Source organism: Staurois parvus, unplaced genomic scaffold (genome assembly GCF_062004578.1).
Source record: "Staurois parvus isolate SC_StPar_1 unplaced genomic scaffold, SC_StPar_1.0 ptg000019l, whole genome shotgun sequence".
NCBI classification, from domain to species: domain Eukaryota; kingdom Metazoa; phylum Chordata; class Amphibia; order Anura; family Ranidae; genus Staurois; species Staurois parvus.
This window is the reverse complement of record NW_028317815.1, coordinates 34,575,378-34,647,466: the sequence shown is the minus strand read 5'-3', so window position 1 is coordinate 34,647,466 and position 72,089 is coordinate 34,575,378.

Genomic DNA, 72,089 nt, shown 5'->3' with positions numbered 1-72,089 from the left:
GGACAGCATACTCCAGATGCTGCCAAACCAGAGCTTTGTAAAGTGGCAGGATTATAGTTTTATCTCTTGAATACGTAAATTCCATTTTTAATGCACACTAATATTTTCTTAGATTTGCTTGCTGCACCTTGACAGTGCATGCCATTGCTGAGCCTGCCATCTACTAGGATTCCCCCAGGGGTTCTCTCCCTTTTGAGTAATTTGCGTTCGTATGTTTAGCCCAAGTGCATTACTTTACATTTTTCAACATTAAACTTAATTTGCCATGTATTTGCCCACCCTATTATTTTATTGAGGTCTTTTTGTAAAATTTCTATATCTCATGAAATTATTGCCCTACTTAGCTTTGTTTTGTAAGCAAATACTGAGATTAAGCTCTTTATACCAACCTCTATAACATTTATGAAAAAGTTAAACAGCATTGGCCCCAGGACAGAGCCTTATGGTACCCTACGTACCACTTCAGTCCAGTCCGAGTACTTGCTATTATCATCACCCATTGGACGCGTCCCTGTTATCAGTATTCTATCCATGAACAAACCCTGTTGTCCATGCCTATAGATCTTAGTTTGTAAGTTAAACAATTATGTGGAACTGTATCGAATGATTTTGCAAAATCGAGATACACCAGATCCATCATTCTTCCTTTATCTAGATGGGTGCTCACTTCCTCATAGAATGTTAACAGATTGGTTTGGCAAGAATGACATTTCGTAAATACATGCTGATTACTACTATTTATACTGTTTTCTTTATCAAATTCTTGGATAAAGTCCCTTATCATCCCTCATCCCCTCAATAAATTTAGACTAATGCTGTTAGACTGACTGGTCTGTAGTTCCCAGGTACATGTCTCTGCCTTTTTTTAAATAGTGGCACCACGTTGGACCTTTTCCAATCAGTCGATACTAATCCTGTCAGTATGCTGTCAATAAAAATAAGGTATAGTGGTATGGTTATAACCTGAGTTCTTTGAGGACTTTTGGGAGTAAGTCATCTGGTCCTTGTGATTTATATATGTTGAGATTTTCTAGTCTTTTGCAGACACTGTCTTCTGTTAGCCACAAGGGTACATTCTGTGATTTTTTTTACTAATGATACAGTCCTGATTACTATACCCTCCCTCTTTCCTTAGTAAAAACTGCGGAGAAGAATGTATTTAATACAGTTGCCTTCTCCTTGGCATTTGTAACCATCTTCCCTTCATCATCCTTTATGAGGTCAATATTTTCAGACCTCACTTTTTTATTATTAATATATTTAAAATATTTCTTGGGGTTCTTTTTACTCTCCTCTTTTATGTGTCTCTCGTAGTCAATTTTAGCCGCCCTGATTGCTTTCTTACACTTTTTCTCACATTCTTTGTAGTGTTGGAATGCTGGCAATGACCCCTCTGTCTTATATTCCTTGAAGGCCATTATTTTCTCTTTTATATGTCCTTTAACATTAAAGTTTAGCCACTCAGGTTTGGCCTTCACTCTTTTAGATCTATTGCCCATTGGAATGCACTGGATAATACCTTTATTTAATATATTCCTAAAGTATTCCCATTTTTCCTCAGTGTTCAGTGGTTCTAGGATTTGGTCCCATTTAATATCCTGTAGCATTGAGTGTAGTTTATAAAAGTTGGCTTTTTTGAAGTTTAGTGTTTTTGTACTACCCTTGAGCCTCCCAATTCTATGATTTATGCTGAATGTAATTATCCTGTGATCTCTGTTTCCCAAGTTGTCCCATATTTCCACATCTGTGACCAGATCTGTGCTGTTTATAATTAATAGATCTAGCAATGCATTTTTTCTAGTTGGGCAATCCACCAACTGGCTCATGAAGTTGTCCTGTAAGACATTTAGGAAATGCCGGCCTTATATGAGTGAGCTGTTCCCTCTAGAGGAAAACCAACCCAAAGATGAGATAGACAAACGGGAATTTCGAACATATTTTATTGTTAGATGAGGAACCCATAGAACAGTCAAATATCAGTTTCCCCCAGAATAAGGAATTTAAAAACTTCCCCTCTTTTTTCTCAGAATGTGAACAACTTAGCATTCATTCAGCAAACAAGGAATTAGATATTTAAACTTTCATTTATTATAGGGTTAAAAGAAAATGTAACTTCATTACAAGTTAAAACATTACACCAACTGAAAGAACAATATGATATAAGTGTAAAACCATCTTTAAAGGTGGCAATAGTCCAATGTTCAAGGAGCAATATACTGTACAGCTATGTGCCAAAGGATTTTGATAAATAGGATCGGTATAAAATTATTCCTGACTCCCTTCCTGTAAAATTTCAAAAAGAATACTAGAACCTCATTTATGAAGCATTAATATTGGGGGCTAGTTCCAAAAAGACATCGGAGTACATATTGACCACTGGCCAGACACCCTGATATTTTATGCATTACCCAAGGTACACAAAAGTTTAAAATCTCCTCTTGGTATGCCCATTACAATATTATGGGTCTGGTAGCCTCACTGAGAACATTGCTGGTTTAGTGTGGGGTCACATTTGATGCTTTCAGCTGCCATTGTGCTTTTGCTGTGTGTCCAATGTGTCTCTGTGCCTTTAAGGAGGAGTGGGCTCCCTCCAGGCAAATGTGCCCTTAAATTATCCACTATTATATAAGCTCCAACTTGGAGACTTTCAAAACTATAGAGTTAAGACCACAGTTTACAGAGGAGCCTTGACGTGGGCAATGCGGCTTTCACATATATTTGCAAATGTGTGTAACAAAACCCTCTGTTTCAAGATGAGTTGTTAGACAGAGACAATTTGGTTTGTTTGCAGGGTAGCTGGTAAGTGTGCTGGGAAATTTGTTTGTGATCTGGTAGCCTCACTGAGACCAACAGCAAGGTACTTGATGCACACCTAAAGCTTTATATTCTACATTTGTATACAAAAGACACAATTCATCTATTACAGATATAATCTTTGCAAGTAGTTAGGGGGCCCTATGTATAATTAGTGCCACATTCAATTTTGACATAACAGAAATAAAACAAAAAAGAGAGAAAACTAGCATACTTTTAAAGGCACTAAAATTATGGTTAAAACATGTATCTTTTTATTGAACGCACATGTTAAAATACAAACTATAAAAATAGCTATGAAGCACATTTTTATACAATTCTGTATGTATCATATTAAACTCATCCAAGGTATATATCATACTCCCAGCTGTACATAGGATTTAAAATAATATTTTTGTCAAATCAAGCAATCGTTGTACTCATTCAGCTGGGGTGAATTCCCATACTCAATACAGTCCTCAGAATCAGGTTCTGCTTCTTCAGATTAGGATGAGATGAGTAATCTACATTAAAACAAAAATAATTATTGTATACACATGATAATGGTAACCATATGTACCAGTTTAAGAGCCACAATCAATTATATCTTGTATGCTTGATTTGAGAAAAAAACATTTCTTAAAATCCTATGAACAGTTGAGAGTGTGAGTTTAATATTATATATACTGTAGTGTACAAGAATGTAAAAGGATGTATGTTTTAACCATAATTTAGGTGTCTTAGTCTGCTAGTTTTCCCTCATTTTTGTTTTTCCTGTTTACATTTTTGCAAATATTAGAGGATTTGCAGGTCCCAGAGGGTGCCTGGCTAGTGGCAATGGATGTGGAGGTACTGTACCTTTTTTGCAGGAAAGGACTTTGGAACAGAGTGAGTACAACCAATGCATTGTGACATCATTGGATTTTATACTTAGATATAATTTTTTATGACTCCCACTTCCTCCCGGTCAAAGACATAGTGATGGGGACATGTTATGCCCCACCCAATGCCAATTTGTACCTGGCAGGTGTGAGCACTTGATGTTTAGAGATGAGGACCTTAGGTAGTTCCTTGTACCATAAGCCTATTGCAGTCAATATGATGCTAGGTTCTGATAGTGTCCACCTGACCTATGTGATCAAATCTTTCCCATACAGACAATATTTGTACCTTAAGTGCAATTGTTCAAGTGGCATGTTCTGTTTTTTTTTAAAGAGGCTGATGTTTTAAGAATAAGATTACTCAAATGAGAATACAGTCAAAAACTCTTAAACAAGTGTATCAGTGAGTGTCTAAAAAGCCACAAGGCAAACTAATATTTAACAAATCTAATAGTTTTCATACTAATATTATTACAGATACTTATACAGCGGCATCAATTTACACAGCACTTTACACATAGATTGTACATTCACATCAGTCCCTGCCCTCCAGGAGCTTACAAACTAAGGTCCCTAACTCTCATTCATACATACACATACTAGGGCCAATTTAGACATGAGACAGTTAACCTACCCGCTCGTCTTTGAAATGTGGGAGGAAACCCATACAGGCACAGAGAGAACATGCAAACTCCAGGTAGGTAATGCTATTTTAGGGATACCAAGTGTTGGTATCCTGTGAATTAGGTGTGACCAGAAATGTGTGGACTTGCACAGAAAACATTATTTGTACAATAATGTAATGTATTAAGAATAAGTGAATAACAGAAATATAAACACACCTCCAATATATCAGAACTATATGTCAAACCAGCAAATTTAAGAAGTGAGTGAACAAACAGTAAACAACTGTCCAAACCAAATATATAGAGATAGAAGGATATGATAATCTTAGTCGGTGTCAGAGTCAGGGTCATACACCGGAGATCAAGCAGAAGGAGCAGGGAGCAAGCCAGGACAGAGAGAAGGTAACTGGGAGAAGGAACAAAATGGCAGGTAAGTAATCAGGATACAGAGTCAGGAGCATGATGCAGGAACACAGGGTCAGGAGCACATGGACAAACACCAAAAGGCAAAGAGTTTAAATACACCTCCTGCAATGAGCATCAGGTGATGCCTAATTACCATGAGCTTCTGGCTGCTGGGAGACACCTACTGGTGAACACCAGAACTACAGCCTACAGGCTGAGAGCCACTGTGCCACCACGTGAACTCCTTCCTGACAGCTGTGGTTGGGATTTGAACCAGCGACTAGGTGGAAATGCTAACCACTTAGCCACTGCCCACTCTTAAACTTATTTTGCTCTACAGTAGACAAGTGTAGGAAATTAGGAACATCATTGATAAATACTAGTATTTGCTGGATGATCCCCAGGTTTCTAAATGCATCTGAAATTTGGTTTAGAAGAGGTTGATCACTTAGGGATTCTGTGGTTTAGAGTCGCTTCTCTAGAATAGGATTGGATGATCCTTGTCACCACTTTGGCATGTATATCTGTGGATCATGTGCATACTAGTCTTATAGTATTTACCAAGGAAAAAGCCATAGGCTGGAACACTGCAAGTAAGACATAATGTTAATTGCCAAGTGACTAGAATTTTATACATGCTCTCCTGCAAGTGCAGGAGCTTTTATGTGGGCAACACAAAACCATATAATGGCCATAAAAAATGCAGATTGGAAGACATGGTGCTTGCCATTCTAATAAAACTCCTAAAATGTATTAAATTCTATTCTATAGAATGATTTCATATTGACCCTCAAGGAAGTAACTAAGATCACTGTATCCAATAAATTGAAGTGGATATATCAACTTTGTGTGGTCATTGCCCCCAGAATAAATGACACAATTAGTTTAAAACCCTTCTTGCAGTCTGTGGTATTGAATATTAAATGAATGCTTTGTTGATTAAACTGTGTTGATGATGGATATGATGCACTGATGTTTATTTGCCATTAATTCATGTTATTAAAATGCATTGTCAATATAATAAATCATATTGAAACCATATGACCACTGTATATGATAAACAAATATTTTACAAAATTGTGTTAATGATTTTTGTTTTATGTTTTGCTATACATTTGTTACAGGACAGTGTTCCTATTGGTGACCCCCTGTCATCCAGTAGTACCCAGTATCCACCTTGTTGCTCACTATAACTATGCATAATATACTGCATGCTTTTATGAAAACTCTGGTCTGTCTTGCCCCCTAGTTGGCTGGATGAATAGGCCCCTCATTTGTGGTTAATATACTGGATGGCTGGATGTACTGTATCTACCACTGGGAACACTGCCCTGCTTTTAAAATATGTACATTTGTGACACAGGTTGTTGCTGTTCAGGAGATAGGTCTTTGAACTCCTTTGCAAGAGTGCATGTTACTCTTTATGTTGTTTGAAATAAACATGCTGTGGTTTGCATTACAGTTAATTATTCCCCCATTATTCCCCCATTTTGTCCTGATATCCCAGTACTCCCAGAACCAGCAACAGAATCATAGATTGTCAAATACAACTATATGTAGTCATACTTTATGTATTGGAATGTCTGGGGGCAATTACTGTAAAGAAATGTATATGTATAAAGAACAGCAAGCAATATACATTTCATTCTGAACATTTTTAATAGTGATGGACTGAACACCCCCTGTTCGGTTCGCTATCAAACATTCGAACCTACCAAATGTTCGACCACAAACTTTGAATAGGGACAATTTACTGAGTGGTATCTTACCTCATCTAAGTATGCCTCCTCTCCTTCCTCTTCGTTTGCCTCCGTTGTAAGCATAGGGATGTCAGGGATCTCACCATCATCTGCTTTCACTTGCAGCCTTGGATTCCTGGATAACAGGATCACCACCTGATTTACCCATAGTAGGTACATGGGTGTCTCTTGAACTTTCCCACCGAGTAGCGTATGCACAAGCGTCACAATAGCACATTACAGGATGGTCCTCATTTCCTATGGAAGAAATCATTCTTGTGAATATCAGGTAAAGTTTTTATCTTAACACTAACTCCAAGGGTTCACTTCACTCCTTAAACTTATTTCTATTATCTTAACTTATTGTTCCAAAAGAGAGAAAAAACTTTGTTGCGTTAACGTCTTTCATCCTAAAAGAGAAAAAAAAAACACACACACAAGGTACCTTATCGCTCTTATAAATGGTATTGTCTTCTAGCCGCTCACCCTTCTAACTCCTGCGAGACGCTTCCTGGCATTTTCTAGGTCCTATAAAGCTGCCATAAGGCTGCAAGGTGGAAAGAGCCCTTACCACCCCACAGTTAGTGTATTGTTAATGTTTCCCTAATGTTAATTCTCTCCCTAAGGAAGCATTTCCCAGACAGCACATGCCGCCACTTGTCCTCTCCATCCACTACAATAATCAGGGTACTGTCATCAATGGAGGCTATGATTTCAGCCTGCAATGGGGGACCATTTTCCTGGTGCCACCATACCCGGGCGCCAGCTCTCCATATTCTTTACCTGTAATAGGTGCCAGAGCCAATGTAGGAGGCGGCTCCTCCACCCCTTGGTCACCTGTAGATAGGTCTGAAATCATGTGGCCTGGATAGTCCTGGTTTAGCATTCTTTGTAGCGGGGTCAAACCACTAGTCAGTGGTCTGTCATTAAGTTGCTTGACTACTAGTGGAAGGCGAGTCATCCAAGCATGCAACTCTCCTCCTCCTAGTTTCTTTAATTGTTGTTTAAGTAGGCCAACCATGAGTCCCACGAGGCCTGAGGCCTGTGGGTAGTATGGGATATGGTATACCCACTGAGTATCATTTTCCTCAGCATATTGTTTAACTTTGTTTCCTGTAAAATGCGTACCATTATCAGATTGTATCTGCTGAGGTGATCTATACAGTACATAGCTGCTACTCTCTCCAGAGTAACAATGGTGTTATCTTGATTTGCACTGCAGTAGGGTTGGGCTAATCTATTTGCCATATCTGCACAGGCCCTTTTCTTCGTATCAATTTACCATAGGGCTGGAGACAAGATCTTTTCCTGTGCTGTTGACAAACAGGGCATTTGGCGATTACATTTTTAATTATGTCAATGGTGAGTCCCAACCCTCTGCTGCGCCGACATGTAAGTGAATTTTTCTCCCAGGTGTCTGCATTTCCCATGGGTCCAAGCAGCCAGTCCTTCCACCGCATCCATGACCGGAGGACAGCCACCTCAGTCACTTTCACCCTTTGGTTGGCTATAGAATTAAACAAATGTTCTAATAAGTCAGTCCCACAATGGGCATCTACATGATGCACCATGATGGTGCCTTGGGATGCTAAGTCCCAAATCTGCTGCCACAATTCCTTTCCCCACACTTATTTAGAGTGAATCATAAAATCCTTAGCAGCCCACATGGCCATCCATATGGCCAGGCCATTAGCCACTGACCATGAGTCTGTATACAGGGGACATTGACCAGGCATTTTCCTTCTTCCTGCAAGAATTGTTTGTTAAGAGGCCCGTAGGCCACTGCTTTCCAGTGATGCTCTGCTCGTTTATATTTAGCAGAGCCATCAGTGAACCAAGCATGTTGCTGCTCTTCTGGTGTGATTTCACTGAAAGGCTTACCTCATTTCACAGGGGATTCCACTTGCAGATGTGGATTATCTAAAGGGGTTGCTAGGGCCTCATGTGCTACCTGTTCATGAAGAGTTGAGACACCTGAAGGCCCTACTTTAGACCTATCTGGTATGTATAATTTCCATTTAATGACACTGGCCAATCTTGTGAGACTTTGGGGAACTCATTACCCACTGCATAATTGGGATTTCTGGTCTCAGAATCACAGCATGATTTACAGTCAACTGTTCTGTGTCTATCAGTGCCCAATAGCAAGCTAGCAGCCGTTTCTCAAATGCAGTATATCTTTTTCCTGCCTCTGGCAATTTACGGGTCCAAAATCCCAAAGGGACCCGCTTCCTGTCCTGTTTTTGCCATAAGCTCCAGCTAGCCCACTGATCCTGCACTGACACTTGCAATTCTACATCCCCAGGGCGTAAGGGCAATAGGTCCAGGGCCTGCTGGACTATCTGTTTGGATGTTTCAAAAGTCAACTGTTATTCCCTCCCCCCATCAAAGTCCTTCTTTTTATGGGTAACTTGATATAGGGGTGCTAAAAATGGGGGATGTGCTGTCTCCAAAATCGAAAGAGCCCAATGTATCTTTGTGCTTCAGTTTTTTTTGCGGCTCTTTAAAATATAGTATTTTCTGTTCAGCTTTGGGGGGTATTTCTCTGTTTCCACAGTGCTATTGAATACCCAAAAACTTCACTGTTTGTGAAGGACCTTGTATCTTATCTGGGTTAATCTCCCACCTTTTTTGCTTCATATGGTCAACTATCATGGTTAGAGTGTCTGCTACCCCCTGCTCATCTGAACCTTGAATGAGAATGTTGTCTATGTAATGTTGTATCTGTTGATCTGGAGGTAGGGTTAGCTCCACCAGATGTTCTGCCACCAGCCGGTGGCAGAATGTACATAGCCTTGGGTTAACCTGTTAAAGGTAAACGGTCTGCCATTCCAGGTAAAACTGAATTGTTCCTGGCTCTCTTCAGCTATTGGAATAGTGAAGAAGGCATGGGCCAAATCTAAGGCCCCATACCATATATCTGAGTGTCTTTGTATGTTCTCTATAATTGTGACCACATCAGGGACTGCTGCTGTCAATGGTGGGGTCGCCTTATTGAGTGCTCGTTGGTCCACGGTCATGCGCTAAGTACCGTCCGGTTTACGCAATGGCCAAATAGCTGAATTCCAAACAGAATTAATTGTCTGCTTTGAGGAGGCCCTCAATTGTTTGAGTAATCTCCTAATGTCCCCCCAGGTATGCAATACTGTTTTGTGTACACCTTTTGTGTTGAGGGGGGCAATACTACTGGTGGTATCTGTAATGTGCCTACCAATATGTCCTTAGCCTCCTCTGATCTAACTTCAGCTTTGTGAACTCTAAATGTGTAAGTGCCATCTGTTAAATGCAAGGTCATACCTCTCAGGATGTCCATCCCAATAATGTATTCCTTGATTGTCACAATCAAAACTCTGAACTTTTTACAAGAGTTTTTTCCTATCTGTAATTCTACCTCAGTACTAACTGCTTTTACCTCCTTACCTCCTAGTCCTGGGACTACTGCTGGGATTCAGTTTTGTTTTCTAGGGAGGAGGGGGGGGGAGGGGGAGGAAGAAACAATGTATCTATTTGTATCCGAATAAAAACATCTGTATCTGAAATGGATACAAATAGATACAATGGTGCAACCGCTATACTTTTTAATGTCAAATATAATAGTGGAGCTCTCTGCAGGGACAGAAGTAATTAAATGCCGGCCGTAGACGGGACGAAAATCGGCCGATTTTTTTCTATCGCTGGTGGTAATGTCGGCCTATTGAATGATCGATTTTTCATTTTTCGACCCATCTATGGACTGCATTAATTTATCTTCCCTCTGAAATTAACTTGACCCTTCATACAATATATTTTTACATTATAATATATATCTACATTACAACTCTTTCACTTTAATAGCACAAAATGTTACTATAGAAATAAAAATTGCCGACTACGCCAAATGTAACGGCAAATGCTGGGTGCAATAACTAAAAGCAAGTCATACACACACACACACACACACACACACTCGACAGTTAGTCACCCACAGGTACTTTTAATCAGCATTTACACCATTTACACCATTACATATTCTACGCATGTAAAAGACCCTCTACCAAATGAATACCTGTCCTGGCACATCATAGCATTCACTCGGCACTCCAAGAAATAACAGAACCTAACTGCAATATTCTTGTACTGTCAAAACCTCCACTTTTATTATCACATGACACACAGGAGGATATATCTTATAGTCTTCACAATCTGCATAATAACACACACCGATAATAATTTGAGCATTACAGCATGAAATAGACACATCATTTGACAGCATCATAGCATAGAATTAATACAGTACCAAAGCTATGTGGAAGCAGGAATGAACAAATCCCAATGGAACCATACTGTCATGGGGAAGCCGTAAGCACGACCAATTGATAAGCCCATATAGCCTTGGCAAGAATCCCAAGGTCAGAGCATCCCCTCATGCATGGAATGGCTTCCTATCGGTATCGCTTGGACTCCTGGCTTTTAAACCATTTTTCTTGAAACTTTCCAATAGTGGCCAGGCGCCACACTCACAGTAGGAGGAGCTAGCAGAAAGGTTCCATAAGGATAACAGAGTATTCCACATTGTTATCTGAAAAGACATACTTTTGCTTCAGTTCAGTTCTTATCTACCCTAAACCTCTTTTCATCTACCCCAAACTTCTTCTCATCTACCCTACACTTAAAGATTTCTAACTTCTCAAGCAAGTAGACGTCCTTAAGCAGGTTCTTATCTTCTAATGTGACATTACTAGATGTCTTAAACATATTCAATTCCATAAACAAGTTTATATCTTACTCTAAGCAGAATATCTTGTGACACTGTTCCTTAGACTTAGAGAAATTACATTAGTCACTTTTCATGCTCCTGGCATTTGGGCAACAATGCTTTATTGTAATAAATTACCCAAAAAACAGGGGGTCCAAGGCCAACACATTTTATAGGCGTTACAGTTACCGAAGGTGTTTGCAAGTGAAATAGAAGCTATGGCAATTTTTTATTCTCCACTGGTAGTAGACTAGGTGACTTTGGGATTGGATAAACCCCCGATAACGTGAAGATTCCATATCGGTCTGTGCAAGGATGATAGTTTAATGTCATACTTGAAAATGTGGTGGAATGCATTTGTAGATTGCAATGCCATACATTTCTCTACTGGGAGGCTGAAAAGGCAGATTTGAAACACAGTATCTTAGTGTATGCTACTTCTCAGAAGAGAGTGACTATCACTAAATACAGTATATGGAGGCATACTATATGTTTTATTGAAACATTGACCATCTGAGGACAATAGAACAAACTGTATTCAAGCAAGCAGATATGTGATGATTGGCTTGCTCAGAATTATAATTACATTAGATCTTGGAAAGAAGCGCACTTTTTTTACATTTGGAAACAAGTCAGGTCATCTTCTAGCAAACCTAGTTAGAGGGAAAAGACACCAGATTCATGTCACTTGTTTTAAAGATTAACATGGTCAGATACAATCTAATCCAGGAGTAATATCTGAGGTCTTTAAATGATACTACACAAATCTATACAGTATACAGCATAATTTTTCAATCCACAAGGCAGTGACACCTTTTTAGATCAAATTGAGCTCTTGCCATTGTCAGAGGCTGATAGGAATTTTTTGAATGCAGAAATTGGAAGAAATAACTTGAATGATAAGAAAATCTTCCTCTAATAAAGTCCTTGGTCTAGACAGCTTTACTTCTGAATTTTACAAAATAATATCAGAGGATTTAACTATCCCTTTGCGTAGCTTATTTAACTATATTCTTGTCAATAAAACATATCCTCTTACTATAAGTACTATATTCATTTAATACCTAAAAAAGATAAAGGTGCTATTAAACCTAGTTTGTTAGGGATAAATATTTTCTAATTCAGGATGTTAAAAGTATTTCATAAATAATGGCAGAGAGGTTAGCAACATTGCTCCTGAAATTTATCTTACCACGTAAGACAGATCTTGTAATGGGTAGGTCGGCTGCTAAAAATGCTAGAAAATTAATGTTAGATTGGGACAGTTTTCAATGTTGGGATTCTTTTCTTGTGTCCCATGACATTGTTTGTGTTGGAATCAGAGAAGGCTTTCTATAATGTAACATGGCAATGGTTATGGCGTGTGTTGTACCATATGGAATTTCATGGATAATTTTCTTATTTTCTGCAATTTATGTATGCTATTCCTTCTGCTCAAATCTATTTATCAGGATCATTGTCTACTTCATTCAAACTTTATAAAGGAATGTGTCAGGGCTGCCCTTTGTCTACCCTTGTATTTAATTTAGCTTTAGATCCTATGCTCTGTAATATGAGATATTTTCTTTTTATCAAGGTCTAAACTTGGTAACCCATAATATTAAAATGCCTTTTTTTGCTGAGGATGTAATATTTGTAAAATCTTAGCCCCTTAGTGACTAAGTGTAAAACAAATGTTAATGCCTTAACACAATTTTGCAACTTTCACATGTGTTAGTAACATATCATAGCAACTTTGTGCATCCAGGTGGATTATACCATGTTTTTTTCAGGGCAAACTGGGCTTTCATTTGGTGGTAAATGATAATGGATATCTCCTGATTTTTTTATTATTATCATAGGAAAATTAAGAAAAAAAATAAAATTTAGCAGTATATTTTTTACTACTACCATAACCTACCACCAAAGAAACAACTCAAAATAAATTCTCCTGCTCCTGATGATTGCAGTGATACCACATATGTGTATGATATTTACTATATGTACCCACAGTACAGCCCAGAAACAATGGTGCATATTTTGCATTTTTTTATCCTACCTAAAACACACTGATACTGACACTAATTGACATTGATACTAATTAAAAAAAAAGACTTCCCAAAATATACTGATAATGACCCCTGACTCTGACCTTTGATCCTGACCTTGCCCTTTGACCCTTACTTGACCCAAATGCTAACCCTGGCATTTATCCAGATCAAAGATTGATCTAGCTATTTTTTTTCATTCTTTCTTCTTTTTTTTAACTCTTTATTTATTGATTTCATCCTACAAGGAGAGAGAAATATAATGTACAGGGTTGGACAAAACTATAGAAACACTATAGTACATGATTTGCAGATGTGAAAGTGACAACATGTTTCATGTTGAAATCGGAAGTGATGTAACATTCTTCTGCTGTGTGATGAGACACCTAGCTAACAGGTAAGAAGTTCCACTTTCAACATTCACGGCATACACGGCTAATAATTTGGAGTCATGTCAGACCTTACTGAGCTTCAAAGAGGGCAAATTTTTTCATAATCAACAATCAGTAAGCATAAGCACGGTCAACTTGGTCAACTGACCAAAGGATACAAAAGAACATTGCACAGGATTGTGATCAGGAATAAGAAAACAACTGCTACAAAAGTGACTGCAGATCTCAATCTCAGTCTTCCAAAGCCCATAAAAACTGTGCGAAGGGAACTCATTAAGTAAAACATTAACAGGTGAGCTACAATTACCAAACCACTAGTAACTGATACTAATGCTCAGAAGAGGAGAGAGTGGTGCAACACCCCTAAATCACAGACTAAATCAATGGAAGACTGTAATATGGTCCGATGAATAGAGCGTCACACTGTTCCCAACCACCAGATGTGTTTACATACGGCATACATTGGCCCAAGCTTACAACAAGGACTGTCTTGTGTCAACAGTAAAGCATGGTGGCAGCACAATCATGGTTTGGGCAGCATCTTGGTATTCTGCAGGCTCCATCAACACCTTCAAAGGTAGAGTCACTACCAATAACTATGTACAAATTTTGGCCGACCATGTGCACCCCATGGTGCTGACATTGTTTCCCAAAGACAGTACCATTTACCAAGACAATAATGCTCTGATTCAGACAGCTGGTGTTGTCAAATTGTGCATGCAGATGAAGTCTCACACCTTCCCTGATTGTTGCAGTTGCTGGATCATAGAGCCACTATAGTTAATTTTGAAGAACAAAGATTTTGGCTCTTTTTCCAAGACCTGGATTGATTTTTGCTTGAAGAGTGGTATCAGATTCCATTATCCACCATCCAAGACATATACTTGTCAATTCCCAGCAGAATTCAGGCCATCTTGGATTCAAAAGGTGGTCCAACACCTTATTAGATAACATTTTTTTTTTACCCTGGGGTTTCCATAATTTTGTCCAAACCCTGTATCTCTCCCTCAATTCAGAGAGAAAGAAAACACAGGGACAGGCTGCACAGTGACTGATCACCGTGATAGTCAATCAGAGGCTTTGTTACTTTGTGAATCAGGGCTCCTGGTGAGAGCCTGGTCTCTGTGCTGGGAGCATACATGCAGCCCCATGGATAAAGGCCCACTTCCTTGAGGCTGCATATATGTGTACTGTAGGTGGGAAAGGGTTAGGTTCCTAAAATTATGAGACATAAGTTTTCCTATAAACTTGAAGATCCTTCTAAAGATTGTGTTACTTAAAAATACATATGATTTCTATGCCCTCAATTATCTTCCTGTATTTAATACAATACTTTCTGAACTAGGGCAATGAAAAGATATTCCTATTTTCATGTTAGGTAGTGTTAACTAAGTTAAGTGTACATGTGAATACATTGCAAATACTATAGGAGTATTTACATATACACAGTTAGATTTCAGGATTCTTGGACAAAAGAACTTTTGAACAGCAATATACATTGCAGGGTTACATAACATATACAGACTACACACTAAACAGTATTTACAACACAATCTACAGTATAAGTACAGTGGGTTACATTATATTTACAAATGGCACACACAAAACCAAATTTACAATATAATGTACAGTACAAGCATTGAGTTATTTTACCTATTGGCTTCAGGTCTGGTCATCCTGAGTGCTTGTTAGTCCCAGAACAAAAAGAAACACAGCCTGGTAAAAATTCATTATATACTCCTCTTCTTTCTGTACAGTGGTTAATATAATGCACCATAATTGGTCTCTATACCTAGCAAATGTATATTTGGCATAGCCTAACTGGAGGATTCAAATAAGGCTGATGTTTACAACCCATGTGAGATGTGAGGAGGAAAAACAATGGCCAAAACTTTGAAGTGGAAAAACATTTACAGTAACACCACCAGCTGGGAAGGCAGGAATGGTTTGATGCTGAAACAAACTCAGTGGTTTAAAATATTCCCATCTAGCAAAAATATATTTCTAATTACAATACTATTTACATCTGTTAATGTAGATTTCACATATATTAATTCTCTAACTGGTAGATGTCACTTGATTAAAATGGTTAGTTTTTCTAGGTTGCTACAATATATCCCATCCAGACAATTCCCCTATTGTTAAGCGATATTGTCAGGTTAAATTTGGTCTTCTTTTCCTTTCTATGGCAAGGTAAAAGGCATAGCATTGCTTTTTAAGAAACTACATTCATTAGGCATTAATCTTCTGAATCTTCATCTTTATAATTTAGCATGTTTGCTATATTGTATTAGAGTTTGGGTCAATAAGATGTTGTGCTATACTAACCCAAATATTGACATGATACCTTAGTAGCAAGAAGAGAGGTGGCAAAATTATTGAAGATCCCAGGCCCATTGACACCACTTATGCCATTGACCTTTTCACCAGTCTTTTCATTGGTGAGGCAAACTCGAGTTTTTCCTATTTGAAAAGAGGGTGGTATAGTGAACCTATGGGACATGTTATGTCCTGATGTTGCCTTGTTACAGTTTTCTATACTTTATCAGAAGTATGGTATTTCTAAGTTTTTTTACAATATGCAAACCTTTGAGTTTCTTTATTTCTGTTCTAGGAAATTCATTTTTTGTTAAAGCTCCATCTGATTCTCTTACATCTATTGGATAAGCCATTTGAAAAGCATGGGCTATCATGGTTTTATCATTTTTTTAGGGAAAACACGGGTTCAGATCCAGTCTGGATTTATAGCTAAAAGTGTTGGGTTTCTGAATATATCATCAGAGGAAGCTTGGTCCCATATCCAGCCTGATTGGAATTGTATCACTAAAGCGATAATAAGTGAACATTGGAGAGTGATTCAATTTAAAATTCTTCATAAAGCATACCAGGCATTTAATCTTGCACATAAATCACAATCCTCAATGTGGTTATCAATTTGTCCAAATTGTCATCTTTAAAAAAAAATTTTGATTCATTTATGGTGCCAGTGTCCTATAATAGATAAATTCTGGCAAAATATTTTACAATGTTTAAATACTATATCAGGGTCCACTAGGTTGTTGCGCCTATCTACAGTATGTGCCTATTTCACTATCCTTTGAATGTGAATGAGAGGCCACAGGTAGCACTTAGTAGATGGGAAATTATTTGTTTGTTGAAAGCAAAAACAATTACTAGCTCAGTGGATCCAGCCTCTCTAACTCTAAAAGCTATTAAAGTGATAGTAAATGTTCTACCTTGTTTTTTACCTACAGGTAAGTTTACAACAGAGCTTACCTGTATGTAAAATGAATATCTCCTAAATGTGCACTGTTTAGGAGATATTCTGACCAGCAGCAGCTACCAGCAGATACCCGTGCCGTTCCTTCAGAGCACTCTTACCTGTCTGGAACTCAAAAAGCCCACATGGTCATTGTATATAATGTTAGGGAGAATGAGCTGTAATGTGCTGTAAGAGCCAATATTTTGAAAGGTAACCTAATTTTATAATTAAGCAGAGAGATTGGCCTATAACCAATATGATTTGTCTCATCTTTTCTAGGTTTTAAAATGTCCAAAATCTAGGCACCCAAGGACTGAGAGGGAAAGGGGCAGAATTGAACGCATGAAACATAGAGGCCAGCTTCCTGGTTCTTGTAAAAATGACTGAAAAATCGGTCTGTATTATGGGTTTTGCTATTTTTTTTAACAAACTTTATCAGAAAAATACTTATCTTCCATAAAAGAAGCATCTAAGGAGGATATAGGTTGTGTAGGATAGTAGGCAGGGCAGTATCCAAAATATATTGTAAAAAGCTTTCAGTAGTATCCTATCTAGGAATGGACATACTAAAATTTTTTCATTTCAATAATTTGAATTGAAAGTTTTTCACAAAAAAATATACAAAAGCCAAGACAGGTATATCAGCATTTGTCAGAGGAAGAATCCACAACACAGGTGGAGTATATTGTCAACAAATAAGTGAAAGTAGCAATTGTAATACGTAAATGCAGGTTTAGGTTGAAACAAAGTAGAAATAAAACAGCAATGCATATAGGAGAGGAAAGTGGAAATAAAACAGCGATGCATATAGGAGAGGAAACTGGTAGATCGTTGGTGAGCTCGCCAATAAGGGGAGAAGCCAACAAAAGGGTACCAGTACACCCTAAGGCGCTGTAATGCCTATGAAATGTGTTGGTTTTGGACCCGTTGTTTCTTGGGAAATCTTTACAATAAAGCATTGTTGCCCAAACGCCAGGGGCATGAGAGGTGACTTGATGTGTCATTTCTGTAGGCCAAAGGAACAGAGTCACAAGATATTCTGCTGAGAGCAAGATAAGAACTTGTTTATGGAAATTGAACGTGTTTATGACATCTATTATGTCACATTAGAAGATAAAAAACCTGTTTAAAGATGTCTACTAGCTTGAGAAGTTTATATGAGTAGATGTTTATGGTAGATAAGAAGTAAAAGTGTGACTTTTCAGATAACGAATATGGTGATTGAACGTGATTCTGTTATCCTCACGGAACCCTTCTGCTAGATCCTCCTGTGGTGGGTGTGGTGCCTGCCCACTATTATACAGCTTCCAGAAAATTGTTTTATAAGGCGGAGGTCCAGGTGAGACCAGTAAAAGCCCCGCTTAGTGGCCAGAGGACGCTCTGACGCATCGACTGGTCGCGCCTATGGCTTCCCCGTGACCCCCTGGGCAGTTTGGTTCTTATGGGATCTGTTCCTTCCAGTTTCTAACATAGCTTTGGTAATGTATTAATTCTATGCTGTGACACTGTCAAATGATGTGTCTATTTCATGCTGTAATGCTTACACTGGTGTGTGTTATTATGCAGATTGTGATGACTATAAGATATATCCTCCTGTGTGTTGTGTGATAATAAAAGTGGAGGTTTTGACAGTGCAAGAATATTGCAGTTGGATTCTGTTATTTCTTGGAGTGCAGGGTGAATGCTATGATGTGCCAGGGCAGGTGTTCATTTGGTAGATGGTCTTTCACATGCGTAGAATATGTAATGGTTTAAATGCTGATTAAAAAGGTACCTGCATGACTACATGTTGATTTGTGTGCGTGAATATGACTTATTATTAGTTATTGCATCCAGCATTACTATTATAGGCGCAAAAATCATATCCAATCAAAAAGGAGAAGAAAAACTTCAGTATACTGAATAATTGATAGCACATAAAAAGTATATGAAGACATCAACAGGTGGTGCAATGGCTTTTTTGGCTGTTAGAAACAAAAGTAAATAAGTAAATTAGACTCTGACTGTCTCACTCACTCAACAGATTTGTAAAGCAATTCTGGGGTTTTTAATAAGATTTACCATGGTGACCGAGTATCCATAAATGCTTTACTTTGCAACAAGACCACTAAGTATGGAACATCAAGCCCATTTGAACACAACCCAAAAACAGAGGGCTGAGGAATCTAGGTACACTCAGGAGAGGCATTCAGGTACAAAGTACCAGCAGGATAAAACTTTAAATTTCCCTCTACCAGTGAGACATTCATAATGCCTTTGTATGCTCTTACTGACCAGTCCCTCCAATCCTCTTCATACATTTCCATCTCCAAATCTTTTTTCCCAGGCTATCATATAAGACAATTTATCTGTGGCATTAACAAAAATTTTTTTAAAGCTAATAGACATTGCCCCTCTGTTTCTTACTTCAATAGCACCTGTTTTTGAAAGCAGTCTGAGTGGATATATCAGAAGTGGGGCATTGTATGGATCTGAGATAATGTAATATTTGCTGCAAGTGGTAAGTTTCAGAGGCCAGACATACTATAACTTTTAAAGCTTCTCCCTGACAAGGACTTCTCCCACTAAAAATGACCAACCTGCCCCACCGCCTCTAACTAATACTCTAATAATAGTTAAAATATTATAAGCAAAATTTACAAAAAATACTACCCATATCTGTGGTTATATGACCACTAATCTAAAAGCAACCTTTGGTAAAGAATCTTGGCAAAATTTGCATTATCAATAGCAAGACTACTGTTTCATACATTTGATAAATTACAGGAAGTAATTTAAAAGAAATGTTGGCGCACAATATTTCAAACATTATCATTTTTCTGTTGATAAATATTCCACATTGTATCAGTACTATCAGACTTAAAAATGATTTTAAATAATTTAGAAGTCATAGCATGAGTATAAAATACACACAATTTAAAAACCTGATCTGAGCCAATATATCAATTGTGTATAGCAATATTGTATGTTCTTTAGTAGAACATACATCTGTATAAATATTTCAAACTGTGCTCTTTACCACAAGTATTTTAATGTCATATTTCTGCTGCTTTGCAATAAAACATTATTTCAGGTACTGTAGTAATTACAATTAATAATTGGCTAAGGCAAGACTGTAGAGTTGTCCAGGCCACTGCAACAGAGGATGATAAATTGTCTGTAGCAGAACTGTTACATTTGAGGATGCTTTATAGTCTTCTCTGTAGAATGTCATTTTTCTAATGCAACTTCAAATATCCTTCCATGCTCTAGTGCATAACATTAAACATTTTGTCTGCTTCTGTATGAAGCTGGATAAATTAGGTTTAATGTGCCATTTCCCAAAGCTCTGACTCTCCTCCTGTATGACTAACCATTACCATTGCAGAAGTATCAATAAGTGTTTTCTAATGATGGGAATCTTACTGAAGGTTTATTTAGGAACTTAAAATCCATTCTATTTAAAATTATTGGTGCCAAGCACGGACATTAGCAGATCTTTCTAGTATGCAGTATAGTCCTTAACACTATGCATTTTTGTTAAGTGTCACACATTGTTACTCAGTGTTGATGAAATGTTAGTAAGATAAATTGCAGGCATACGTCATGACCTTTAAAAAACAGATTTACATGGATAATCGAAGACTTGAAATTGCACTAGTGAGATAGCACTATATTGTATATTAGGAACGTCTCTATGCTGTAGCAATGACTTAGACTGTAGAACTTTAATTTGGCCTTTTAAACCAAATTTTTATGTAAAATTTTAGAACTGCATGTTTATCAGGTTAACAATGATAGTATTTTTAACACTTAACCCTTACGCTGCTAGGCTCTATTCTCCACATTTAGCCTCAGATGGCTAAATCCTTTTTGCAATTATTCACCTTTTTAATTTTTCATTTACAGCTCTCAGAGTTTGCAAAATGCCTCCCAAACCATACATTTTTGGGAGGCATTTTGCAAATTTTGAAAGCTGTAAAATTTTGCAAATTTTGAAAGCAGGATCAAATAAAAAGATGGTGATACTGATTTTGTAGGACCAATGTTAGTTGCTGAAATTCCTATTAAAACAATATTTTTGATAAAAATACACTAAAATTATTATTGGCTCACACAAAACAACATATCTTAAAACTTTCACTAAATATAAAAGATATAACTGTATTGAATTAGTAAATAACATATATTTCTAAATTTCAAATTGTGTCTTTATGCAAAAAAAATCAAGGGTATACAAAACTTCACACCTATACATTGTGTTAATGTCCGATCCGCAGTGGCATGCATGCATTGCATTGGTGCGTATTATGATTACATTTATACAGGTACACAGTTTATCACAATGCAGCACTTTGCAATGCATGGCAACATTTCACAATGCACTCTTATGCATAGAATTGACTTAATATATTTTAAACATTTTTAATGTGAAACAATATCGCACTTTGATGCATTTCAACAATGCAAAACAGCATACACTGTATTTGCATAATGCACAATGAAGTGACCATGAGCTTATACCAGAAAATGATGCCAAGGTCTACTTGGTCTACTGAGCTCATCAACAGGAAGTGTTTATGTTCCACCATAAGTCTTACATCCTTGGCAGCAATAAGGCTAGTCCACATAATTAATAAATGGTAGAGCACACTGTGTCTTGCTGCATCTCATAAATATGCTCTCAATCATTAGTTTTTTTTACAGTTATTATAATGAAAAACCTTTAATAATAAACAATAGTACTTCAGTTCTGCCTTTGTACTGGACTCTGGTAATGCCCCACATATCAGCATTCAAACTATGTGGGGAAGGGGTATTGCACACACATACTGTGTATATACTGTGTAAATTATGTTTAATTATGACCACTTGCTTTTTACATAAAAAAACAATAAAACCATAAAGAAAATTGTGATTAAATGCAAAACACAGCATGGGGATGGGGTGGGGATTTCCACTTTAACCTCCCTGGCGGTATTACCGAGTGTAGCTCGGGGTAAAGTTTCAGTACCACAAGCGGTAACCCCCAACTACACTCGGGGTTACCATGCTGCGCTGCTCCGGGATCCCTTGATCACTTAGCTTGTCCTGCGCTCCCGCGATGTCCCTCCTGCAGTGTCCCCGGCAATTTAATACCACTTTGAGCACAGAAATATGGACATAATCATACCGCTAGGGAGGTTAATGCAGCCCTGACCTCTGTTCAATTTTGTTTTCTGTATAATGTAACTAGTATAGGTAAGATCTAGCAATTGTGTTGCAAAGCATTGGATTTTATGCTGTATTGCTGAAATTCTGCTTAGTTCACACTACAGGCAATCATTTTTACTTACTTATTTGAAGTCAAGTTGTATTCATTAGGTCTTTTTTGTCAAAGTTGTAGCACTCAACTAGTGCAGAGTAGAATGCTAGGTAAATTTAGTTAGCTCCACAGTAATCAGAGGAGCAGGGGTTGATTATTTAGGGCTGCTCAGTGTGTCACAGACTGCTGCTCTGTTGCTTTTCCTTGTCTTCTAGAGGATTCTATAATCATTCAGCCTGAATATTTGAGAGACTCCAGCCAATCCCAGGGGAGGTGTGCTTAGTAGGTGCTGAGAGAGAGCCCATAAATAGTCTGAGGCCTGAGCAGCAGTGTGCAGTGTTTCTGGGTCCAACCCTGCAGGAGGGGACCACTTGTTCATGGGCTCTGCCCCTGGTAAAGGACATTAGAAGAAGCATTTAGGAAGACACCGAAGTCCCAGCAAGGCTGAGCTGGGAGGCTTATTTACAAGTTCAAGTCCGGGGATCAAGTTGGATCTTGAGAAACTCACTGGAGAAAGCCAGGAGGATGTTGGTGGGAAAGATTCCAGCTGTCCTATGGTGGAGTGAGTCTACAGCTACCCCACTAGGTAGAGCCTGGTGGAAATCGACTGAAGGCAACTGATGATCCTGTGCCCATGTGAGTAAATGACTCCAGCTTCTAGTTCTGGAAAGAGTACAGGTCATCACCAGCATAATGAATCTGTGGAACAATCCTTGTTTTGTACAGTGCAGCCAAAAGTGAAGAGTTCCGTTCAGTTCTACAGTTTATCCAATTCATCTCTTTGGACATACTGTATACAACCAAAGAGCAGCTAACTTTTAATCACAAGCTGATGTCTGTAGTAGCAACCATCAGTTTGTGTGTTTTTGTGCAGCTGGCTTGAAAGTGAAAGGAGTGCGGCAGCTTCATAGCTGCCTATCACTTTCACAGAGTCAGCAGTGCGGTGCCCCCCCCCCCCCCATGGTTTCCAGGAACTCCGCTCTTGCCAGAGCCGGGAACACATTCACTGACTAGGGGGCAGAGCGCCATGAGAGCGAGGCAAATCCATGCCTCGATCTCACATGCAAACTGTGAAACTGGAAGTGACGTCACTTTCGGTTTCTGATATACACTTTTCTGGACAGTACAGCCAGGGGACACATCTAACCAAGCTTATCTGTGCTTGGTTAGATGGCATGAAGGATATGGGAGACATTGGGGTCTCTCCATAAAGAGTACCTGTCACCTGCCCCATGCTATCACATAGGGTTATTTTTAAATCCTTGTGATAGCAATCAAGTAAAAATAAATACAAAAAAAAGTTTTAAAAACTATAATAAAATAATAAAAAAAACCTGCCATAACCCCCGTTGCCTGTAAAAATACAAGCCCAGGGTGTGCACGAGTATGTAAACTGCAGTTGCACCACAAGTGTGACATATCGTCACGAACATCAGAGTGAGAACAATAATTCTAGCACAAGAGCTCTTAGTTAATTTTAAACTGATAAGCTATAAATGCTTTTAAAGCTTCACCTATGGTGATTTTTGGGCACCATAGTTTTTGGCAATATCACTGGTGCACGCAATTTTAAGACATGGAATGTTTGGCATTTATTTACTCTATACAACCTCATATTTTATATTTTAAACAAAAATAGGTATTCTCTTGTGTGTTTTTGCACTAAAATTATTTTTATTAGATTTTTTCCTGAAAATGAAATAAACAGTTGTGCAAATATTATGTGACTTAAAAATTTGCAACTCTTACTTTTTTTTATTCTACATGGCTTCTGCTTTCAGAAAATATATAATGTTCTGGTAGTTTAAGTAATTTTATTGCCAAAATTTTAGATTTTTACATGCAAAAAATAAAAATTGCTCTGGAGCCAAACTGGATAGAGGGGCATCTCATGCTCCCTATCCAACTTGATTGTTCCCAATAAAAACCCAAAAAGAAACCCCTAGACTGTTTTTTGGAGCCAGTAGAAGAGTGCAGAAAATGCTGTGTGCCTGGGTGCATATGCTCTAAGGGGGGGAATAGAACCAACCTCACCAGCAGCTCTTTAGGGGGTTCGCTACAGTTATTACATTATGTAACTATTTTTTGTTAGTTTTATATTATATGCCACTGACGTTCAACATTTCCTTAAAGTTCTTTAGTGTTCACTATATGTATCAAGCCAAATTAGTGGGCATTCACCCAGGACTCATGCCTTAAAATCGACATTAGTAACATCTGTTCTTTAATAGAAAAAAACAGTTACTGTGTACCCTTTTTAACCTTTTCCTGCCAGAGCTGTTTTTGAATTTTTTTCCACACGTTTAAAAAATAATTTTAGGCCAGAAGATTACATAAAACATCCAAAATATTATATGCTTTCTGAAAGTGGTAGTTCCAATTTTTTTATGTCATGCGACGCAAAAGTAAAAAACACACTTAAGATAATTTTAGGGCACATAAACAGAGAAGGTCTGGTGCTAGAAATATTGCTCTCACTCCAGTTTTACTTAACTTTTTTTTATCACAAAACAATTTGGATTTTTTGGTGACAGATTCTCTGGCTAGGCCACTTTGCTTATTCTGGAGCAACTCCTTTGTTGCCTTGGTGGTATCTGTTGGGTCATTATCATGCAGAAAAATCCATCCAAGACTCATTTTCAGTGTTCTGGCTGAGGGATGAAGGTTCTTATCCAAGATTTTGCAATACTTGGCCCCTTCCATTGGCCCTTCAATGCGGCAAAGTCGGCCTGTGCCTTTAGTAGAGAAACAGCCCCAAAGCATAATGTTTCTACCGCTGTGCTTGACTGTAGGGATTCTTAGGATCATAGTCAGCATTTTTCTTCCTCCAAACATGGTGAGTCAAGTTAATGCCAAGGAATTAAATTTTGGTCTCATCTGACCACAGATCGACCTCCCAATCCTTCTCTGAATCATTTAGATGTTCATTGGCAAACTTCAGAAGGTCCTGTACATGTGCTTACTTGGGGAGGGGGACCTGGCAGGTGCTACAGGATTTCTTATTGTGGTACGAATTGTTTGTTTGGTGACTGTGGTCACAGCTGCCTTGAGATCATTAACAAGCTCTTCCTGTGTAGTTCTGGGCTGATCCCTCACTTCCTCATGATCATCCTTACCCATGAGGCAAAATTTTTTTGTCCCCTTCCTTTCGGATGTCCAATGGTACACGCCAGGGATGCCCACTTTCTCCCTTATTGATTATCCTCTGTTTAGAACCCCTTGCAATAGCTATTAGATCCAATCCGGATATTCAAGGGATATGCACCCACAACATTGACTTTAAACTGTCTTTGCTGATGATATCTTGCTGACACTGACAGAGCCCCAGCTTACTTTGCCCGTCTTACATCGTACTACAGCTATGTTTACAGCTGTTGGGTTATAAGGTTAACGCGTCTAAAACTGAAGCATTACGACTCCACATACCAACTACAACTTTATCTATCCTTCAGTTCCATTATCCATATTGATGGTGCCCCCACACCATTTAGGCACCAATCTTACTTCCTCATACCATTCCCTTTATGAAGCTAATTTCTCCCTTCTGTTTCATGCAACTTCTCAATCCTTAAAATCCTAGGACAACCTTGCCATCTCCTTCCTTGGACAGATTAATGTGCTAAAAGTTACCATACTGCCTGAACTTCTGTACCTGTTTGAGACGCTTCCTGTTCCTATCCCCATTTCCAAGTTGCATTCCCTTCAGAAATCCTTTCAGAAATCCATAATAACGCTCACTGAATTGCCCATTCTGTCCTTCTCTCTCCTCGATCTAGGGGGGGTCTGGGGGCCCCAGACATTGTGTCGTATTATTTAGGAGCTCACCTTCGGGATCTTGTCTCATGGTCCTGCAAGCCGTGTACCAGGGTGGGCTCCCCAGGATACAGTGAAGTCACGAACGAGGAAAGCAACCCCAGCTTTTGCCACAGCAGAATTTTGCATAGATGTGGCAAATAAACACAACCACAAATGCTGAGAACATACAAAAAATTTACATACACCCAGCCCAAAGGCTGAGACTCTTGTGCTGCACAGCACGGCACCTCCTGATGGATGAAGGTAGAAGGTATAGAAATTTACCTACTGGCGGGCACAGCTAAGCTGCCACACCTTACCCGTTATTACCTTAAAAGAGCAGGAATCAGTGTATTGGTGTACGGTATGGGCTAGCCTGCAGTGCAGCACAACAGCTTACAATCTTACACAAATCAACAGTATTCCCCCCATAACTGGTCCTGTAGCACGTGCCTAAGTATCCCTTCTGAGAAAAATGCCAGTCTGGCTTGAGTTTGTGGAATTTTATCAGCTCTCCAATGTGAAATGTCACTTTAGGTTATGGAGTTCTTCCAATGATCAGTAATAACACTTGTGGCCTGACACAAACAGAGACCCTAACTAACTAACTATAGGCCTGGCCTCAGTCTCTAGTCGTCAACACTGAAATGAGGTGCGTGCACGATCTTACCGACCCGGGTCTGCTTTGCATCCGCTTGTGACTCTGAACAGAACAAATGTCTCTCCAACAAGCATGCGGTATCGCAGTGTTTGTTGCTTTGTTCCTCTGCTCTCATCAGCATTCCTGGCAGCAATCTTCCTTTCTCTGAATAGGATCAGGGTCTTGGACATGATCAGCTTCACTTAGCTGCAGCTCTGGCTACTGAGGGATGCTCTCACACCTGGATGCCATCAGATTCTCTGCTCAAACAGCCCCTCCATTCACCATCCTCCAGACATGGCTGCTCTCTCTCCTCTTCCTGTCCTCTCAACCCTGTGTGAAAACTGTGTGAAAACCCCACCTCTTCATGAATATAGAAATGTCTATGCAGTCTGAGGCTGTGTTAGGAAAACAGTGGCATCTTGTGGCTAAACCGCACAATGTCAGTCCAATGAACATTTAATTTACTCCACACAAACAGTGTTCAAACAATGAGAGCTGTTTCCCCATCTCACAGTCCTCCCAGCATCCCCCTAATAAATGGGCCTAGATTGAATGGCTACAATTAAGTCCAGAGCACCCTTGTTCCCTACTCTGGTCTGTGACCAACACTGAAACCGCCTCCCACAAACATCTCCTGCTTGGGCCCAGGCATTTTACATTATCTATATGGTGGCGTTGTAGGGTTAAATTCGCCCTGTCTTCTCTGTGTTCCCCCCTGACCAATGTCATATTTAATCCTAGTCTCCCAGATAGTTTGGCTTTGGCCCATGTGCGTCCATGGGCCGAGGCCAATCTATTTCAGTTGCGAAACTTGGTCCACTTGGTCCACCCAGTGACAGTGAAAGCTTAAATCCTTTTCTGAGATTCAAAAAGCCACCCTTATGTCAGCTCACCAATATTATGTTTATCTGCACATACGTTACTTTTTTTCCTCCAAAGCCCCATCTTTAACTTTTGCATCTGCATTCACGGTCCATACCACCTGGGCATAATTTCCTCTACTTATAAGCTGCTTCGAGACGCGTGTTCCCTTTCTATTGATACACACCTTTATATGCGTAAATGGCCCCGGATCCTCCAAAGTGATATTGCCTTGGATCAATGGAGTAAGATTTGGGAGGCTGCTTCTAGATATTCTATATGTGTAGTATATAGAAAAAACATTTATAAAATACTGATGTTTTGGTATAAGACATCTGAGGTTCTCTATGCTTGCAATCTGAGTGTTTCTTCTGTGTGCTGGCGATGTGGCGAAGAAAACTGTCACTCTCTTCCACATTTTTTGGACTTGCTGACACATTGCGCCCTTTTGGAGAGAGGTTCTTAACCTTTTGCAGCTACCTTTGCAGGCTCCTATTTCATTTGACTCAATCCTCTTTTTGTTGGGCCCACCTTTTTCAGGCCTCTCCAAATTTGCCAGGAAGCTATCCTCCCATGTTTTAACAAAAGCCAGGGGAACCATTCCCATGCATTGGCTTTCTACTACACCTCCTATATGATCAGAATTGGTGAAGGTTATAGCAGAGATTAGAAGAATGGAGTACCTCACTGCTTTGCATGCTAACTCTGTCCCCATCTTTGAGGCAGTTTAGGAACCATGGGATCTTTCCATTTCCGATTTGCCTACTCAATTGTCTGAAACTGATGGCTAATTCACTGTTATGTACTACTGACATAGTATGTACCTATATGCCTCTCATCGATGAGCCTATTTCTCTGTTCTGTTCTTTGTGATTGTTATTTTGCGATTCTATGCAATTCTGTTTGTTGTAAACATTTTGAAAATCAATAAAAAGTAAATTATATAAAAAAAAAAAAAATTATTTTACTCTCTGAACTGCAACTCAATTTATAACATTTATATCACGTGTTTTTTTTGGATTTTTTGTTTATATTCTGTCTCTATCACTTAAAATACAACCATGATAAAAATTATAGACCCTTCATTTCTCCTTTAAGTCTACATTCTGGACTACATACTGTTTGATGGGCAAACCATCTAAGCCAGATGTTTTGTGCTTGGCAAATGTCCCTGAAGTTTTTTCAATCTCTTCAGAGGTGATTGGGCTATTCAAATATAGTCTATCCTCCAGGGTTAAAGTAGGGAACTGAGATACCCAGAGAACTCGTCTACATAAATCTGTAAGAAGGCATTCAGAATTTGCTTGGTAGGGATTTGGGGGGGTACCACTATTATCTACACTGATCAAAAAAAAATTAAAGGAACACTTTGAAAATACATCAGATCTCAATGGGGAAAAATATCATGCTGGATATCTACAGTATACTGATATGGACTGGGTAATGTGTTAGGAACGTAAAGATACCCCATCATTTGATGGAAATGAAAATCATCAACCTACAGAAGACTGAATTCAAAGACATCCTGAAAATCAAAGTGAAAAAATCATGCAGCAGGCTAGTCCATTTTGCTGAAATTTCATTGCAGCAACTCAAAATGGTACTCAGAAGTCTGTATGACCCCCATGTGCTTGTATGCATGTCTGACAATGTTGGGGCATGCTCCTAATGAGAGGACGGATGGTGTCCTGGAGTATTTCCTCCCAGATCTGGACCAGGGCACTACTGAGCACCTGGACAGTCTGACATGCAACCTGGTGGTGTCAGCTGAACATAAACATGATATCCCAGAGGTGTTCTATTGGATTTAGGTTAGGCGAGCATGGGGGCCATTCAAAGGTATCAATTCCTTCATCCTCCAAGAAGTGCCTGAATACTCTCGCCACATGAGGCTTGGCATTGTCGTGCACCAGGAGGACCCAGGACGCACTGCACCAGTTTAGGGTCTGATAATGGGTCCGAGAATTTCATCTTGATATCTAATGGCAGTCGGGGTGCCATTTTATAGCCTGTAGAGGTCTGTGTGTCCCTCCATGGATGTGCCTCCCCAGACCATCACTGACCCACCACCAAAATGGTCATGCTGAACGATGTTACAGGCATCATTAATTTTCTCTGCTGCTTCTCCAGACCCATTCATGTCTGTCATATGTGCTTAGGGTGAACCTGCTCTTATCTGTTAAAAGCACAAGGCACCAATTCTAGTGTTCAATGGCATATGCCAATTGAGCTCTATGGTGTCAGGCAGTGAGCACAGGGCCCTCTAGAGGATGTCATGCTTTCAGGCCACCCCCATGAAGTCTGTTTCTGATTGTTTGGTCAGAGACATTCACACCAGTGGCCTGATGGAGGTCATTTTGTAGGGCTCTGGCAGTGCTCATCCTGTTTTTCCTTGCACAAAGGCGCAAATACCAGTCCTGCTGATGGGTTAAGAACCTTCTATGGCCTTGTCCAGCTCTCCCAGAGTAACTACCTGTCTCCTAGAATCTACTCCATGTTCTTGAGACCGTGCTGGGAGACACAGTAAACCTTCTCGCAATGGCACGTATTGATGTGCTATCCTAGAGGAGTTGGACTGCCTGTGCAACCTCTGTACGGTCCAGGTATTGCCTCATGCTACCAGTAGTGACACTGACCCTAGTCAAATGCAACACTAGTGAAAAACAGCCAGAAAAGATGAGTAGTGAAAACAATGTCAGTGGCCTCCACCTGTAAAACCGTTCCTGTTTTGGGGGTCGTCTAATTTCTGCCCATCTAGTGACCCTTTTGATAATTTTAATATCAAAGCAGTTGAAACTGATTAACAACCCCCTCTGCTACTTAACTGACCACATCAATATCCCAGGAGTTTATTTGAATTCATGCTATACTCTGATTAAAAATTGTTCCTTTAGATTTTTTGAGCAGTGTATAATCCCGGGGATAGTAAAGGGTTTGTGAACTGGCCTAGCCAAAAGGCAAATACGCATCCACTCTTATCTCCTGATTCAAAAATATGTTGCTCTTGGTACAACAGTTTTTTCTGGGTTTTTTCTGTCAGAGCAATATTATAAGATCTCTCAGCTACCTTCCATTGTTGAAAATTGTGGTAGGACAGGCTAGAGATACTGTACAATTGTTTCTCTATATCCACAACCTTTTGAGATAATAAAGTTAAATTAGAATCATTAACTTTCTTCAATGCATGTACATTAGTCAAATACGTTTGGCCTTAAAGGCATACCACTGTGGGGCCCATTGAGACCCCCTTACCATTGTTCTGTTGTAAGATCTCATATCATCCCAGCATTCATATAATATCATAAAATCTGAAAGCCAGAAAGAGTTCAAGCATCATGTATGCATGCCAGAAGTGTGATCTAACGTGATGTTCAGCATTAGATAGTCTGCCAGGAAGTTGCTTTTTATTTTAAGCTCTAACAAGGAGGGCCCTCTGATTCGTCCTGTATTGAATTGTTTTGTAACTGTACTGTTTGTCCTCACATTGTAAAGCACTGCGCAAACTGTTGGCACTATATAAATCCTGAATAATATTAATAATAATTTTTTGCATATCATGTTTTAGTATTAACAGATTGGCTTTGGCCGAATTTATCTGTGCAGTAAGGGCAGATTGACAAGTATGGATAGCGTCCATAATATGCTTAAGGGTTCATTCTTCCTCAGGCTGTGATGTCATCTAGCTAGGATTACTACATGCACGTATTTTCATGCAGCAGACTACCCTAAGTCATCAGACTAGGTAGGCCAGCCGAGACATTTACAGGGAGTCTATGGTTGTAGACTCCAGCCTTGATGATTGCATCCTTGGTGATTGCAGGCTTGGTGATTGCAGGTCTGGTGATTTCTGCATCAATATTTCCAGCTTTAATGACTTTATTTATAACCCCAGCCAAGGGAGGGGGCTATATAAATCATCATAACCCCATTTCTAACAACAGAATAGCAAACATTTTCTAGTAACTACTACAGAAATAATTAACATACAAAAGAGTATACAAAAATGAAAAACAAAAAGGAGAGCAATAAAAGTAAGAATAAAGTATATTCAATCGATCTCTGCTTGTGTAACCCTCTTGTTTCCATCCAGCTGAGCAAAATGATTTATATTATTATTACTTAAGCCATTGTTTTCTCATGAAGAAAGAGAAAGGGAAAAGAGGGAGAAGAAAAAAAGAGGAGGAAGGGGAACATATGCCACATGAAAGTTATAACAAAACTAAATTAATATAAAAATATTATACAAATAAAACTAAAGTAAATTAAATTGTATAAACAAATAAAAATGTCATAAAAATAAGTAGATATAGGATTGAGAACCAACATTGTTTCCAGTCATGGACACAATGACAATTTTCTTAAAGGGTACTGTATCCAAAAATACCTCTTTCAAAACAAAGATAAAAAATAAAATAACCTTGTACCTCTAATAACTACATACAACCCAGCACTAGGAGGGATAAGAAAGATAATCAAAGATTTGCAACCCATCATGACAGAGGATGAAACTCTAAAAGAAATATTCCAGCAACCCCCAATACTGCCATTCAGACAACCACCCAACCTCAGACATAAACTAATCAACAGAAAACTTCAATCTGATCATGAAGTAACATTATTAATAATAAAGTCATTATAATGGAACAAACCCTGCAATAAAAAAAGATGCAAACTGTGCAACCAAATCAATCTATCAAAAAGTGTCACGCATACAAAAGGGACCTTTAATATCACCGGATCATAATACAGCTGGACCTCCAGTAATGTTGTGTACCTCCTCCAGTGCAATAAATATAGCAAAGGATCTTATTGGTGAAACAGTACAATTACAAACAGTGATGAACTTGCAATGGCACACCATCAAGGAACACGAGGAAGATAGCTTCTGCACACCTGTGGGACATCATTTCTCACAACCGGACCACACTATGGAAGACCTCAATGTCTTAGTTCTTAAAGTGGATTTCATAACTATTCAGGAAAGGAAAACCTTTGAATGAAGGATAATAGTTCTATTTGACACAAAAGATAATGGCTTAAATCTAGACCTGGGTTTTCTAAATCATGATCTAACAATTTTACAACCTCCTCTATGACACCCCCTCCCCCTTGTTTATAGTTCTCTCAGTCTTATCTCAGTAACTATGCTAGTTTAATTACTATTGCTGTGTACATTTGTTTGTTTGTTTAATGTTTCCCTCAGGGATTGCCTTATTTTAACATTCTGTTACAACTAAGTACTGCTTGGACCTTGAAGAAGGGGGTACACCCCAAAAGCTTGTCCTGAAACATTGCATGTTATTATTATTATTATTATTATTATTATATAGGATTTATATAGCGCCAACAGTTTGCACAGTGTTTTACAAAATGAAGGTAGACATTACAGTTACAATACAATTTCGTACAAGAGGAAACAGGGCCCTGCTCATTAGAGCTTACAATCTAGGAGGAAGGGTTGAATGATACAAAAGGTAATAGCTGTGGGGGGATGAGCTGTTGGAGGAAATAAAAGGCAGTTTACTAGTTAGAAGCAGGACAGGCATCTTCAAAGAGAAAGGTTTTCAGGAATCATCTAAAGGTGGATAGATTAGGAGATAGCTAGACAGATTGGGGTAGGGAGTTCCATAGGATGTTAGCACAAATAAAAAAGTATCACAGACAGTACTCAAAATTACCAGAAAATTGATTATAATTATATGGAACTTGATATTTTCATTGAATTCAGCAAAACGTCTTGATACACTGTATTATTTACTGCACTCTTCAACAAACCAACAATGTTCTCCAAATCTTTTTTTCAAAGTCCTAATTGTTCTACCCACGTAAAAAAATCTCCCACACAGGAAAGAAATCCAGTATACTATGTATCGTGTAGAACAATTATAAAAAGAGCCAATGTCCTACCCTTTACTGTAAATTGTTTTTGACCATATTGAACATGCTTACTAATCAGACATTTAATTTTTTTACACTAAAACAAATCTTTGAGTGGAAACAGAGTCAGTACTGTCCCAACAGGGTTTTTTTTAGTTTGCTCGATCTTACTTGGGGCCACCTTGCTTTTGATGTTGGAGTCTTTTCTCTAAGCAAACTTTGTTTTTTAGTATTGATGGACTTTAAATGAGGGTCTTGGAGTAAGATAGAGCAGTGTTTGCTCACAATGTTCTCCATTTTATGGAGCTGGCCATCTCCCCTCCAGTGACCGAAATGTCCACCGGACACAAATATCTTGAAACTCATCCACTGATCGGGCCAATTTTGCAGTTGGAATCTACTCAAGTTTGCAGACCCTTCATCCTTCCCTGGTCCTTTAACTATGCAAATAACTTGGATTTTCCCCCAGGCTTTTTACAACAGCGTGACCTAGAGAAGTTTACTTGTGCACATCACTTTTTCTCCCACGGCAACTTTCACTCTAAGCATGCTCCTAAAACTCCATCCCAAACACATTGTTGGGGTACCCCCCCATGTGAATGAGTTAGGGGTACATAATACCCTTACTCATTCACAAATTCACAAAAAATAAACAGAAAATAATAGTAACACACTTTTTACAAGTCCGCTAATAAAAAATAAAAAGTCTTACAATGCACATCCACCATCAGTCATGTTATCCAGTGATGCAAAACCTCATGATGAAACATACTCGTCAACCTGCGGGGAAAATTTTCCACTGACACAATTCACTCCCATATCTCGCTTGCAGCAAACTAGATCTTCCAGGTCCAGTCACTAAATGTAAATAAAGGGGTGGGTCTCCTGCATGATGTCTTTGACCAAATATGGCTATGGCTATATTTTGTCAGTGATCTCAATACAATCCATGACTGGGGATTCCCGATCAGTAAATGAATGACAGATGACAGATGACATTGATGACTACTAAGGGTAAGGCTGATGATGGCACCCACTACTGTATATAATGTTTGACTCCTACAAAAGGTCTGGCATTCAGACGAATGCCCAAACAGGCAAAGTTTGGTCCAAACTGCTATACAATGCAAAGGTTGTACTGTATGCACGAAACAGATGTACAATTACTGTACACCACAATGATTGTGCAAGCATTAGTGAGGAAAAATTAGCTAGCCACTTGAATTGTATAAACATCTACTTTATTTTTCTTCTCCCAGGGACACACCTAGATTTTCAATAAAATTAGTCAGGGCCTTTTTTAGACATCATGCTGCTATGGGAACAGCTGAGTAATGAAGTCCTTTTGTACAAGTTTCTCTTCTTGTGTGATTAGCTCAGTAAAAACAAAAATCTGCTCTTGCTGGCAGCAGGAGATCTGCTTTATATTATCAATTATATTTTAATTGTACACACCAACAAACAATAAAAAGAGAAATGGTTTATTGTTTCCTGACCTACAATGCCTTGTGACACCTCTTACCAATAATTGCAGCCCCTTCCCTCTACAGCTCTCTTGATGTATTTATTAACATATGTCTATAGACAGGCAGAAGAAGGAAACAAAAAATGAGAAAAAGTTATCACAAATTATACATTTCAGCCCCATTCACATGGGCGATGATACCCATATTGCAAGAATGGACCAGTTTTTGCAGTATCCCTAATTTACAGGTGCTGCATGCAGGCAGCCAGGTGAAGTCTATTAGGATTCAGGATTTTCATGTACAAAGCCTCTTGTCCTTTTGTGATAGACATGTAGGTGAGGAACCTATATTCGGGGTCCCTCACCCACACCTGCACACCTATCACATTAGGATGAAAAGCCACTGCATCCTAATAGACTTTAATGGGCTGTTTTCACACAACATCTTTAGGTTAGAGAAGTGGCAAAAAATGGCCCATTCACATTACATTATATGGGCATCATTGCTTGTGTGCACAAAGCCTTTTAGTCTTGATACAGAATCTAAATCTGCTTCCTGGACACAGGCTCACAAGTGCCAGTATGGTAAATACAGCCCTGATATTTGTACAGAACACCAGGGATGGGTCCTGGGTACAATGAAGCAAATAGGAATCCCAGCCCCTATTGTGTCCACAAACCATTCTGTTGTTTATGTTATACAAGAATGATGGACTGTTTGTGTTTCCTTTGCTGAATAAAAGCTGCTTTTGTTTGCTTGTTTTTAAAAGAGCAATAAAGACTGTTTTCTTTAACAGGTGGATACTGATGCTAGGATATTCATATTGCAACTAGTGGGATGTTTGCCTTTCATCCAGTAAGTGGTTCTGTGCCACTGTACAGATGAAGCAGAGTGTACAAAATTGTTCCTTTGTAGACTCCATAGTTGTCATGGAGGTTGCAGCTGTCTGATTGGAAAATGAAAATTCTGATGACCTCTGGCAGCCATTTTTGGGGTGGGACTCTAATTTAGGGTGCCCACACTATTTGGCCCACAAAGAGTAAGGGGATAGGAGAGAGACAAATACCCTATTTGTCAGGGAGAATTGTCAGTGCAGGGAGAGGCTCCTGATCGAGCAGGGTTAGTGCAGGGACACTGCTTGTAATCCACAGACATTCCAGTACCCGAAGTAGCAATTGGGGAGTCCCTTTAGCAACCTCAGCTTGTCAACCTCCCCAACAGAAGCATCCTCTGGTAAATCAGGCTAAGCCTAGAATACTGCCTTGTTGCAGTACTGTGCTATTGCTGAGTGAAATACCATTGATAAATCAAGCCATTGCTAATTACTCTGTTGTTGCAATACTGAACCACTGTGAGAAATCTGCTGTTGCATTACTTTGCTATTATCTTTTTCAACTTTTCAACACATACAGTGCGTTACTTGGATACTAGTGCCTGAAACAACTAATTGCATTTATTTCTATTAAATATATTATAATATACAATAAACTATACAACTTCTTGAACTGTGTGTGTGAATTCAAGTTTGGGAGCACAAGCCCTGGGCCCACCTTCATGGAAAACTGACATCTAAAGGGCCACTGCTTGTATTTGCATGTCCTATGTTAGAGCAGCACAGGCACTGCAAACCTCTGAAAGCGGCATGAAGGAGGTGGTCAAAGCCTTGGTACAAGTTATAGGAGCTTAGGAGCAGGCCTCTGAAGAAGCTAATCAGTCCCATCAGCAAGAGGCCATTCAGGCTCAACCACAGGTTCACCAGCATATTACCATAACAGCCAGGAGACTTTGGCTCTGTTGATACAGGCTCAGTAGTTTCAGGAAATGTAGCTGGAGGATCAGAATGAGTCTTCGAAGGACCAATTGATCCCTGTAGCAGATGAGGGATTGCAACTTCCTGCAAAAACCTACTCCCCATGATGATGTGGAAGCTTTTCTGACCACTTTTGCACATATGGACAAGAGAGAGAGGTAGCCTCATATCCAGTGAACCAGCCTTATTGCTCAATTCTTAGCAGCGGGATCACAAAAGGTCTACCTTGATCTGCTGGTGGCTGATGCCAAGGATTATACAAAGCTCAAGGGGGAGATCTTAGCCCAACTTGGGGTGAATGTGGTTGTCTGTACACACCAGATGCATCATTGGAAATATTTTGCTGACAGTCACTTCTGTCTCAAGTGCATGAACAGCTGCAGATGGCCACAAAGTGGTTACAGGACCACAGATCACAAAATGGGTCATCATGGACAACTACCTACAGGTGCTTCTGAGTGGGCTACAGTGCTGGTCAGCCAAAGAGAACCCCAGATAATGGACCTCTTTGTGGATACATACTGTATTTCTGTGTGATGATTGAACTAAAACTACCACAGAGCTGGTGAACCAGAAGGATGCTGGGAGAGCAGATATATTCTACAGACTGACTCGCTCTCTTCACATGGGATTCAGAGCTGAACACAGAGGGACTTCTGCTTTCCTCCATAGACAGATTGCTGGCCTACTGCTAAAGGACTCTGCACATCAATCCAGCACAGCGGTGACACCGATTGCCGCACCAAGACCGCACCAGTGTGTCTGCATCGGGACTAGTATTGTCTGGTCTTCACACAGATACCTCTGCTCGCTGTGCTGACAGGCCATCAGGCGGTCATGCCACACATCCGTGCAAACAGCCAAGAGCCTGAGAAAGAACTCTATTCCTAGGAGGCCGTGCTGTACATAGGACAGTTGAATGGGTGGATTCCCAACCTCTTTCTGTCATCACTCTAGAGACACTGAATGCAGACACCTTTACACCCAGGAGATCTTTGCTTTGAGTAGCACACAATCCATACATTTAATGTCAGTGAATTACCAGTTTTTACTAATGTCTATGGGCCCCTACCATTGCTAGAAGAAGACAATGCATACCATCATATCAGGAACCTAAAACATCACAGGACTCAAGTTGCAATCTCTAGTTAAAGGAAATTCTTCACTTTTAAGGCCATTGCTATTCAAACGAGGGCACTTATATGTATTCATAACGGAGTATACATTTACATAATTCTCTGCATTCCCCATTGCAGCACAGGTGGTCCATAGGGAGCTAATAAGTCAACAAGCCTTTTCTTCCCCCTCTTGTTACTGGTGTTGCAATTAAATGGTTGATGCTTACTACTCATGACTGTGTAATTTGTTAAACGTTGCTAATTGATTATTTCTATTTGACCAATGTTCTGCTTTTGTGTGTTAACTGGAGTGGTATATCCTAAACCAATTATAATTGGGGCCTACTCTTGAGGTGTTACTAAATAATTGTGTCTCTTGCATTATTATTCTATATTGTTTAAATATATCTGAACCCAGAGTGTCAGAGGTGTTGGGAGGCTTGCAAGGTCAGGACAAGCACTGGTTGCAAGCTTTATCAAGAGGCTTCTGCAGGGGTAGAGCTACATAGGTATTGCACTTTTAAAATGATTAATTGAACTCAGATCTAACAGAGCACTTTTTTTTTTCTAGTTGGGATTTTGTGTACTGTGCTGGCACTAGCCCATTTCTACCAAACTCATTCCTGAAGTCTACATTTTGAATATTTTGGGAATAATTGGGATGAAAGAAGGAGTTGTGGTTGCTTTGTTAACAAGAACCCTTTTGAACACTCCATTGCTAAAGCTTGGAAATCATTTGTGGTGCATATCACAATGACAAAAAATCCTGGATTATGCTTAGCATCTTAAGCATCTTATGGGACAAAAAGAAGGGTTTTGAGGGAGTCTGGAACCCATGGATATGATACATACCCTTCCCTATTTAAACTGGAGGGTGAGGATGGTGGTGGCATAGGTCCTAGGGCAAAAGGAGAGCTTGTTTTCCCCCTTTTTCTCTTTTCTCATTCTTTTATTTTCTTATTCCTACTTTGACAGTATAATGTCTGCTGTCACTGGTTGCTAAGGACTCAGGCGGGTGTAGGCACCACTGAGTCCTTAACAACCAGTGCCTTTCACTTACTTCTACTATTTTACTCCATAAATTCCCATCCATTAACTATATAGGGACATGACCATGGGCGGGGGCATTATCTGGGTCCCTGGACATTGGCCATATATGGACATAACCATGGGGGGGCAGCATCTGGTGTCCCTTATTTTTAAAGGACACACAAGATTCTGATAAGCTGCTCACCTGCAGACTCCCCTCAAATACCTGTAGATGGGTACAGTTTTTTCTCCCTGCTGTAGGTGGTGCTGTTCAGTTGCCAACTGTGCAGAGGGGAATGGAGAGCAGCTTTTTTTCCTTTAAAGCCTTCATAGGTGTCATCAGGGGAGTAGCAGTCTGATTGGATGCTGCTGCCCTGGCTGGCCTCTGTGGTCAACTTTATTAAGGGCAATGGTAATAAATAGCACTGTTACATTGCAGTTGACATGGGTTTGAGAAGTGGGTAGTGTAGAGACAGAATCCCCACTGGTTAGGGAGAGTGCACTTAGCACTAGATAGAGGTTCTGGTTGATGAGGGACAGTGGTTTTATGTTCTGGGAACCCTAGAAAGTTAGGATGAGGACCTAGCTACCTGGTTATTAAAGGTGCCTGCACCCCTGTACTGCTTGTCAGCCACCCCCTTCATCACGTGCCATTCCAGTAACGTAGCCTCACAAAGTGCCCTCTTAAGTACAAAGACTATGTGAAAGTACTGACAACACTGTAAAGGGATGTTATACCCGGGTTTCCTGTAGTATTAAGGCTCTGTTGCCATTGTGTTTGGAATTGTAAGTGAACTCCCTGCTGCTTCATGTGTTAATTGTTACTTCTGCTTTACCAAGTAATCATTCTACTACCTTCCTTGGTCTCAGTGTACCTCCATTTCAGGTACCAATCAACTGGCCCCACCTATAACTTGGGTATTTTGACAGGATATGCCTTAAACATTGACTGGCATGGACAGGGGTCTAGGCACCAATATAGCACCCTTAGGATGGGTCTTAGCTCTAATCTGAAAGTTCAGTGGGTCCAATGTCTCACTAATAAGGTGGGATGAGAGACTGAAAAGTGCTACAGTATATGCCTCTACAAGGTGTCCACCAAGTTGATTGCAAAATTAGATATTAACTCCTTGGAAGAGTATATATCCTACAAGCTGTCATGGTGTTGCCAGAGGTGTTTCTCGCTAGCTTTGAACAAATAGTTTTGCAGCTGGAAGGCCTGTTCAGGGAGAACATTACCCTGACTGAGCTGAAATGCAGATTCATGATTTGTTGACAGCAGCAGGGTAAAAACTTTACTCACTTTGCAATAGCCATACAAAAAAGATGGAAACAGTTGGAAAATAAGGATCTACAGGGCTGTATGGATATAGGAGATATCTAATAGATAAGTTATTACAGGACCAATTCATAGGAGGAGTGAATGTTGGCACCATCTGGCAGGCCCTGCAAGAATGAGTGAAGTCCCAATCTTCCCTCACCTTCAATGACATGGTGGTGGAAGTAGTAGCCTGGGAACAAGAGGATGCTGAAGTCACTATTGTGGTGACAAAGAGAGGAGAGCCAATATACTTTGGAGAGGAGGTGTTGGTTCTTTTTCCATTGTTGGCTCTGTAGACAGCCATACGGGTGTCACGTACCTGATTGGAGACCGAAATGACGAGGTCGGCCTCACTTGTGTCACTAGCCCTGACCCCACTGGAAGTGGAACAGAGGGTGTCTAGGGAGCAGGGGGACAAGAGCACCAGCAGATGTTGTTTGCAGCTCTTGCAGCTGGAGACTTTGGAAGACTGATGAACCTCCGATTCAGGAACAGTAATGATATGCAGAGCTGGTATGGTAGGTCACCAGGTGTGCACCAGAGTAAGACAGGAAGCTGGGATGGGAGACAGGAGCAATGTCATAGGAATAGCCGGGGTCATCGACGGGCGGACAGCGAGGCACCAAATCATAAGCAATCCAAAGTCAGGAGCAGAGCCGAAGTCAGGTACAAGTATCAAGCAGGAGAGTAATCAGAGTCAGGTTAGGAACAAGCCGGGTCACCAACAAGGAAATCACACAGGAATGAGCAGGAAATGGGGAACAGCTGAAGACCAGTCAGCACTCAGCACAGGCACCTTTTAAATAGTCCGTATGGCACCAATCTTTGCCATGCGTGTGCACGTGCGCATGCGCACATCTATTCGCCAGCCGTCTCACAGGAATTCCCTTACAACGGGTGCTGACACAGAATATGGCTCACACGTGGCAAGATCTGGCTGCTGTCAAGCAAGAGTTATCCTAGTTTTCCAAAGGCAGGAACACCTTGTGAAAGGAATGCTGATGAAGGATGGTGCTGGTGCCATGGCCACCTGGTGAGAAATTGTGGCCACCTTGAGCATAAGACGTTGCTCACCAACCAACTAAACCTGTAAGGGACCGCCCGGCGGTACCACCAGCGCTCCACTGAGTAGGCGTCCCCAGAGCACGGAGTCTAAGTCCCAGGGCACTTGTTCACCAGGGCCCCTGATGGTGGGGATGGACTTGGAGCACCCTGAGACCAGGTCGTGGCTACTGGGTATACCCGTCAGTGGTAGTGGTATACGCCGGGGGCTCCCATGGAGGAGAGCCTGATATGAGGAGGGCTGAGAGGGATGGATGGCTGAGCAAGTGCGAAGTCAGGCAGGCTAGGTCGGTAACTAAGAGGACGTTGCGGTACAAGGCAGCGGGCAGAGAATAGTCGGGTCACACGCCAGGTCAGCAACAGCAGGTCAGATCCAATAGGGGGCATCCAGGAGAGAGGTCAGGCAAAGCAAGGGTCAGGACAGGAGAATATAGCAAGGTCAGGTACAATCCGGGTCAATAACTTACAAGGCACAGGTTCGCAGGTTCAGGAATACGGGGAAGACCAGAAAGCACTGAATGACAGCTCAGGGCCATTTAAATATCCCGCCCTGCGCTGTCATTGGTGCCACGCGCGTGCCCGCGATCTCTACTGCGCATGCGCAAACTCAATTGCACTGCGCCAAGCCCAGCGCTGCGGCGATCCCCGACAAAACCCATCATGGCTGTCACCAAAGTGGCCAGCAACTTACCCATCATGATGGAAGGGGGTCACCTGGGTGACAGCGCAGGTACTCAACCAGGTGGTGGAGTGAGTAGGAGTTGTGATCACCCAGAGTCTGTTGGTTTCTGTACCCATGGTCCTGGGTATGAATGCCCTTAAAGATCTGAACTTATTCCAATTGCTGACACAAACAGAGGGACTCTGTGGCCACCAGTGATAGTGTGGCCTCGGGGCCATCTGGGAAAGTGTGATCCAGGCCTACAAGACCTACATAGGGTTGCAAAGGTTGCTGTTGCCCCCCCCACTTGGAAGTTGTTTGGTCATTGCCCATCGGGGCCTACAAGAAGAAGTGGCTTCAAGGATAGGTTCACCTTTCTTAAAAAAAAATAAAAAACAACAACAAATTCACATCTCTTTTGCAAGTAAAAAATGTGCATTTATTATTTTTTTACTTGGAACCTGTAAAGCATTGCACCCATGATCAGCAGATTGCAGGTGCTATACTGTTGCATTTTTTTTTTAAGTAGTGACAGCTGGGGGGGGGGAGGGGAGAAGATCTCTCTTTTTCTGTCACTAGAGGTAGCAGAATAGACAGCAGCTCCAGGAGTGTTGGCATGTTACCCTAGAACAAGTTTAACATGTAACATGTCCCAAAGATGAACTTATCCTTTCAGTTATGGTTGTAACCCATAGAGACTTTGAGGTGCCAGGAGAATAGTTGATGGCCCAAACCCTTTCAAAGTCCATCAGGATAGGGTGCTGTTCAGCTAATTAACCTGGGAATCATCCCTATAACCTATATAGGTGAGCACAGACAAACATACATGTGAAAGGGATCAGGAACAGCACTGCAGCAAGGAGAGCTAAACGATTTCCTTGACCCCAGTTGGATAACGGTTGCAGAACAGTCTCAGATTTAGAAGAGGGAGTCTCTTTCCATGCTGTCTGTCTGGTCCAATTAAAGGGGGCTTCCTGCAGATCCTTGGTCAATATATGATTCAACACATTGCGCTTTTACTATGCGCATCTGGTGAGTGCGCATTTTTATCAATTTCCTGCACGGATACTGATCTATCTGGATGATCATCATCTTTTATACAACTTTCACATTCAATATCTAGATTGGGTGTTAGTGAAAATTAATAGTTAGAGAAAGGTAGAAAATTGAAGCCTAGGTGAGAGGCTACACAGATGTGAATATAGCAACAACATTCCCACCATCCCATATGTAGCACTGTGTGTACTGTCTGAAGTTCCTGAGGCTGTCAAGAAACATTTTCACTGAAAACTTTGGAGGCCCTGTGTGCTGGGTGGAGGATTTTCCACCAGACCTTCAAACTGGGAGGACACTAGTATCGTGGGTATTCCTTCCACCCAGGAAGTTCCCTTGGATTGGTATCTGTTTCCTATTGAGTCCAGGTCACTTGAGCCTGGCTGTCTAAAAGGAGAAATGTGCTCTACCACTCTTGAGGTCATTGCTGAAGACCGATTTGCAGATGCTGAGTGTTCTGTTAAGCATGTAGACACCTCTATGGACATTGTTGCTGGCCTGGGTGAGGCTGTTATGTCTAACCATGATAACCCCCAAGTGCCTGAAGCCTCTGAGCAACCATCAGTAATTGAAAGTCCTGATGCTGAGCCAGGGGCAAACAGTGAGGACCATCATCTCATTTGATCTAACCAAGGTCAGTTACTTGTAAAGTATTCTGCAAAATCTGCTTGTTTTCACTGCATTTTATGCCTTATGAAAAGTTGTATTTTGTTGTTTTTGTTCTTGTGTACTTATGATGACAGGACAGCATCTGTCAAAGAGGTTGGGGAGTGTAGGCAGGTGCAGTTCATCCTCCCCACTGTAGGTGGTGCTATTTAGCTGTCCGCTATGCAGAGGGCAATGGAGGTTAAGAGGAACTTTGTTCCTCCGAAGCCTCTGTAGGTGTCATCAGGGAGCAGCAGTCCAATTTTATACTAAACTCAAAGTTTTCCCTGACATTTAAAAAAAGAAAAATGATACAGTTTAAATCGCTGACTAATGATATTGCCAACTTAAAAACATACACACACAGACACAGACCCCTCCAAATGCTCCCCAAATTTATATACACTGGTCAACAAAATTAAAGGAACACTTTGAAAACACATCAGATCTCAATGGAGAAAAATGTCATGCTGGATATCTATACTGATATGGACTGGGTAATGTGTTAGGAATGTAAGGATGCCCCTTCGCTTTATGGAAATTAAAATTATCAACCTACAGGGGACTGAATTCAAAGACACCCCAAAAAGTGAAAAAAATGATGCAGCAGGCTAGTCCATTTTGCTGAAATATCATTGCAGCAACCCACAATGGTACTCAGTAGTTTGTATGGCCCCCACGTGCTTGTATGCATGCCTGACAATGTCAGGGCATGCTCCTAATGAAACGGATGGTGTCCTGGGGTATTTCCTCCCAGATCTGAACCAGGGCATCACTGACCTCCTGGACAGTCTGAGGTGCAACCTGGCAGTGTCAGATGGACCAAAACATGATATCCCAGAGGTGTTCTGTTGGATTTATGTCAGGCAGGCATGGGACCATTCAATAGTATAAATTTCTTTATCCTCCAGGAACTGCCTGCATGCTCTTGCTACATGAGGTCGGGTATTGTCATGCACCAGGAGGAACCCAGGACCCACTGCACCAGCGTAGGGTCTGACAATGGGTCCAAGGATTTCATCCCTATACTTAATGGCAGTCAGGGTGCCATTGTCTAGCCTGTAGAGGTCTATACATTCCTCCATGGATATGCCTCCCCAGACCATCACTGACCCACCCCCAAACGGTCCTGCTGAACAATGTTACAGGCAGCATAACATTTTCCATAGCTTCTCCAGACCCTTTCACGTCTGTCACATGTGCTCAGGGTGAACCTGCTCTCATCTGTAAAAAGCACAGGGTGCCAGTGGCGGACCTGCCAATTCTGGTGTTCAATGGCAAATGCCAATCAAGCTCTATGGTGCCAGGCAGTGAGCACAGGGCCTACTAGAGGATGTCGGGCCCTCAGAACACCCTCATGAAGATGGTTTCTGATTGTTTGGTCAGAGACATTCACACCAGTGGCCTGCTGGAGGTCATTTTGTAAGGCTCTGGCAGTGCTCATCCTGTTCCTCCTTGCACAAAGGATCAGATACTGGTTCTGCTGATGGGTTAAGGACCTTCTACAGCCCAGTCCAGCTCTCCTAGAGTAATTGACTGTCTCCTGGAATATCCTCCATGCTCTTAAGACTGTGCTGGGAGACATAGCAAACCTTATGGCAATGGCATGTATTGATGTGCCATCCTGGAGGAGTTAGACTGCCTGTGCAACCTCTGTAGGGTCCAAGTATTGCCTCATGCTACCAGCAGTGACACTGACCCTAGCCAAATGCAAAACTAGTGAAATAAAGTCAGAAAAGATGAGTGGGCAAAAAATGTCAGTAGCTTCCCCCTGTAAAACCATTCCTGTGTTGGAGATCGTGTTGCCCATCTAGTGCACCTGTTGTTAATTTCATTAATACCAAAGCAGCTGAAACTGATTAGAAACCCCCTCTGCTACTTAACTGACCAGATCAATATCCAGGAGTTTAACTGACTTGATGTTATACTCTGAATAAAAAGTGTTCCTTTAATTTTTTTGAGCAGTATATAAGTCCTTGGAAGGGGGTCTGTGTGTTTTTTGGGTTTTTGTTAAAAAGGCCCACAATGGCATGTCCTCTGCCAACAAATTTAAACACTCTTTTCCTTTGTAAATGTCAGTGCTGCTTCAGCACTTTCTGTTTATCACAGGGATTCACACCTTCACATCCCCCCAGGCATGTGATTTAAAAGAATTGGGCATTTTCAATGTTCCACACAAAGCATTTAGAAGGTTTTGAAAAAAAACACTTTTTTTGTATTGCATGTCCCTTAGAACAGTGCCCACCCTCATGCTTTTTTGACAACTTTGACAAGTATTTTTCTTCCTTTTTATTGGTTGAACTAGATGGACTTGTGTCTTTTTTTCCAGAAAGACTAACTATGTAACTATGTAAGAAAATGGACATTTTTAATTTGACTGATTTGGTTGACATTGATTTCAATGGGGTTCGGTTCCACATCCAAACGTCTTTGAAGTTTGCCAAATTCTGCTTAAACCAAAGCCAGGGACGTTCAGCTCATCTCTAGGCACCAGATTCAGGCTACTTTTATTAGACAACTTATATTGTAAATTAAAAAAAAAAAAACCTTAAAAGTAATGCCTATCAAAAGCATATGACTATTCGCAAAGCAGCCTAAAAATTACAATGAACGTCTATAGTCAGACAGCTATTTAACAACTACCAGTATTGGCACTTAGCAGGATGATAGGCATTTATATCATGTGTATGTATAATGGCAAATGCACTTAAATTTGAAGCAATTGCCAGATGACAGACTTATCTTTTTAGGGAAGAAAGGTTAAAATACCGCTGGTGTATTCATTGTCTGACCTATTTAGAACACTGAAATTCTTCCTTGTTGTAGACTACATAATTAAATTTTAAATGAAACATGATAAAGAAATTATACTTGAGATCTCCAGAGATTCAAATACCCTATTTGGCTCTTTACACGAGTGTAGAGAAGGCATACTTTAAAATTTAATAAAGTCCTGGCCTAAATTTTTTCTCTCTGCTCGAATTTTCTGCAGCTGCAGTGCAATCATGTTCGACAGAAGGCTTTGGCATGATACATTACTACAAGCATTACATTTAATAAATGGACAGAATTATTTTTAAAAAGTGCATTTAGCTTGGCTTAAGAAATCCATTAATCAAGTAAATATCACTGTCTACTGAATCTGTAGAAATGCTGCTAGTGAAATTGCCATTGGTGATTTGTAGAGAAAAAGATGGTTTTGCACATCATACTGAGCTCATTTACTATTGCTATTAGGTTTGATTGGCTCTATCAAAACAGTGGCAAGGAAACATGTTAGTACAACAGTCCTGAAGATTGCCTGTTTTCTAGTTCATTGCCTAAATGAGCATCCTAGAGTCTGCAACACTGTGATTGCTTTTGATTCGTAGTCTTATAAATTGCCCTCTTCTGTATGCCTTCACACTTGCCCAGCTGTTACCTTGAGTGTAGTGATCTTTGGACCTCAAAAAAAATGGGCTTAGAAATAAGTGCGATTTAAAAATGGTCAAAATTTGTGTGGATGTGCGACAGACCATTGAGAATGCTTCAGTAATAAAACTGTAAAAACAGCATAATCTTTGGGTATAATCCATGGGTCCTTGTTTAGGATATACTTAAAATTCTTAACAGTAAACACCATTTTTGTCAAAAAATTTGAAAGCAAGTAACTAATTTGTTGCTTAATTAAAAAGTTTATATTAACTGAATTTCACAATCACAATGATTATCAGACATTACAAAATACCTAATTTAAACATAATTTTCAATATTCAGAGTTACAATTGTACTTCAGTATTCAAACATACCTTAAAGTTCTAAATAATAATAATAATAATAATAAAAGTATAATGAGCTAGTATGCATTGCATACTAGAACATTATGAATGACTTACCTGAAAACTAAGCCCTCCAGTGGTGTGCTGTCACTGCTGTAAGCGCTTCCATTTTCACCCAGTCTTCCTTTTGGGTTTGCAGGCTTTGGCTGTTTGACTGGCCAAGCAGCAATACCATTACTCCTGCACATGCATGCGCGCGGGAGTCTAGGCCACGGCACAGCTCTCTCAATGGACTACCACTTTAAACAGATATTGTACCAGGAACACCTTTTTCATAGGCTTTTTTGAGTTTGGGCAACGACGCAGGGGCCTCATGATCCCCTATTGCCCGGGGGCCCCATGAGTTGTCAGTCCGCCCCTGCACACATATATACATGTGTGTGGGTGTGCGATCTTGCAGTTCCAGGTAGGGGGCCCTACCCGTGCCGCCATTCGCAGCCTCAGCTGTCAATCACCAGGACCTGGCCAGTGATTCCCCGCCAGCACCCAACGATCACTGAGTATCACCAACAGGGGAGAGACCCGTGTATAAACAATACAGATCTCTCCCCTGTCAGCTTCTGCACACTGCTTTGTATGGCTCTGCATACAAAGCAGTTTTCTTACTGTGTAGAGCACACACACAGCACACAGTAAAACAGCCCACAGTTAACCCTTTGATCTCCCCACATGTTAACCCCTTCCTGCCCAGTGCCATTAGTACAGTGTCAGTGCTTTTTATTAGCACCAATCACTGTATTGGTGTCACTGGGATGTCAGTGACACCAAGTCAGTTCCCCCCAGTGTCAGAATGCCCAACACAGTCCCACTATAAGTTGCTGATCGGTTCCATTACTAGTTTTAAAAGAAAAAATTTCCAGTCTATATACACCACCATTTGTAGACGCTATAACTTTCACGTAAACCAATTAATTTACATGTATTGTGATTTTTATTAGTAAAGACATGTAGCAGAATACATTTTGGCCTAAATTTATGATGAAATTATTTTAGAATTTTTTTACTGGACATGTGTAATAGCAAAAAGTCAAAAATATTTTTTTTTTTTCAAAATTGTCAGTCTTTTTTCTATAGCGCAAAAAAAAACAAACAAACACATACCACAGAAAGACAGTTTTATTTGTGGGAGAAAGGGCACAAATTTCATTTGGGTGCAGCGTTGCATGTCAGTTAAAGTAACGGAGTGCCGTATTGCAAAAAAATGGCCTGGTCAGGAAGGTGGGTAAGTCCTCATGAGGGTAAGCCCACCCCTCCTTAAAGGTATAGGAGCGCACTGGACACCCAGCATGTCCCACTAGCCTTTTCAAAAAATAACAAAGAATGATTAATTAATTTGAGACTTTGACAGATACCAATATAGAGATTCTTGTATAAAATCTATATGTTTATTTTACATACTGTATATAATACAATTATTAGTTTTGAAAGCATTGGTATTAAAGGTTAACATGTACATACAGTACACAAGACATTGATTAGTCCTGCCCTTCATAAAAATTCTCTATAGCCTATTATAAAATTTGACCTCACAAAATTCCATGTTCTTCAATGCAGATAGCAGGGAGAGTTGTTCATGGGGCATTTGGCCCCTTCGTAGGAGATTTAGGGAGATTATCTATGCATATTAAAACCAAAACAAACAGTCACCATATGTCCAGAAAAAGCAAGGATGTCACAGATAATACATGTCACTAACAATCATTAATGTCATGATAACACCATCCAATATTAACTGCTTCCCCATTACCCTATAGAAGAACTGCTGCTATAGAGGGTCAGGGCTGTGCAAAATCACATTATATATATATATCTATATACTGTATATACACATATACATATACACGTGATTTGCATTTCCGTGTAGGGAATGCCTGCAAAGCATGTCTCCAAGGTAAACCAGCACACATAGTAAAACACACAGCACACAGTTAACCCCTTGATCAACCAAAAATTAACCCCTTCCTGTCCAGTGTCATTAGTACAGTGTCAATGCTTTTTATTAGCGCTGATCACTGTATTAGTGTCACTGGGAATGTCAGTGGCAGTTAGTCAGTTCCCACTCAGTGTCAGAATGGTAGCCGCAGTCCTGCTTTAAGTTGCTGATCACTGCCATTACTAGTATATAACAAATAAAAATTCCAGTATGTATACCATCATTTGTAGACGCTATAACTTTCACATAAACCAATTAATTTACACGTATTGGGATTTTTTTTTTTAGCAAAGAAATGTAGCAGAATACATTTTGACCTAAATATATAACGAAATATGATTTTTAAAAACATTTTATTGAACATGTTTAATAGCAAAAAGTCAAAAATATTGTTTTTTTTTTTCAAAATTGTCAGTCTTTTTTTGTTAATAGCGCAAAAAATAAAAAAAACACATACCACAGAAAGACAGCTTTATTTGTGGGAAAAAGGGCATACATTTAATTTATGTACAGCGTTGCATGACTGTGCAATTGTTAGTTAAAGTGATGCATCGCTGTATCGTAAAAAATGGCCTGGTCAGGAAGGGGAGTAAATCCTCTGGAGGGCAAGTAGTTAAAAACCATATGATGTCTGTCAAAATCATTTGCACCCAGCCAGCCAGGGACAACCTACATTATCTCAAGGTATAAGCCAGAAAGAGCAGTCATCAATTCAACAAAAACTGTGGAACATAGATCAATACACTGTTCAACAAATTTTTATTTTTTGCCAGTTTTGGAAACAAAAGGATCCATTTCTTAATGAATTTCACATTCTGAGTTTGAATATAACAATGAAATTTGTCAATTGGCTCTAGTTTTTCTGTAAACGGAAAGTTTTCTACTATAGGAGTAATGACTACATAATGCACAATAATTATATAGATAGATGTCTTTCCACAAATATAAAGCAAGTGATATTGACTACATAACAAAGCCTAAATGTGATAATATATTGCATAGGATTACCAAGAAAAATTATAGCCATAAGCTAAGTTGAATCATTTTAATACTTAGGATTCTCACTAGTTTTGTCTTCAGTTTGTGTCGGTTTTGCTTCTCTTGGCTTTTCTCTTGTATTCGAGGAAAGGGCTATCTCTTACAACTGCACGTGACTACACGTTTCAGGTTCTTCCTCACTTGACTCAACCACGAAGGATTCTGGTGCTTTAGGAATTGGTAGCCCCTCTCCATGAGGAACTGGACGTATTGCCGATGGAATATTTGGATAGTGCACAGATAACTTTTTCTTCTTATTTAGCCCTTTTACAATTGGAGGCACCATACAAAAGTAACAATTACTAACATGATCTGTTGGCTCTCTCCAAATCATTGGCACAGCGAAAGGCATAGATGCCTTTTTTCCATTCAACCATTGCTCCAGTGCCGTCCCACAAGAATTGCAGCATATATGTGGTGCCCAGCTCTTGTCCTGGTCTCCTATCTTGCAGCCAAAATACAAGTTGTAGGCTTTCTTAATCATTCCTGTTATCCTCCTTTTTTGTGAGATAAAAGTTATTTCACCGCAGATATAGCAGAAATTATCTGCTTTATTCACACAAGTTCGAGGCATTACTGAGTAGCCTATATAAGCATAAAACGAAATGTAAAGACGCTGTCGAACTACAATCAGCTACAGATACTGCAGCTTTTATGCAGTGAAGTGATGCAATTAAAGGCTAATATTGCATCATCTCAGTATACATGCAATTTTCTATTGGTCACCAGTATCAATTGCGCAATATGCAGCTGAAGTTGCATCATAATTTTGAATGGCTTACGTCATTAGATGGGTGAATATATCATGGAAACTAGAGCCAATCAACATTTTTTAGGGTCATTTTCGTTTTCAGCACCCCAAAATTATGTAAGATTAGCTAATTTTATGCCCAAAACTTTTTACCTGTTGAACAGTGTAATTAATTCACCATATGATATCAAAAAGATAAGCAAAAAAATTAGATCATTTAATTCACTATTATTTCCCTGCCCAAAGTCATATCTAGAATGGATGTGATCCTGATGATTCACATATAGATATACTCTAGAATGCTTTCAGTTGATTATCAAAGTTAGATGCAGGTAGGTATGGCTGCAATACAATGCATGTCAACCTTTGAAATAGTACAAACAAATAGTTTTTGGGCCATATATGGATCTATTGCTTGCATGAACATACTAATAAGGGAGTATAAATAAAACACGAACCCCCACCTGCAACACACATCAATGCTGATTCAATAAAAATAAAACATAATATATGGCAGTTAAACCAGCCCCTTAATGTCATATATAAAGAATAAGATCCATCTGTATATGAGCACTAGGCCTACTATGGCCTACTAGAAGGTCCTATGTGTGGATGGTCTTTCATCTAAGGGCAGGGTAGAATGAGCGGTGTTCGGCCTTTTTATTACAGTCTCCCACCAAATACATCATGTGGCGTGACTATGTGTGTCATGCACATAAACATGCCAACACTGCACACACTGATGACACTATAGTACCTAATGTGCCTTGCTTGAGTATGCCATTGATTTCACCATGGTTAAACAGTAGAACTTCTGAGGCCAATGCCCCACCCCCAAGCAAAAACCCAGATGGAGATGCCACATCCACACAATGCTTGTCAAAAAAAGCCAAACATTACCCACTCCCAATATTAGAAGAGGGCCTCTTGACATGCTTAGTCATCCCTATTGGGACTACCTAGTGGCTGTTCTGGTGCACATTTGGCAAGTACATCATCAATATATGTCATAGAATATCATTACTTTAGTCCAGTAGCATTGTAGCCTGGTACATATTTTGTTACACGTAAACTAAATTACAAACATCACAACCTGTCAACAGGAATATGATAGATTACAGAAAGGGTTAGCGAATAGTTAATTTATTTTTTGTAATAAATACATTGTTATTGAATTTTCAAAAATGTATACCAAGTTGTATAAACACAACACGTAATAAAAATAATATCAATAACACATCAGTACATTGCCATTAGGATGTTGTACATGCAAATTTAAAACACTGCGTATTGGTAAATTTCTAGAAGAAAACCTCACATTGAATGTGAGTGTCACTAGGGTATTGCTGCATTTTAAACTTGTCTGTCCAGATTTTCCAGTTTCTAAGCACAACAGACCTGGCTGCTAAGAGGATATGTGTGACAACAAGATGAAATGTGGCGGGTAGTTGTCTGCCGATGTTGAGTAGGGTGAGAGCTGGATGAAGAGGTACAAGGATCCTTGTGACTTTAGCTCATTTACTTGTCCTCAAAAATGAGGGTAGGGCATTCTCACATAATGTGGAGCAGGCATTCCACTTTTATGGTTGAACTAGATCAACTTTTGTCTTTTTTCAGCTAGACTAACTATGCAACTTGGACACAATTACTCAAACATTCAAGTGATTTAGATGGAGAGACATTAGCCATCCAGTAGGGAATATAGTGCCATCTGTTGGTGATTCCAGTGACAATCCCAATGACTGACGCAATACATCACTTTCTTTGGATTTCTCGGAAGGAGCTTTGCCATTGACTGGAGGAGTAAAGTGGAGCTCAAATCTGCCTCCCACTTTAACATCTTGGTTGTTTTATCTTGTATAAGGTTGTTAAAAAGGGAAATTCCTTTTTTCATTGGCCTCTGTGAGGTGTAGATCCCAGACCTCTCCAAAAACAGGACCTGTCATGATTGTTTGTAACGGATGTTTACATTTGTTGCGATAGCAATGAAAGTGATTAAAAAAAATCTAAAGGGAAAGTATAAAATAAAAGTCATAAAATAAGTTTAAAAAAAAAAAAATTTTAAGTGCCTCCATCCTCTTGCACAGTGGAGAACGTATATGTAGGTCACACTCATATATGTAACCTGTGTTCGCACCACACATGTGAGGTATCGCTACAAACATGAGAGCAATAATTCTATCATTAGACCTCCTCTGTAACTCTAAAGTGGTAACCTTAAAGGTTTTAAAGTTAGCCAGTGTAGTGTAGCCAGTGTAGTGGGATCTTTTCTGGGTTTGGGTAATGTAACCATATACACTCTCAGCATCTCCGAGGGAAAAGAGGATGTGAGGGCTACTTTAGTGAATACATCCATCATATAGGGGGAGAAAATTTGCTTGTAAGTCTTTTATTAGTCGTTGGAGAATCCATAAAGGCCTGGGGATTTGCTGGGGAATGCTAAAAGGGAATTATCACATTCTGAGCTCAAGTGGATTTATGACCTCACAACTTATGCACCATATGGCTTAGACATTGATTGGGATATAAATTGCTTTATTAATAATAATTGAGTTTTAATTTATGTTTTGTAATTTTTTATTTTGTACACTTTCATGTGTTTGTTACTACAATTGTTAATAATCTCATTTGTATCTAGTGTAGAGACAACTGCCTGTTTTTCATAGGGGATTTAATTTCCTCATATGATTATTTTAGTGCTCCTTTTGTCCCTTTTCTATTAGGTATCTATATATATTTTTTGGAGCAATATTGTTCACAACCAGGTGGTTGTATTAGCCCTTTTATATATCACATTATGTTTTATCCTTAAGGATTTCTACATTTTTAGAGCTATATTGCTCACCTCTAGGGGGCTTATGAGCCCAGTATTATAGTATACTGTTCTGAATATGCATTGTTTTGATTATGTATACTCATTCATCGATAGGGGGCCGTGTGGAGCGAATCATTTACCATGATTTTTTTTTTTCATATTAACAATTTTTATTGATTTTCCACAAAGATATATATATATATATATATATACAGTCATGGCCGAAATTGTTGGCACCCTTGATATTTTTCCTGAAAATCAAGTATTTCACACAAAAAAGGTATTGCATTAACACATGTTTTGCTATACACATGTTTATTCCCTTTGTATGTATTGGAACAAATATAAAACAGAGGCAGAAAAGCAAATATGACATAATGTCACACAAAACCCCAAAAATGGGCTGGACAAAAGTATTGGCACCCTTAACTTAATATTTGGTTGCACACCCTTTGGAAAACATAACTGAAATCAGTCGCTTCCTATAACCATCAATAAGCTTCTGACACCTCTCACCCGGAATTTTGGACCACTCTTCCTTTGCAAACAGCTCCAGGTCTCTCTTATTGGAAGGACACCTTTTCCCAACAGCAATTTTAAGATCTCTCCACAGGTGTTCAATGGGATTTAGATCTGGGCTCATTGCTGGCCACTTCAGAACTCTCCAGCGCTTCTTTGCCATCCATTTCTGAGTGCTTTTTGACGTATGTTTGGGGTCATTGTCCTGCTGGAAGACCCAGGATCTTGGACGCAAACCCAGCTTTCTGACACTGGGCCCTACAGTGCGACCCAAAATCCTTTGGTAATCCTCAGATTTCATGATGCCTTGCACACAGTCAAGGCACCCAGTGCCAGAGGCAGCAAAACAACCCCAAAACATCATTGAACCTCCACCATATTTTACCGTAGGTACTGTGTTTTGTTCTTTGTAGGCCTCATTCCGTTTTCGGTAAACAGTAGAATGATGTGCTTTACCGAAAAGCTCTATCTTGGTCTCATCTGTCCACAAGACGTTTTCCCAGAAGGCTTTTGGCTTACTCAAGTACATTTTGGCAAACTGTAGTCTTGCTTTTTTATGTCTCTGTGTCAGCAGTGGGGTCCTCCTGGGTCTCCTGCCATAGCGTTTCATTTCATTTAAATGTCGACGGATAGTTCGCGCTGACACTGATGCTCCCTGAGCCTGCAGGACAGCTTGAATGTCTTTGGAACATGTTTGGGGCTGCTTATCCACCATCCGGACTATTCTGCGTTGCAATCTTTCATCAATTTTCCTCATCCGTCCACGACCAGGGAGATTAGCTACAGTGCCATGGGTTGCAAACTTCTTGATAATGTTGCGCACTGTGGACAAAGGCAAATCTAGTTCTCTGGAGATGGACTTGTAACCTTGAGATTGTTGATATTTTGCCACAATTTTGGTTCTCAGGTCCTCAGACAGTTCTCGTCTCCTCTTTCTGTTGTCCATGCTTAGTGTGGCACAGACAGACACACAATGCAAAGGTTAAGTGAACGTCTCTCCTTTTTATCTGCTTTCAGGTGTGATTTCTATATTGCCCACACCTGTTACTTGCCCCAGGTGAGTTTACAGGAGCATCACATGCTTGTAACATTCTTATTTATCCGCAGTTGTGAAAGGGTGCCAATACTTTTGTCCAGCCCATTTTTGGAGGTTTGTGTGACATTATGTCGAATTTGCTTTCTTTCCTCCCTTTTTTTGTTTTGTCCCAATACACACAAAGGGAATAAACATGTGTATAGCAAAACATGTGTTAATGCAATACGTTTCGTGAGAAATACATGATTTCCTGGAGAAATATCAAGGGTGCCAACAATTTCGGCCATGACTGTATATATATATACATACAAAAAACATCACAGGAGAAAGAAGGAGCACATCGATGGTGAGATCTGCATGGTTACAAACATAATATTGACATATAGTTACACTGAAGAGGCTGTCAAGACTAAACATCTGTAGAAAGGCGGGAGGAGGAGAAATTGTCCCATGGGTGCCACACTGCCTCGAACACAGGAATCGAACATGCGTGTATAGCAATCAGGTACTCCATCTGTCGCACATCAGCAGTTTTAAACAACATTGATATTGAAGGGGGTATAGAAGATAGCCAACACATAGGAATGCTTCTTCTGGCCGCAGTCAGAATATGTGTGGAGAGTTTCCTGGCCATTCTAGGAAGACCCAGAAAAGGCAGGCTCAGTAAAAAGTGCAGGGGCTCAAAAGGGAGAGAAGTCTGCAATAACAATTGTAAAAAAGATAAAACCTCTTTCCAAAAAGGGACAATGGAACCACAAGTCCAAAAAATATGGAAGAGGGAGCGAATGTCCTTCCCACAACACCAGCAAGCAGAAGAAGCACTCGGTTTAAAAGGCATGGACAACTTTGGGAGTTTTGTACCATACCATCAAAATTTTATATGTGTTTTCTTTATAAACCACACACACAGAATATTTAGACGTGTTGTCCCAAATTTTCTTCCATTGTGTAAGGTCAATATCACATTGCAAAAGCTGGGACCACTTGCGCATATAGTGATGAGTGTCATTAGCGAGGGGAGCAGCATCCATAAGAATTTTATATATATTAGAAACCATGCCCTTTTGCTGTGGACCTTGTAAACAGAGACGCTCAAAGGGAGTAGGACTCCCAAGAGTCTGCGTGGGGGATATAGTGGAGAAAAAGTGACGTATCTGGAGATATATATAAAAATGAAGGGACGGCAGATCTTTTTTCTGACAATGTGAGAATGGTTGCAGCTTTCAAGTAACAGGATGCACTAGGTGACAAAGTTGGAAAAGTCTGGCCTTGACCCAAGGGGCCATTCGGGGCACCGCCAGACTATCTGGAAGGTTGGGGTTAAAAAGGATATTAATCAGTGTGGAGCAATCGGAGGCTAGTGCAAACCTGGTTTTACATTTCCACCATATACTCATGGAGAATTGCATGGGGCCAAGAAACAGACAACGAATAGGGGAAAGGTCCACCTTCGAAGATGACCATAGGAGAGATCAGGGTTGAGTCGGGGTCAATTGTAAGGATTCTATCTCGGTCCACAGATTAGAAGGGGATAGAGTGGACCATGATGTTAGGAAGCGGAGATGAGTAGCATAATAATAGGTCACAATATCCGGTGCACCCAGGCCTCCTCTAGAATGCAAAGAAAGCAGTACACTACGTGCAATTCTATGTCGCTTATTATGCCAGATGAAATGTAGAAGAGATTTCTGCAGGGAGTGTAGCTTTGACATAGGGACAGGGACAGGGAGGGTGCAAATAAATACAAAAGTTTGGGTAAAACAGTCATCTTTATGATGTTGATACGTCCCAAGAATGATAAGGGTAGAGTATCCCAAGATTTCAGGGAACGGGAAATAGCTATGAATAGAGGGGGGGAGTTGGCGTCATATATTGAACTATAGGAGGAAGTAAGGTTAGTACCCAAATATTTTAGAGAGCGGGTGCACCATCGATACGGAAAAGATTCTTGATAGGACGAGAGGACAACTGGTGAGATATGGAGTGGGAGTGCTTCAGTCTTGGAAGTGTTAACCTTGTAACCCGAGAGGGCCCCGAACTGTCGTAAAAGTGTATGCAGTGTTGGGAGGGAGATTTGAGGGTCCAAGAGTGTAAGGAGAATATCATCTGCAAAAAGGGACAATTTGTATTCATGACCATGAGACGTTATGCCTTGAATATCAGGATGGGACCAGATTGCAATAGCCAGTGGTTCCAAACAGAAAATAAACAACAGAGGAGAGAGAAAGGACATCCCTAACATGTACCATTCGACATCTGGAAAGGGGGCGAGAGAAAGGAAGCCATTCTGACCTGCGAGGAAGGATGAAAATAGAGAGCTTTCAGAGCTGCCACAAAAGGTCCACAGAAGCCAAACTTCTCCAAAACCATAAACATATAAGGCCAGCTGAGACAATCGAATGCTTTTTGGGCATCAAAGCTCAATAGAATGGCGGGAATAGAAGACCGGTTAACCAAGTCAACCAGATCAATAGATCTCCTGGTGTTGTCCGCTGCATGTCTAGCTGGGACAAAGCCTACTTGGTCTCTGTGTATGAAGTTGGAGATGAGTCTAGACAGCCAATTGGCTAGGATCTTAGTAAAAATTTTGTAATCAGAATTCATCAGAGCAATAGGACCGTAGTTATCCAGGATAGAATGATTCTTGTCAGGTTTGAGAATTACAGAGATGTATGCACGGGAGAAGTCCGCTTGTGGAGTAATACCTTTAAAAAGGTTGTGATAGAAAGAGAGAAGGTGGGGAGCCAGGGTACCAATAAAAGTCTTATAATAAGAGTAGGGAAGACTGTCTGGTCCTGGGGTTTTGCGTGAGGGGAGATGTTTGACTGTATTAAACAATTCTTCCGGCAAGATGTCAGCGTTAAGAGCCGCAATATCAGAAGACGAAAGCTTAGGCAATAATAGAGGATCAAAAGAGATCTCTGTGAGAGGAGGCTGTTGATCTGGGGTCAAACAGTTATAGAGGGATTCATAATATGAGCCAAAAAGAGAGACCATTACATGAGGATCATAAGTAGGGCTTCCATTCGGCTGGACAAGGTGGTCCGGCACCGTAGAGGGGGAACATATCAATCGGCAAACCCGGCCAAAAAGATACAGCATAAGAAGGCACCCAGGGAGGGAGGCACGAAGGGTGAAGAAGAGAAGGGAGAGGGGGGAAAGGGAAAGGGGGAGGAAGGGGAGGAAGGGAGGGAAGAAAAAGAAGGGGGGGTGGAGAGGAGAGGGGAGGAGGTAGGGATACAACCTCGACGTGTTCACAGAAGAATACCTCAAAGAAACATCAAGCAGGATTATCGTTGGAACAAAGGGGATGAGGGCATTGTGGAGTACGTGAAGGACGCTTGCAGCCCTTACGGACTGGAGTCCAGATCTTGCTGGGGGTAGCGGATGGACGAGATGGAGTAGATGGTAATGAGGAATTGTCTTCCGGCAATGGAGGTAGTCCCAGTTGCTTCAGGAAGGAGTCCGCCTCAAAAAGATCACGTAGAATAACTTCAGAGTTATCTTTGGAGACGACCAGCTTGAAGGGAAAACCCCAGCGGTAAGGGATACGATGGTGTTAAGATGCGTGGTGAGTTACTTCAGCGCTGGCCGTTTAGCCAGGGTAATCTGAGAGAGATCGCAAAAGAGCTGAAGCCAGTCCCCTTTAAATTCCAGGGAGGCAACGTTGTGCACAGAGGCCAACAAGGCTTCCTTGCTCTCAAAAAAATGGAAGCGGACGATGACATCACGTGGTCTGGTGCTGTCAGCCGGTCTCGGACCCCAAGAACGGTGGGCCCTGTCCATACTCCACTCCGCTTCTGGGACCAAGGGGGTGGTTGCGGTGAAGGAGGACAGGAGGTGTCAGCGAAGTTGGGAATCGGCCATGGATTCAGATATACCTCGAATATGGATATTTTGCCAGCGTTCGCTGTTTTCCAAATCTTCTTGTTGGAGCTGAATTTGGGACATGGTGTGTTTCAGATACGCATTGTCTTCTTCCAAGACATGAACGTATTGCACCAATTCATCAAATTTGTTCTCCAACTGATCTGCACGCTCCCCAATCTGCGCTATTTCCACGAAGATCCAAGGCCAACTTGCCCACTTCAGTGGATATAGTGGCGGTAATATTGAGCAAAAATACCTGCAATTTTTCTTCTAGGATAGAGATCGTGAGAGTAGGTGACACACGGGGATTGGTAAGAGCGGATGGAGAAGGGCTCATCAAAGCACGTTCTGCTGTCCCCTCTATAGGGATCCGGGGTTCGGATTCCTCTATATGGTGTTGCTGAGGGAGTGAGGAGGTTGGCTGCATTGTGAGGCAGCTGATGTAGTACCTCCGGCCGCCACTGGGGGTCCGTCGGAGCTAGTCTGTGGGAGTGAGGAGGTTGGCTGCATTGTGGAGTTGTGGAGGCATTGTGGAGGAGGCTGGAAGCAGCTGGTGTAGTACCTCCGGCCACCACTGGTGGCCCGTCGGAGCTAGTCTGTGGGAGTGAGGAGGTTGGCTGCATTGTGGAGGCATTGTGGAGGAGGCTGGAAGCAGCTGGTGTAGTACCTCCGGCCACCACTGGGGGCCCGTCGGAGCTCGTCTGTGGGATCCCTGCCGAAATTGAGGCCGAGGATTGCGGCCTATGAAGAAACCGCTGCAGCGGTGATGGCCGCGGCTCACATGGCAGCAGGAAGGGGGGCTTCCAGCGCCCGATCTTCAACATTATAAGACTAGGGTCTGGTGTGCTGGGTGCCTTGCTACTGTGACTCAATCAGGGATGGTTACGGAGCAGCAGTTCGGCGTGGGTGAGTCTCTTAGGCCGGGAAGAGGAACAGAGCTCACAGGAATGCGGCCATCAACGTTCCCAGCCGCGCATGTGCACATGATTTTTGTGTAATGTCTTCCTATTGGCGTGCTGTCTTATTTGTATTCATATCTAGTTTACAATGTTGTTTACATTTGTCTCATAGCAACTAGTGTTGGTTGAGCGAGTGTGACCAGTCAATGCTGGTCCTCTCTCCGTGATCTTCCTATATAAGTGTGTGGTAAGGGACGTATGCCTTTGACTCCTGATGATGTCATTTGTGATGAAACGCATCGGGTGGAGCTTGGGCGTACATCACCACTCATACGTGTATGCTTGTGGCCATCTTGGAAGTGGGAACACGTTGATGTTATTAGACACACAGCGCTGTATTTGATTTTGAAGCATGTAAGTGCATTTCTTTGGCTTAATAAATCTTTTTAAGTGATTTTAAACTATGGGAAGCTTTCACATTTCATGCACATGCCACTTTTATGCCTGATAACGCATGCATTAATGGTCAATACAGAGTGGGCAAATGCTATTTGAACCACATTTGGATACTATGGAGGAGACTGCAGCTATTGCTTAATGATCATTCTTGAGCGGATTTTGATCACTCTATAACATCAGGGTCCAATTCATCTGGTAAGCCTTCTTTGAGCACGGAGTGGTGTGATACATGTTTCACATGGATAACGTTTGGCCATCGAACAATTGAAGATTCACGTTTGATATTTTAAAATTTTTTGGAACTGGGACTTTTACACTATTTATATATTGTATTGGAAGCAATGTCTCATCTAGCTTAACAAGTTTACAGCTAGGATTGCATTCTTATTGTTTATTGACACTTTTAGCACTACACTTTTATATGTATGTCTTGCAAATTCTTGATATCAGAATTTAGTGTTGGCAGCTTACGATCTATTTGAACCAGCACAGGTTTTGATGGTATATTTACATAGGGCCTGGGGATTTGCCATTAGATAAAGAAGTAATAATGTTTGCTACTTCCAAGGCTGAGGATGTGGCATTTAGGTGGTGGAATTATGCATTAGAGAAAATAGGCAGATACAAATTTGATAAAAACTTTTTTATGTCAGCGATCGAAGGTTGAGAATTTTTAGGGTCGTCCCGCAGGTTGTATAGTGCACCATAATTGGCGGAAATTTGTCAGCTATTTCTTGAGGATTAATAATTCTATGCCTATGAATAGGATGGATGAGGTGAGTAATTCTAGTTTTGGACCTCAGGGTTCTAATCCTGTTTGCCAAGTATTTCCCTGCTCTGTTAGAATTGACATAAAATTTAAATTTTAATCGCCGGAGATGTTTGTCGTATTGGTCAGCAAAGAGTTGTCATAGTTTCTCTCTTAGCTTAGTAAGAGTGATTGAGGCCTTTTGTGTGGGAGCGGATTTATTTATTATAGGTACTTATATAGCTCTGCCAATTTACACAGCACGTTACATATGTATATTGTACATTCACACCAGTCCCTAACCCTCAAGGTCCCTAACTCACATTCATACTTACACATGCTAGGGGCAATTTAGACAGGAGCCAATTAACCTACCAGTATGTGACACTCCATGTTTTTTGAGGACCCAGAGAAAACCCATGCAGGCATAGGGAGAACATGCAAACTCCAGGCAGGTGGTGCCATGGCTGGGATTTAAACCAACAACCCTAGTGCTGCCAGGCGGAGGTGTTAACCATTTAGCCACTGTGCAGCCCCATTTATTTTGGGTCTCTAGCTGATGGATCTCTGAGGCAAATTTGGTGAGTTAAAGGTTGTAATGTTTTTTGTTGGATTAGGATTCCTCTTGTTGTTTTGCATGCTTCGTCCTCCCATGTGCTGCTTGCTGTAAAAATCAGTTATACATTGGGGCAGTTTCTGATTGTTTGTACTGTTGGTATATTGGTGAGGGGCACACTGGACACCTTAGCTGCCATTGTGCTATGTGCTGGGTGTCCAGTGTGCCCCTGTGCATTTTAGGAGGGGTGGGCTCCCTCCAGGTTTACCTTCCCTCAGTCTATCCATTATTATTTGTGTGCTTCTACTATGGAGGCTCTCAAAATGTATAGCGTTAGGACTGCAGAATACTGGGGAGCCGTGAAGGAGCTCTGCATTTCTAGCATTTCTATTAACATGTCTGCCATGACATGGCACACTACACCCTTCATTTTTTGCTGCTGTACATTCACACTCACTCAGTCCTTCTGTCATGAGAGGAATAACCTCTGCAGCAGTTAATGCGCCCTTGATTACCGGCTGCTCTGCATAGCCTTCTCCTGGCACAGCAACAATAATTTCCACCTCACTATTACCTACGAAAGCTTCTCTCAGCATTGCTATTAGCCTTGTGGCCCAATCATCCCAATCAAATGTGTTACACTCGCTGGGGCTCCACAGCACTGCATCTGGCCAAGGAGACACAGACAGACCAAGGGTCAGAGGAAGGATCTCAATAGTTCTCGCGGTTGACCTTGATTTTGTTGCTACAGGTAACTATACTCATCTTTGCAGTCATGCAGTTCCTTTCATGGATCAAAAATGTTTTCAGAGTACGGTCTCTTTAAGGCTTGCAATATACAGTGCAGATTCTCTTTGCAGTCATACCACCTGCTGCACTCACTGCAGAGCATAAACAGTTTCTGGCAAACCCATTGTTCTGGCATGTGAGGATCTGGAATTTCAGCATCTTGCCTGCATCTGAACACCAATTGTGACAACTTGGGGGTTGCTTAGCTCAATAGTTCTGCTTCACAGTGAGTTTACTCCAACCAAGAGTTGTCTTTTCAATGCTTTTTCTGCCCAATTTTATTTAAAATGACAAAGAAATGTTTAACAAAAGACATCAGTCACCCACACAGGGGTTTCCACCATCAAAACAAACAAAATAATATTCAGCCTCCTGGCTCTCTTTGGCAACCCTGCCGTTCAAGCTTAGTACCCTAGTCCTCCTGACCAGCTAACACATGGTCTAGTGCTCATGCACAAACTCTTTACCTCTAACAGCTTGCCTCTTTTTCTGCAGCTCCATGTTGCTACATCCTTCAGGCTTGGGCTTGTCTTTGTCCTGGTGCAGACATGCACCTCTCTGCTCCCTTGCAGATATACACACTGACTCTTGGAAGGGTGGAGCTCTGAACTATAATCCTTACTCTAATATGATCCCAGCACACACCTGCACCATTAGTGTGCCTGTTCTCTGCAAATCTTTACCTAAATTGGTATTTTACACTGTTTCAGGGCTTTTTTTCAGAATGTGGGAGAACTTGGTTCTGACACCTCCAGCACTAAATGTATGTAATGGCAAGGGATGCAGGGGTTACCTGGAGGGTCTACTGGTGCTGGCTGCTGGGGGATCTATTGTTTCTGGGAGGGGTCTTTTATTGCTGGGCAGTCGATTGTTGCTGGGAGGAATTTACTGTTGAGGGAAGGGTCTATTGTTGATAGTGGCTGCATTGTTTCTGGTGGGGGTCCAATTGTTGCTGGGGTGGATCTAGTGTTGCTGGGGGTACTTTATTTTGGGGGTTTTATTGTTGCTGGAGGCATCTATTATTGCTGAAAGAGATCTATTGTTGTTGGCTGTAGGAGATCATTACCAAATTGCATGCACCACAAAATGATACTTGGTTCTTTATTCCCTAAATGGGGTGATAATGAGAGGTGGGTAGGTGTGAAACCAAGGGGTGGTGCTTGGAGATTGATAGGGGGCAGACACAAGGGGTGACTCAGAAGGGGGAATACCTGCACCTATTCTCAGAAAAAAAGCCCTGCAGAGAGGAGGAAGAAGTGGGGTTGCTTAGTTGGGGGAAATGTCTATTTTTTAAGTGGTCTATATCTCTGTTTCTTTAATGGGAAATCAAGAGGGGAAGTGAAATAGGATCAGAAATGAGTTTGATCAATTTTATAACTTATAATGTGAAAGGATTAAACTCCCCGACTAAAAGACATAAGATACTCAGGGAAATTCACCAATACTCTATAGATGTAGTGTTTTTACAAGATACACATATAACCCATGATAAAAATGATAAGTTATATTCGAAGTACTATCCAACCTGGTATTATGCTGATTTCCCAATAAAAAGGGCCAAAGGAGTAGCAATTGGGTTTTCAAAAAAACATAAGTTTCACTCTGGAGGATCTAGAAGGACAGTTTCTATTCCTGAGGGGAAAATTACAAGGATCTGAATGTACACTAGTCAATATGTTTTGCCTGAATAAAAACCCAGTAAAATTTTTGGAGGGTGTGGTAAGAAACCTTACTGACTTTTAAAGGGGTAGTCTGGTTGTGGCAGGAGATTTTAAACTCTGGATCCATGGATGGATGCGTCATCAGGTATGCAGAGAGGGGACGGTAGGAAATCAAAACTGTTGAAAAGGATGTTATATCAATGTAAATTGATTGACACTTGGAAAGTGAAACATCCAAAAGAAAGAGATTACACCTTCTCCTCTCCAGTACATAGATTGTACTCATGACTGGATTATATAATGATCGTGCATAGACAACTGGAGTCGTTGGTTAAATCCAACATAGAAGTTACTGCTATATCTGATCATGCTCCTGTCAAAATGAGACTATGGGTAGGAGGGGAGCGGAATAAAATAACTATGTGGAGAATAAATGAGATGCTTCTACAAGATCCTGAAATAGAGAAATGGCTAAGGCGGGAAATAGAGCAATTTTTTGTATCTAATGAGACTGAGGAGGCATCTGTGGCCACAATATGAGAGGCACATAAAGCATATATTAGAGGAATCCTGATTTCAATAGGGGCGGAAAAAAAGACCGAGAGAAAAAAATAAGGCTTGCAATGGAGGAGCTCTACAAATTAGAACAGTCATATAAAAAGAAGATGGATATAGAAATACATCAGAAGATAACTTTCAAAAGAGAAGAACTGAAAGATCTAATGGAACAAGAATCAAAGAGAATTTTTAATAGGGTTTCAAAAGAAAGATATCAGTGGGGTAATAGACTAGGAAAATACTTAATGAAGAGACTAAAAGAAAAGAAATCAAAGAATTTTATAGAATAAATTAAAGATGGAAAAGGAGAAATGGTGTATTCCACCACTGATATCGCTAGTACATTTCAAAAATAGTAGGTTGTATGATGTGAGTTCTAGAAATCAAAAAGAAACAGAGAATGAAAAGAAGAGAAAAAGGCAGGAATACTTAAATGAGGTCGATATGCCAAGAACATCAGAAGAAAAGTTAGAGGCGCTAGAGAGAGATATCTCCCTGGAGGAAATTACTTTGGCATTGAAGAATTCAGCAGCAGGAAATAGCCCAGGTCCCAACGGATATACTGTAGGTTATTACAAGAAATTTAAAGAACTTTTGGTCCTTAAAATGTGCATATATATGAATGCAGTAGGAGAGGGGTTGGGAATGAGGGAAGAATCATTGCAAGCATATATAACTATCACTTAAAGAAAGGAAGGATGGCTCAAAGTGTGCTAGTTGCAGGCCTTCATTATTAAATATAGACACAAAACTATACTCTAAAGTATTGGCAACTAGGATGAAGGAGTTGATGCCGGACTGGATACACCTGGATCAGGTGGGATTCATTCCTGGCAGAGAAGGGAGGGACAATTGCCTGAGATCATTGCTCCTTTTACATAGAGAAGCAGCTGACATTAATCCTGTCAATTGATGCCAAAAAAGCTTTTGACAGGGTCGACTGAGGATTTATGTTAGACACGTTATAGGCTTTAGGATTAGGGCCCAAAGTGGATAAAAGGGCTTTATAATAGCCCGTCAGCAGTGGTAAAGGTTAATGGGTCCCTCTCTCGGTTCTTTAAAATGTATAACGGCACCAGACAGGGATGCCCACTCTCTCCTTTGTTATTTGTAATATCCTTGGAGCCCTTACAAGCGATGGTAAGAAAGTGTGTAGATATAACAGGAATTAAGATCGGTGAAGTAGAGCATAAGGTGGCAGCGTATGCAGATGATATGTTGTTCTATATTGTAAATACCAGATTAACATTGCCTAACTTAATGAGGTTATTAAAACAGTATGGAGAGCTATCAAATCTGAAAATAAACCCCTCAAAGTCAGAGATATTGAATATCAATGTCTCAAAGATAGAGAAACAAACCCTACAAAAAGATTTTCCATTTACATGGAGGGAAAGGGAAGTAGGTTACCTAGGAATAAAGTGAACTGCTTCAATAAAAGGCCTATACCAGGCAAATTATATCCTACTAATAAATGAAATAAAAGATGAGCTGGGATGACTTTTAAAGAGAGGGACCTCTTGGATAGGTCATATAAACTTGGTAAAGATGGTGATAGTACCAAAAATCTTACATAAGTTTCATATGCTCCCAATACATATACCAGGGTCTTTCTTCAGGATAATAAAGAGGATGATACTTAAGTTTATATAGGCAAATAAGAAACCGAGAATTAAGTATGAGGTATTGTGTAGGGAAAAAGGTAACGAGGGATTAAAGCTGCCTAACTTTAGGAAATATTATTTTTCAGTGATATTATCACGAATTGTAGATTGGACATATATTTCACAAGGGGAATGCTGGGTAAACATAGAAGGGACTTTGAGTAAGGCACAATTAGAGAAGATTATTGGATAACGCATAATTTTTGTACAATGGATGGAAATACTAATTCTTTGACAAGGAAAGTTTTAAGAGTTTGGGATACAATACCCAGTCCCTCCAGGGAAGGATAATATTTCCGGGAAATGGATTAAAGATAGAAATGCATGTTTGAAGGATATAGTGGATAAAGGAAAATTGTATACTTTCCAATACTTAAAGAGGAAAAAAGATTTATTTTTCACATTAGACAAGTGGCGGTATTATCAACTTGATATGCAGGGATCTGATCCTCCTTTGTTCCTAGAGAAAAGGAAAATGGAGCTGGGAACAGAATTGAAAGAGCAACAAAAGAATAAAATATTTAAACTAACACATGAGGTGATGAATATGAGTACAGTTGAAATGAACTATAAATGTTTGGCGAGATTGTATATTACACCGAGCATGGCACATAAACAACGATTAGACATCTCACCTTTATGTTGGAGGGGATGTGGGAAAAAGGGAACAATGGCACATATATGGAGGGAATGTCCTAAACTACAGAAGTACTGGCAGGAAATAATCCAATATATTCAGGAGATACAAGGTATCACCATACAGAAGGACCCGTGGGTGTGTTTATTTTATAATTCTGAGATTTCACTGAAACTATATAAACATGGTGTATTATATCATATAATCAGTGTGGCTAAGGGTTTTATTCCCAAGTTCTGGCAGGTACCAGAGCCCCCAAAATTAAAAGACTGGATAAATAGAGTTGAATAGATAAACAGGATGGAGGAGTTATACCATATGGAGGAGGATAAAATGGAAACATTTAGGAAAACGTGGAGTAGATGGTTTGATTTTAAAATATCCAAAAGCTATTTGGAAGTGGTAGGAGTATAAGGTGAAAAGCTTAGAGAGTGTACGATCAAGTAGCTGTGGAGGGTTGAATGAAGGAAAGAGAGAGTGCTGGTATGATAAAAGGGACATAGATATAGACAGAAAAATATAGGAGGAATTAGAAGTAAAGAATATGATATATTGACAGGGGAAATTGAACTGGGGGAGTGGAAGGAGGGCGGGAGGGGAAGGGATTAGGTTAATTTATGTGGAATTTGTGTATATGTGAATTGTATGGTACAATGACGATTTTTTGTAATGGAAAAATTTAATAAAAGATACGAAAAAGGAGGAAATGAAAAGCTTAGAAGGGAACTGGAATATGAGCATGCTCAGTAGAGGACACCAGCTGGTCTACACAATCTCAGGCTGAGGTGGGGAGGGACAGCTGAAGACAGGATCAACAAGGTGTATTTCACTCTGAACAAAACAAATGCTTTAGTGCTTTGTGAGTATTCACACTCTGTTATATAACTTAATAAACTCTTATAATAAGAGTTTTTCATATTCTGGGTTTAATGAAACTTCAGGAATATTATACATTTTATACATTTTTATACAAAAATGTCTACATTGGTACCTGTCAAAGTCCCATATCAGTTAATAGCCACCTAAAGACCAGCGGCGTACCCATATTGCCCTACGTTATCCTAATCTCTAACGGTCTGGGATAGATGGCGGGCCCGCAAGCCTCTATTTTCCCTACATACCCCTCTAGCTTCAGTCTTTTGTAACCCTGAGTTTACGCCTGGTCTAACACCATCTGTGTTTCAATGGTGGATCAATAAGGGCATTTTGCATATTGGGGACTATTTGGATGAACTCCCTCCTCGTTCTCTCCAATATTTTCAGACAAAATGTCAGATGCCCTCCAGTGAAATGTTTCAATGTCATCAAATTATATCTTTTATCACCAGTAAACTCAAATTACTAATAGAACCTTATATACTTACCCCTCTAGAAATCTCCTGTGGGGCTACTGGGATGGTGAAAGGTTGCTTATCTAATATTTATGCTTCCCTTGTTGATCCACATGTTAAGCTTTCTTATATGATACAGTGAGAAAGGGATTTGAATAGCTCTCTAGATTTGGACACTTGGCGGACTACAGCTAGTGCTCTATCTAAAATTTCGATTAATACTACACTAATTGAATCTAACTATAAAACACTTCTTCAATGGTATTTAGTTCCTACATGTCTTGCTAAACTGAACCCATCTGTGTCATACAGTTGTTTTTGATACTGCGGACAAGAGGGTACTATGCTCCACATATGGTGGAAATGTCCTGTGGTGAATAGATTTTGGATCCGTTTATTTAACAATTTTTATTTGGTAACGGGAATTAATATACACATATCACCTGAAGTAGCCTTATGTCATCTATTGCCCACTGATATTTCTAAGAAGTCAGTTAAAATAATTCTTTATCTTTTGTTGGCGGCAAGAATTACTATAGCTAGACGATGGAGACAGTCAACAATTCCGCTAGACTTGGTCAAACAGAAACTTAATTGGATTATGATTAATGATAAACTTACTAGTATCATTAACAATAATACCTCTAAATCTGAGCACACATTGGAACCATGGATAAGGTATATCTCTATTATTTAATTGACTTTTGGCTGGCCCTCTTTCTTTCTTTCTCTTCTTTTCCAATTTATTCTTTATCTCTTTTTCGATTCTTTTTATTTTCGGTTTCTCTATCTTTGTTATTTGGTTATATGATACTGCCTACACCTATTTGATGGAATAATTGCTTAAACTCAACTATACCCTATTGGGGTTTTAGGTTTATTGTTTACTACATTATTGGTCGATGTATTATTATGTGCCTATATATTCCATGATTTTGATTGTTTTGCTTCAACTTTTTACAGATTTGCAATAAAAATATTGAAATATAAAGTGTAACATTTGGATAATAAAAATTTATGATGCTTGTTGCCACTGCACTGGCGTGCACAATTTTAAAGTGTGACATCTTTGGCATCTATTTACTCAGTGTAACATCATCTTTTAAATTTTACCAAACAATTTGGTATTATATTGTGTTTTTGTGCATTAAAATTCAAAAAGTGTATTTTTTCTAAAAAAATTGCATTTGAAAAAATGGGGAGCCAATACAGTGTGACATAAAAAATTGCCAGACCCACCATTTTATTCTCTAGTGCCTCTGCTTAAAAATATATATAATGTTTGTGAGTTCTAAGTAATTTTCTTGTAAAAAATACTGTTTTTTTACATGTAAACATAAAGTGCCAAAAAAAGGCTCTCTCCTCAAGTGGATAGATTTAGCACACAAGCAAAAAAAAAAAATAAAAAATAGAACTATGAGACTTTCTTGGTACATGAATCATAACCTCACAAATATCATGGCTAAATTAATACATTTTTATTAACAAAATGTCATATAAAAGCAGAAAATGGCTGGTGCGTGTTACAATTATTTCATATGAAAATACCTTCCCGTAAACGCTATCATTGATACATAATATACATAATAATGTAATCAATAGAACAAAAGATTCTTAGCATCTGTTAATGATGAAGCTATAAAGAATTTTCAGTGTGTTTCATGAACTGAAGTCTCCACCTCTTCAGGAAGGCATGGAGAAAAAGGATCTATAATATTTAAATATATTGTTAAAACACTGTATTTTAAACAAAATGGCAATTCTGTATCTTCCCATATAAAATCTGGTATGTATTTACGTGCATATCTCAATATAAAACCACAATCACTTTTATAAAAACATTTATACAATTCATGTGTGTGGAACCCCAGCTGTCGAACAGAGAAAACAGCCAAGACTATCCACCAACCCCCCTCAAAACATCTGTAGGTATTGTGCAATAGTAATGCATAGTAATAACATTAATTGATTTTTAGTCATGTGTCATTTATAAAACTGGTCAACATTCTGAAGAAGTGTACCCAATCCCAAATAGGAATAAGAACATTTTGTTATAGTCTGCCATAAAGGTCTGCCTTCAATTATCAGGGATTAAATGAGTTCTATGATCACAGCGTACACTATAGTTTTATAAGATCAGCACTGTAATAGCAACACAAACAATAGTTATTTTTGACAATCCAATTTTCCAGTAAGCTTACTTGAAAAATTTACTTTCAAGATGTCCGTATAAAGCCCAAAGTTCAGTGTCAATAATTGAATGTAGCAACTCCAATGGTTACTTGTACATACAATCAAAAATATAATATGCTAATTCTATACACCAAACAACAGATATGGGTAATAGTAAAGATTAAAAATTTAAATTTTGTTATAAGTAATAACCTTGTAGTGCTTCAGGAAGTATTTCTATCATTCCGTGGCCATAGGAATGTTAGAAAATCTTCTCTGATAAAATAGCACTATAATCAACTACAAATTAATTAATATTGCAATATCTATAATTTCAATATTAAATCAAACAATTTTTAGTAATAATATATATCTTAATATTTCTAAACACCCAATACAATGGCTATCAGTCTATGAAAAATAGGAAATATAAGATACAATATAAACTCTTAGCAGTCTCACCACTCCCCAGAACCTTGAGTTTGAGGCTTCGCCCAGTGGGATGTAGTTGGGGCCTTCAAATGATCCTCAAGACAAAATGGCAGATGGACCCCTTCAGCAAAATGGTCGCAGGGAGTAAGTGAGATATAGTGCAGTGGGTTGCAGTTTTTAGGAAAAGTGTAGGAGTGTAGAGGTTCAGAAGTTTAGAAGTTTAGTAGAAGTTTTAGAAGTTTGAGAAGATTGAGAAGTAGTATTAAAAGATCTTTAAGTTCTTAAGATGGGATAGATTTCCTTCTCCAGATTGTCCTTTTGTCGATTAGTTTTTCTTTAGCTTTTCTTTTTTCTTAGCATGAGCATCCTCTAGATGTGAGGTGCATGGCTTTTTTTATACTATCTAATCCTTTTGTTTTAAAGGACCCTCCCAACAGGCGTGTTGATTGGCCGGTCGGGAAGTGTGTGTACATATGATATGTCTCACCTGTCCACTGGGGGGCAGTCAGGGATCACAAAACAATTTGAGTATTAATGATGACTCATGCCTTGATTGGAAACCAAGGTAACTTTAGGTATTAAATATATATATGTCTTATCCAAATATAGTTGATTTTACTACTAATTCTTGGATAAGAACCATAGAAAGATATATGTACATTCAGTTTTTCATTTCCCTGAGATTCAAACTTGTGTGAAACATTTGCTTTCTGATGGAAACATACAACTGATACCAATTCACAAAATATCTTACTTTTCACCATTTCATACTTAATTTAGTGGTATGCAATCCCCAACTCTGCTGAATATATTTTTGTGTGTGAAACATACTCTTTATAACATCCCATTGATAATATGCTTTTTTATAATGTCTCTGTGGGTAGATATATCCAGTTCTTAGCTTTATATGTCCTAAGT